This window comes from Anopheles funestus, chromosome 3RL (genome assembly GCF_943734845.2).
Source record: "Anopheles funestus chromosome 3RL, idAnoFuneDA-416_04, whole genome shotgun sequence".
Lineage (NCBI taxonomy): Eukaryota > Metazoa > Arthropoda > Insecta > Diptera > Culicidae > Anopheles > Anopheles funestus.
Window position 1 is genome coordinate 45,992,307 of NC_064599.1, and position 60,948 is coordinate 46,053,254.

The 60,948-nt window shown below is 39.1% G+C and overlaps 9 protein-coding genes across 17 annotated transcripts; 4 read left to right on the forward strand and 5 right to left on the reverse strand.

Moving 5' to 3' along the window:
- Positions 1-14,160: 14,160 nt before the first annotated feature.
- On the reverse strand, positions 14,161-17,155 carry LOC125769140 (uncharacterized). The gene is made up of 4 exons (XM_049437654.1): positions 16,541-17,155; positions 15,539-16,466; positions 15,029-15,479; positions 14,161-14,959 (listed from the first exon to the last, which is right to left on the reverse strand). Exons 1-4 carry the CDS (start codon positions 16,980-16,982, stop codon positions 14,414-14,416), a joined length of 2,367 nt encoding a protein of 788 aa, XP_049293611.1. The 5' UTR covers positions 16,983-17,155; the 3' UTR covers positions 14,161-14,413.
- Positions 17,156-19,055: 1,900 nt separating this feature from the next.
- LOC125769150 (DNA/RNA-binding protein KIN17) lies at positions 19,056-20,442 on the reverse strand. Its single transcript, XM_049437678.1, has one exon. It carries the CDS (start codon positions 20,326-20,328, stop codon positions 19,156-19,158), a length of 1,173 nt encoding a protein of 390 aa, XP_049293635.1. The 5' UTR covers positions 20,329-20,442; the 3' UTR covers positions 19,056-19,155.
- A 244-nt stretch (positions 20,443-20,686) lies between these two features.
- LOC125769139 (insulin-degrading enzyme) lies at positions 20,687-25,194 on the forward strand. The gene is made up of 8 exons (XM_049437653.1): positions 20,687-20,898; positions 20,969-22,529; positions 22,610-22,960; positions 23,026-23,257; positions 23,331-23,537; positions 23,678-23,967; positions 24,039-24,248; positions 24,329-25,194. Exons 1-8 carry the CDS (start codon positions 20,810-20,812, stop codon positions 24,584-24,586), a joined length of 3,198 nt encoding a protein of 1,065 aa, XP_049293610.1. The 5' UTR covers positions 20,687-20,809; the 3' UTR covers positions 24,587-25,194.
- Positions 25,195-25,202: 8 nt separating this feature from the next.
- On the reverse strand, positions 25,203-27,328 carry LOC125769149 (uncharacterized). Its single transcript, XM_049437677.1, has 5 exons — positions 26,616-27,328; positions 26,411-26,539; positions 25,860-26,346; positions 25,434-25,797; positions 25,203-25,376 (listed from the first exon to the last, which is right to left on the reverse strand). The coding sequence occupies exons 1-5, from the start codon at positions 26,725-26,727 to the stop codon at positions 25,239-25,241; spliced, it is 1,230 nt and encodes a 409-aa protein (XP_049293634.1). The 5' UTR covers positions 26,728-27,328; the 3' UTR covers positions 25,203-25,238.
- Positions 27,329-32,666: 5,338 nt separating this feature from the next.
- LOC125769145 (uncharacterized) lies at positions 32,667-37,922 on the forward strand. Its single transcript, XM_049437668.1, has 6 exons — positions 32,667-33,287; positions 35,579-36,133; positions 36,209-36,660; positions 36,730-36,885; positions 36,972-37,275; positions 37,353-37,922. Exons 1-6 carry the CDS (start codon positions 33,170-33,172, stop codon positions 37,517-37,519), a joined length of 1,752 nt encoding a protein of 583 aa, XP_049293625.1. The 5' UTR covers positions 32,667-33,169; the 3' UTR covers positions 37,520-37,922.
- A 666-nt stretch (positions 37,923-38,588) lies between these two features.
- Positions 38,589-40,157, forward strand: LOC125769148 (uncharacterized). Of its 2 annotated transcripts, XM_049437676.1 has the most exons (3): positions 38,589-38,759; positions 38,834-38,942; positions 39,036-40,157. In XM_049437676.1, exons 1-3 carry the CDS (start codon positions 38,643-38,645, stop codon positions 40,085-40,087), a joined length of 1,278 nt encoding a protein of 425 aa, XP_049293633.1. In that variant the 5' UTR covers positions 38,589-38,642; the 3' UTR covers positions 40,088-40,157. The 2 variants fall into 2 exon arrangements, with proteins under 2 accessions (XP_049293633.1, XP_049293632.1); XM_049437675.1 differs by having other exon boundaries at positions 38,834-40,157.
- An 86-nt stretch (positions 40,158-40,243) lies between these two features.
- On the reverse strand, positions 40,244-42,120 carry LOC125769153 (superoxide dismutase [Cu-Zn]). 2 transcript variants are annotated; one of them, XM_049437682.1, is made up of 2 exons: positions 41,915-42,120; positions 40,244-40,748 (listed from the first exon to the last, which is right to left on the reverse strand). In XM_049437682.1, exons 1-2 carry the CDS (start codon positions 41,978-41,980, stop codon positions 40,320-40,322), a joined length of 495 nt encoding a protein of 164 aa, XP_049293639.1. In that variant the 5' UTR covers positions 41,981-42,120; the 3' UTR covers positions 40,244-40,319. The 2 variants fall into 2 exon arrangements, with proteins under 2 accessions (XP_049293639.1, XP_049293640.1); XM_049437683.1 differs by lacking the exon at positions 40,244-40,748 and adding an exon at positions 40,853-41,467 and having other exon boundaries at positions 41,915-42,105.
- A 573-nt stretch (positions 42,121-42,693) lies between these two features.
- On the reverse strand, positions 42,694-47,522 carry LOC125769144 (moesin/ezrin/radixin homolog 2). 3 transcript variants are annotated; one of them, XM_049437667.1, is made up of 7 exons: positions 46,915-47,522; positions 46,499-46,837; positions 46,209-46,436; positions 45,677-46,126; positions 45,131-45,570; positions 44,928-45,058; positions 42,694-42,992 (listed from the first exon to the last, which is right to left on the reverse strand). In XM_049437667.1, exons 1-7 carry the CDS (start codon positions 47,002-47,004, stop codon positions 42,973-42,975), a joined length of 1,698 nt encoding a protein of 565 aa, XP_049293624.1. In that variant the 5' UTR covers positions 47,005-47,522; the 3' UTR covers positions 42,694-42,972. The 3 variants fall into 3 exon arrangements, with proteins under 3 accessions (XP_049293624.1, XP_049293622.1, XP_049293623.1); XM_049437665.1 differs by having other exon boundaries at positions 44,852-45,058; XM_049437666.1 differs by lacking the exon at positions 42,694-42,992 and having other exon boundaries at positions 44,848-45,058.
- A 341-nt stretch (positions 47,523-47,863) lies between these two features.
- LOC125769136 (OTU domain-containing protein 7B-like) lies at positions 47,864-60,588 on the forward strand. Of its 5 annotated transcripts, XM_049437627.1 has the most exons (6): positions 47,864-48,175; positions 48,286-48,607; positions 53,593-54,296; positions 54,715-55,260; positions 55,636-55,825; positions 55,900-60,588. In XM_049437627.1, exons 3-6 carry the CDS (start codon positions 54,170-54,172, stop codon positions 58,535-58,537), a joined length of 3,501 nt encoding a protein of 1,166 aa, XP_049293584.1. In that variant the 5' UTR covers positions 47,864-48,175; positions 48,286-48,607; positions 53,593-54,169; the 3' UTR covers positions 58,538-60,588. The 5 variants fall into 5 exon arrangements, with proteins under 5 accessions (XP_049293584.1, XP_049293582.1, XP_049293585.1 ...); XM_049437625.1 differs by lacking the exon at positions 48,286-48,607; XM_049437628.1 differs by lacking the exons at positions 48,286-48,607; positions 53,593-54,296.
- The last annotated feature ends 360 nt before the right edge of the window (positions 60,589-60,948 follow it).

Consider the following 60,948-nt stretch of genomic DNA (forward strand, 5'->3'; position numbering starts at 1 on the left):
AAGAAAGAATTCTTTGAAAAAAAAGCAATACTTTTACAACAAGCAACAAAAGTTCGCAACGAAATACAAAATGCCGGCCATCATTCGAAGTGAACAAATGATGGAACACCCTCTTTTTGCAATATGCTCGCATGTCAGGCATGCTGGTGACATTCGCGCATTGAATCGGAAAAAAATTGTATTATTTTCTGCTGTGGTACTTCACATAGAGCAAACCACGAATCGGCATGCATGAAATACTATACTATCTGCTTCACTCACTCGGCCACCATCGGCATCAACAAGCGGCTTCAGCTCTTCTCAAACGTTACATGCGACGTTCGGTTTACCCATTCCCGCACTGTCAAGTGTCACATTCCTATATTCTTGCTACCAAGTTTGCCATCCAAGTCGTAACATATAAAAGGAGTCGCACCGAAAACTGCGCAAATACACCATGCCAAAGGAATGGGCGCTATGCGTTCCACCGTCGCACTATACACACACACAAAACAGATAGGACCAAAAAAAAACCTCGAAAAAGCTCAACAAAACCATAACCGGCTCACACATAAAGTTTTGCTCTCCCACAATCGTCTCCTGATTGTGAAGCCATGTATCCTGTGAACCATGTGCGATACACCGTTCTTGCTTACTCTCTGTGTCAACTCCTTGAGGAACTTGCTATTTTTTCCTCTTCACCTCACCATTTCACCGCTATGTCGCAGCACTCTTTTATTTCTTTCTCCTTTATCTCTGGCCTCCTCTCTATGCCACAGGACACAGTGGCAGTCGCTTTCCCGGCAGCAACTGTCCGTGAGTCGCGATCCATTTTACTTACACATGCACGATTTCAGGAAAAACGTACGTGCCACGGAGCGGCAACTCTCTGCCATACCCACGTGGAGAACGGTACATAAAACCGATCCCACCCACCAATGCTCTGTGTGATATTTCACCCCAAAACGCTCACACCGTGCCACACACCACATCCTTTTTATCGTTTTGCTGCCACCCCATCTAGGTGCCATCGTCATCCAATCGTCAAAGCCGAAGGGTTTGGCCCTCACATTCGTCAGTATCACAATATCGGTCCTCGTCGGGGCAAAATGGCAAATGCGAAATAAAAATGTGCACAAATTTTATTTCCCTCCATTTTTCTTTTCTTTTCTTTTCTGCTGCTACTTTCCCATTTCATTACTTTCTCCGTGGGTCGTCGGGACTAGGCAGTAGGCAGTTTTGGGGAGTATTGTTCGACTTTGGTTCAACTTGCTAGAAGAATGGTATGCGGATTTCGTTCAAATCATTCTATTTTACTCGAACCCATTAACGAACAGTGCGGACTACATACACCATAACGGCAGTGTCCCCATAACGCTGTGTCCCTTCCACACGTACATGCACTGTTCGTAATTTTCCATTCCGCAATACGCGGCATAATCTTATCATCTAATACCCACGCGCACTCATTGTGTCACTGTCACTGCGGCCACGTTGCTGTTATCTATTTAGTGTTCGCGCACTAATAAACCAGAATCACTTGAAACCGTGCTCCTTGAAGCAATACAGCCGTACGAGAAACGGACGGCTGGTGTCAATAAAATGTTGTCACGTTTGCTATGCCTTACAAGTTTGCGAAATGAATCGCTACAACTAAGTGGCTTAAAATATATTTATCATAAATGGCATATTATACAAATGTGCAAAAAAAAGAAGAAAAAAAAGAAAATGAAAAACTCTATCATATAGTCATTCTTGTAAGGTTACAAATATTTCTTCTAATAGTAGCAATATTATATTATATGTTCAGGTATCGACTAATGCTTTAACATGAATCGATTCAGTTTTTTTTAATATTTTTTTTTGTCTTACCAAACAGCCTTTTAACCATCTAATTCTTAGATGTCGACCACATCACAAAAGCCGAAAATAAACAGCTCGTGTTAAGATGAAGCTCGTGCCCTTATCTATAATAAAATATCTTAAGTACACATGTAGCCGTTCTGGTGCGATGCTACCTGTTTGAAAGTCAACTTGCTCCCCTTCAAAGTAGCAACAATTTGAAACATGCAGGTCAAAGCAAGAGCATAAGAAGGAAGGAAACCTGACCAACACGGTGAAGATTCGCGCTTCACTAGCGATCATATGATATCATTCTGCATGGCACTTTTAGCTTAAAGGTTTCTTTTTTCGGGCACCTTCAGTTTTCTTCCACTGTCCCAATTCTATTAACCTCAAAATTTCGTAGGCAACGATGTGACGATGGTGATAAGACATTTTTTAATTAAAGTGCCGCTACCGGTAGCCCTAGAAATGGTGTTGCTAGTAGACCTGCTTGACTCATTTTTGTTTTTTACACTTCTTTTCCAGAGCTGGCACTCCTTTGGTTCATTCGGTTTTGTTACTTTAAACGTTAAACTTATAAGCCTAAGCATTTTAGTGAAAAGTGCAAGATTTATTTCATTCATATGTTTCATTTTCTAACCGATTGTGCTAGGGATAAGGCAAAATACAAAGAAAAAATGTCTTGTGAAAATTTTATTCACTAGAGTACTAAGAGGCAGAAAATACGGAGAAAACCTGCCATTCTTAATTAAAAAAAAACAAAATTGTCTTAAGTGATTATGTTAGCAATCTAATTGGAAATTTACAAAAATAACAGAATTTCATTTAAAAATAATGCTGTTTTTAGAAAGCAAACAACTTATAACAAATATACTGTACATTATTATACCACAATCACTTAATAATTTATACAAAAGCATTACGACACGGTCAAACAAGCCTCATACCACAAGGTAATTTACCAAGCGATTTTTTCCTAAATTAAAAAAAAACAACATTAAGGTAAGAAACAAAAGGAATCACACACAAACAGAAAACTCTCAATCAAACATCCATCACAAGAAACTACGTCCCGTTTCTACATCCAAATAGCACGCATTCATCATCACTGGAACTGGTTGCAAATCTAAGCGAAATAATAAACGATATGAAAACCAATTTCAAACACATCTGCTCACGATAGACTTCGTTTCATTTGTTTAGAACCGTCACATAATTTAACAAAACAATCGATATAACGATTAAATCGCCGTCAAATGACGGACACGATAACCTAGATACGATTCATAGATGTAGTTGTACCGGCAATGCTTTCATACTCATTATCTACGGAAACTTTATCATTTTCTAGGACGATTCCTCCACCAAGTCGATCGTCTTCACACCTAGCCCATAAAACTACACCGCTTCCTTTATGAGGAACGCTCGCACAATGCTTCGGTGTACGTATCGAGCGAAGGGTGGGAGAAATTAACATCAACGTAGAAGACACGACAACTTCCTTCCTGTCAACAGAGGCCTCATCAGCAGTTCACGTTCATCTATTGCTTGCATACCGCCTTCGCGTTTTATGCCGGCTAACCTTTATGCTTGGCAGGTGCCACTCCTTTTCTCAGCGCCTGTAGGTAGGTGGTGGTTGAAAAATTAAGCACGGCCGTGTACGAACGGACGCAGAAGCCTGTCAATCAATATTTCACAGCTCAGGAAGTATTCTTAAACATCGCTGCGTTCATCAAACTTTAGGGACTAACAACGCATTAATCGATTCAATATTTCCGCTGGCTTCACAAACAAAATCGCTGGATCGCATATACACTGTACCGGTCAGCAAAACGTGTAACTAAATTAAATGAAGACGTAACGATGATGCACCACAACAGATACCAATCATTTCCAAGTTGCTACATAATGGAACTATTTTAAAGTCTGTCTAAGACACTTCAAATAACGATTTCCTGTCATCCATCGCTTCATACCAGCGATAATAAATCCTTTTCTTTGTCACATAACGAACGCTGAATGAATCTGCTTAGTGCATTAATACAAATTGCTGATACATGACATGCAAGAGCTATACCATACTTGTGCATGATAGAATTAAAGCAACTTTATTAAACTGCATGAATAACCCAATTTTTAATACATCAAAATCACAACCCGTATCGTTGTACAGAAACGCATGCTTATCGTGTTGCCGGTGTTCAATTAAATATTTTCGCAATTTCGCAATATCGTCCACAACTAAACCGTCAACCAGATCTAACGCAATATGTTGTTTCGAGAACAGAATTTAGCAAAAATAAATCTACATTTCAACCACGCGTTTGCCTTCAACTCCAGAAACATCAAAACAAAACCGGCCATCAACCGAATAAAATTAAATCTTTGCTTGTCCCATAGCGCGGAATCGTTACTTACACCACATCAATGTATTTTTCCATCCTCAACGCCCGGCTAGGACACAGAGAAAGCGCACCAGCGAATGAATGCATGAGGGAAGCAGTAAACGGGGAACGGTTACCGAAGTGAGAGAAGTACGGAAGAAAAGTCGACGAATGGCTCAGATGACTAAAAAAGTTGAAATTGTAATATTTTATTCAACATTAAGCCACACAATTCGTAAATTCCGGAGTTTGCTTCCAGTACACGTCATGTAACTGACTGTACCAGAAGCCGAAACCGTTCAGTGTTGCGCCGCTACCATTCTGTCCCATCGATGCTGAAGGCAACGGGACCGAACCTACCAAGAATGTCAGCAATCGAATGCAAAGCAGTGTGCTGGGCGCTCGGTTGAAGTTCGAGAGTATGTACTTATATTTCTACTTTTTAATATTCTTTCGCTCTTCATTATAAATTGTCCCACAAGTCCGCGGCACGGACCGGACACCTTTCCTCCCGTTGGAGTCGTCAAAAATCCGTCGAGTGGAAAATGCCGGGCATTGCTGTAAGGGCGGAGGTCAAAACCAATGCCGCAATCACTCATCCTAGCTTCTAGCGGATGATGAAAAATAAAAGCAGAATGAAAGCACAAAAAAACACACACAAAACTAGTCGCAAGAAAAATCCGCACAAAAGTCTGCAATTGTTCCCAGCTCCATACTGCCACCTGTGTTTGCGAACCTATGATGCACCAGCAGAGCAGGTTCGAACGTTTTTGACAAAACAAAAGTCCCGACCAACTTATTTCTTCTGTCACAACCTCAAATTTGATTTCGACGGAATTCAAATTTATTCCCTCTTTGCCGAGCTTACATTATACAGAGCAGTAATAGTAGATCGAAGTTGATCGAAAATTAACGGGACTTTATTTTTTCTTCAGTATCCTCTCTTCAAAACAGAAAAAATGTTAAGTATAGAGCCTCTATTTTTCGTTCGACTATAGTTAACATTTTTGTTTTCAAACTATACTTTCATTTGGTTGTATTCAATACGGTTTAAATATTTACAATCATGTTTCAAGTAAGTGAAATGTCGTTGACTTTCTTCCTGTTTCCCTTCTGGTGGATTCTTATTTACTGGTGTATATTAAGGGATTCCATGCAATGTTTTGTTTCTACTCACCCAATTAGTAAAATTACAGTTACAGTTGGTATTACAACACTATGTGTGCGTAAAGTGCTGCATTATACTCAATTAAGTAATCTTGTCTAAGTAACTAGTGTAACTAGTAAGTAAAATTGAACAGGAATGTTCGATTGAAATATTCAGATTGCCTTCTTAATTGTTGGAATAAAGACGCATTTTTGGGAAAGGAATATTTCGGCACTTTATTATACAATGCAATTGTCACAGATAACCTTGTCTAGTAATCAGATCACTAGTAAAGCAGTCTAGTAATTTTGTTCCCAAAAAACTTTCAATTATTGCACATAGCTCAAAATTATAAAACTGAAATAAACTTTTTTATTTTAACCAGTCAATAGCATCAGTTTCTAATCATAAAAATCCTTCATCCACCGATATTTGATTTGAGTAATCATCAACGAGTAAATAAAACTACTTCATTATGGTTCATTATTTTATCGATATGAAAGATTATTTTGCTTTACGCTGAAACCGAAGCATTGAAGAAACTTTGGCCTAATTGGGAATGTGCAGACGCTTCTCATAATAAATTCCACCAGAAAAAATAACTTTAATGAACTTTTGATATTGGCTAATTGCTTAGAATTGGGAATTAAAAATAGATCCTCTAGTGGAGCATATTCAAGGTACATCTGAAGAACTTATAAACTTACTGATGTTAAGGAAAAATTTCTAAAAGAAAAAGATTTAAAAAATCTTAATGTGTCATTAAACATCATGCAGAGGTTTTAGTTTCTGATTTTCGATCACATACAGGTCACGGTTCATTTCTCTTGTCTCTTGTTGGCTTTTAACGACGTTTAAGGTCACGCCGGCCATTTCTGGCTTACTAGACTTATTTTTACCACTTATCTCGATAGTCAGTCCGCGCTAGATGGGGCGGATCGGAAAGGATTTGATATCCGATCCTGTCGTGTGGAACCGAATCCTTTTATCACATACAGTAAAACAATGGAGTGGATTAAACTCGTTATAAAATGGTTAATTGTTTCTCATTTAGTTTAAGAAAAATAATAAAAATTCCCGTGCATCAAAATATAGGACATTTCTCATACATTGTCTATTGAGCCTAGTCCTATTTGCTTAGTTTAAGTACCTCTCCATCGCTCGACGGGTTTGGTTTGACTTATCAATCGAATGTGTTCGAAAATAATATTAGGTATATCTGAAACAATCGTACACAAATTCTATTCGACCTACTTTCTTGTTTCAAACGCAGTGTTTTTTAAATCCATTTCCAATATGTTACGGCATTTAATCAGCCGCTTGTTAAGTGGAAGGGATTATTTTTGTAAAGAACGAATATAAATAAGTTCCTTGCGAGACGCACTCGGACGCGATACAATTTCTGCTTGCTACCGTTGATGTCAGTAGAACGCACGTGCACGTGCTTCCTCACTGGCCGGATGAAGGGGAAACGGTGGGTTTGAGAGATAGTGTGATCCTTTCCCATTTCATTTTCCAGGAATTCACATCCCCTTCCGTACGTCGCTGGTTGAGGATTTGAGCCCCAGCTCCCACCATTTCTGAATTGCTCCGTGACCTAGGCGATGGAGTGGTCGAGATAGCACGGGCAGCAGCGCGCCCATGGGTTGATTGGGAGCACGAACTTTGCCTTTGCAGAAATCAGTCCGATTTACCGTCCTGCTGTGCTCTGAAAAAGTCACTTTTTTAGCTTTATTAGATTTCCTGTTTCTTTCGCTATCCAACATACTTTAGCTGGTAAAATTGATAAAAAAAAACTCCTACTCCAGCTAGGGATACAAAAACGGAATAGCAGATGAATCGATTACATGCGCAAAAAAGCACTTTTTTGGACGGGAACTTACTCCATTACAAGTGGGTTCGAATCGAGTTCGATTTCGCGACTTCAAATCAGTCGATTAATTGGAAAATAATCTTTTATGCTTCCTACTGAATTCATTCATTTGCGACTGCTCACTTACACTGTACCGACTCCACAATAAGTTCATCATTAATAACCGATAATGCCTTTCCAGTTCCAGTTGGAAAGATAATATTATTATTTAGAATTACAATAGCATAGTTAGAAATGTATGTATTAAATGTTATCCGGAATTTACTAACAAATATCAATTCAAACCTATAAAAGAAAGAAAAAAGATTCTCATTATGTTATATCCTCCATGTTTAATTCGCTAGTGTAGAGAAAGGAAAATACTTGTAAAACTGTTGTACATCGAAACACACATTATTTACATAATTTAAAATTGATGAGTTCTCCATGTTGACAACATTTTAAAATTTTCCATCCATCCAGGAAGATAGCATATTGATTTTTTACATCTAGATAAATTTGCATTTCACGTCTATATGTATTAAACTGTCATGTCCAATTGATTTTCTATCAGCGCTTAAAAGGTGTTGAGCTATCTCTTCCGTCTGTGTCCCTCTTCAACCAAATACAGCGTACACCTCATTCACGATAATTCATAAAAATTGGTTGCATACATTTTATACAATTCTGGTTAAGTGTATTAAAAAGAAAGCAAGGAAAGTGAAACATAGATATTTTATATCTTGAATATCTCACTGTTTCTGTAATTTTCATTTACACTTTTCTTTTCATAATAAGGATTTCGTCTTTTGTTCCTTGTTTTCTATTTAATACATGTTCAAGAAAGATCGTTTATTGCTTGATGAAATGTGTGGAAATTAAATTATGCTTATTTTATTTTTTTCAACTACATTTGCAATATTCTTGATATATATTTTCCCAACTTTGAACTCTAATTGTATTTTTGAACATCTTGCAATATATCCTATTAAGATTAGAACACTCCTAAACTCGATCAATTGATTCGTTTCCCTGCCAAACAATTCGCTTTACAGAAACATTCATAAAATCCAAATGTCTTGGAAACAAAGCAAAAAATAGATTGCACTCAAAATCAGGCTGACACACATCCAACACACCCACGATTACGCTCCTTCGAGCGTAACTCAATAAAACAGCAGTCGCGTCCCATCACACGCCATCCAAATGTTCTCATTACGTCAAACCACGCTTTTGCGTATCTCCTCGAGCGAAATTGGACAGGGAAAGGCACCCTAGCATTTGCTAACCAAAAATTAAACGTCCATCTGTAATGTTGTACGCGAGGCAGCATTTTTGGTCCGGCTAGGATGGACCTGTTTTCCCTACTCATTCAAGATGTGCGTACAGGGAAACGATACTGAGTATTTAAGATTTTATACATCTCGAGAGAGTGGTTTTCCGCTGAGCTTCGCTCCACAATGCCACTAGCTCTACATAAACAGGACTTTTTTTTGCCTTTGTATTTCTTCCTATGTACGCGCCACAACATTTCGTCCTACACTCGCACGTAGCAGAACGATGGCCGAGGCGAGCAGTTGAAGGCACATCGTCGGTAGGTTGAAAGTATTGTTATTAAAATTGACTTTTATTTTGCCTCTTCGTCGTCGGAGATATGTCTCCGACTGTGTTTGTGCAACCCAACGCCTCAACCGTAAGATGTGTACTAAAGATCGCTCCCAATGGGAGATAGCTTATTACGAACAGCAGTGGCGTTGGTGAAATATCTAACCTAAAAAAATGCCTACATTACCACATAAAAATTGATGCCACGGATTACTGAAATCTTGTAAGTACCGAAACACTTTCTCTCGCACTGCTTTCACATTTCTTCCCAAAAAAGCCTGAACATCAAAAATCCGAATGCGGAAGGTATTTTTTTTTTGTTCGTGATATTTTTTGTTTCTTCTCTCATTTTTGCACGGTCATGACCACACAACCATCACGTCAACGATGTGCGTGATGGTAGATCATGAAAATGTAATGAATTGAGATTTTCCTATTCCAACCCCTCGGCAGCTGATGATGAGATCATTCTAATTATACAAGCATACAGCAGCACATCATCGTTGTCAGCTTTCCTGCCGTACCCTGCACCAACCTGGGCTGTTTTCTTTCGGCATTATATTTCGTCCTGCCAGAACGCAATCTCTGGACCATAATGAACATTTCCCAGCCGTGCAACCAAAAACACAAGACACACACACACACACACAAAAATAAACAACCAGTAGCATCAGGGAAATTTTCTACACCTGGTGGCCGTAGTGTATGAATCTTTAATAACACGACGCATCATCGTTTTTTAAGTGAACATTAGAGGAAGTAGTTTGACCAAGGTGTTTGGCGTATAAATGATGATAATAGTCATCATATTTAATGTATATGGGACACACCAAAAATAAATGCTGTCATTTTAGGTAACTGTTGTTGCGAAAGAATCGTTTTTTTACCTTTGCTTTTATCAGCCATTAAAAATGATGCTACACACTGGAGATAATAAATAGTTCTGCTGGTTATGGGTGTTTTTAATGACTAATGTAATAAACGATAAATCGATCGCAACAAAGCCACGCACAAGATCCGTGCATGATCTAATCTATCTGGTTGAGTTAATTACTTTCCTATCACTTGGAATTGTTTTGTTTTGCTTAAGTCGTTGAAGATTTAAATATTTTATATGATCGTAATTGTATGTCCTGTTCTCCTAGCTTTGATAGCATCGCGAGAGCAAGTTAAAAGAAGTCTATGGTGTCGTATATCCTTCCTCTGAATTGCGTATTTTGATATATCGAAAATCAAAATGTTGTGTCTTATCGTTTTTTTTACAAGAACTCTGGCATTCAGTGCATTAGTCCGATTAGATACTTTAAAGCAGCGAAAATACCGAATCCACCAGATTTTTTGTTGTTTGCTTTTAAATTGCCACAGCCACCCCCTGGTCATTCGAACTTGGGTCCAACATTTTACTACGAAGTCTCGTCCGAGCTAGGTCAAGTGAAATCGAAAGCATAATTTAATTTATTATTCAAACCCTCAAATTGAGTAAAATTTTCCACGCAACGGTCCGCAGTCGCTAGCTTTCGGTTCAAGCTGAACTTATTGCGGTGTCCGACGAACTTCTCACTTTCTTCAACACGGTGGAGGATTTCTTGTTTTTTTTTTTTGTTTCCATTTTCTTTATTTTTTGGTATCCTTCACAAAGATCCTTTTGTTAAGCGAAGGTCAGTTCTGGCAATGCGGAAAGTCCGGCAAAGCAAAGACAAAAAATTCATTCACACCATCATTTTCTTCTCCCCGCTCCATATAACCTCTTAGCAAATCGGTTTCGATTCTAAGATCGCAAAAACTGAAGTGCAAACTGCTGACGGACACCACGAACAGGAACGGAGCCTAGACGAAACAAGATGCAAAAACATTAGCTTCTGAGCATTTTACACAAACCGGTCAAGAAAACCATTACCGCGACTACCGGTTATGCTGTACAGCGAGATACTTTAATGTGCTAATTTCCATCGAACCTATTCTTGTTTGGCCATCTACCAGCCACTGGGCGACTCCATGTACGTGACGACTTGTTACTATCGGCTGCAATTAACTTGCTTGCCTTGTTTTTTTCCTTTTTTTGTCCCTCGGTTTTTGCCACTTCTTGCAGAGAGGGCTTTAATTTTTGCTCAATTTCTGGAAAGGCTGCTGGAATTGGGGGTTTGAAAAGCAAACGTTACATCTTTTTTCCTCTTTGAAATTTTTTGATTCTGCGCTAAAAATGTATGATTTTGTATGTATGTATGGTTCATGTATGTATGTATGAATGTATTTATGATTCAAAATTAATGTCCATGTCAACATTTGAATAATTTTGGTTTTTGAATGTAAATTCAATATATTTAAATTTGTTACTATGTTTTACAATAATGTCAAGTGTGCAGTATTATATTTTAAATCTTTAAATTTTAAAATCTTTAATTTATGTCGATTAATATGTAGAATTTAGTAGGTTAACATTTAAAATAAAAATAAAGCTTGGCACGTTATAGCACACACATCATGTATCCACATTACATTTACAGACCCAGCCTAAGTTTATTGCTAAAGCCCTAGAGCAGGGATGAGCAATCTTTTAGAGCTTCGGTCCACAATCAAAATCAAAAACTGGTTGGCGGGCCACATTGCAGGATGCATTGATATAATAATGAATGTAGTAAAACTGCTTATATCCGGACTTTTTCGGACTAGACTCTTTGCTATATTTTTGAAAAGTGAATTAGGATTAAAAATCTTTTCTTTTTTTTAATTTAATAACATAATTATATTTCATATAACATTTGCTATTGGCTTGTAACTTTGAAGCTAGATTCGCGGGCCGCATAAAACCACTTCGAGGGTCGCATGCGGCCCGCGGGCCCCAGGTTGCTCATGCCTGCTCTATAGGAAAACAATTTAATTTAATGCAGTCAGGAGCTATAATAAACGGTCTTTTTGCGGAATTTTTAAACACTTCACTTTTTGAATAGCTTGATGTCCATTTGAAAGCATACTCATTTCGGAATAAGTAAAACAAAATATTTAGAAATACACAAAAACTGGTATTTTCTTCGGAGCGCGGGTTTTGCGGTACCCACAGCCTGTCGTCAAAAAACATTGGAAACAAAATTTTAAAATATTTTCAAAGAAGATACATAAATCTAGTAGTTTTCTTAGCGGATTTTGAAATTTTAATTTTTTTGGAGAAATTGTTGATTTTTCTAGTTCAAAAGGCGATTTATGGCCTTCTTTAACACACAAAACGGAGAGACAAAAAAGATTAAATCTGATAACAAGTACTAGTGAACTGGGTGAATGATATCTGGTAAAAATTCAAATTAATCAGTTCACAGATCACTTGGGAAATTATGGGTTTCGATATGCAAAACCGGTTTGAACTTAGAAAATTATATTCGTTGTTACATGGGGTTGTATATACTATTTAGGCGTTGGTTATTTGTTGGTATATTAATCGAATGTTTTTACCAAATGTTCTTAAAACCTTGAGTTTCAAGAACACGCAGTCAAGAAATGCAAAAGCTTCATAAATTAATAAATTTATACAACCACTCAGTCCAGGTACAGTGTCCGGTGTGTTGGCCATTTAAACACACAGCTTAAAAATTAAAATAAAAACAAACGATGCGACGCTTTAGCAGAAGCCGCTAACGAAGATGATGACTTACCTGCAGACATGCAAAAACGGGGGGTGGTATTTCATATTGTGCTTTAGCTGCGACAATACAAAAACCGACCGAGTAGACAAAGACAGACACCATCAAGAAAATTCGCTCTCTTCCTTCCATATTGCTTCCAATGCTCGTACGTAATTTAATGCGGTACGACAGGAATTCAGACGTCAAGAAAAGAATACCCGTTCCATCAACAATCGGGTCCAGCATAATGTTGAGACTGACGATCATCGTGATGGACGGATAGATGCGGACCAAATTGACGCTCTCCCAAACGCATCAGACGGAAAACAACCAACCGGCAAACACAAGAGAACGAAAGTATCTAGCAGGATATAAAGGAGCAAAAAATTTGCACTTTCAAGCTAAAACTAAAATGGAGCAGGGGATTCCATGGAGCCGGGATTATACGCGAATGTGTATTTGTGCACGCTCAAGAGTTTCATCCTTTTCCCGGCGCGATGTTCATCACTTTCCACAAGCAGATATATGTATGAGTGTGTGTGTGTGTGCTTGCGAGAATGCAAGTATCCAGCAAAGTACGTAAAACCAAAAAAGCCAACCAAATCTACCAACATGAACATTGAATTGGTCGATGGGCAGAAGTAGTAAGAAAATAAGTTGTTTTGCACGTCAACCCAAAGACGTAGGATCTCATCAACGCTGGCAGTATACACTCACGAGACACTTTCTCTATCCGCACTGCACTCCCTCGCAAGGGATTTGAGATAATCATAATGAGGATTCATAATAACGAGCATGAACCGTGATGATGACGGCCCGCTGCACTGGAAGGAACAATGAACCAACAGCATCAGCAACTTGGTTCGTTATTTAAGCGCATAGACAGGTAAAGAGAAATAGAGTGAGTGAGTGGCGAAATGAAGAGCTAATCATTTGCCTGTTTCGAACTCTCCATCGGATGGTACCGGACGATATCGAAAAGAATAAACCTTATACCAACTGAAAAAAACTATATTTTACATCATTCAAATCATTGCAACGAATACTTGTCAATCAAACTTGACGCATAAATTATCTGCAAAGTTGACCAAAAACTGGGTGCACTTTATAAGTGCAGAAATAAACGCATTAAACTTATCTTTCTAAACACCATTTTAAATCTATTGTTGAACTTTAAATTATGTTTAAATTGCTGATTTATTAACCAGTCTAAATTGACCTATCGCTAAGTAACCATTCAGATCGGTATCATAACTAAAGGTCAGAACTATTTTGTTCAGCAGTAACAAAGGATTGTTTAGCCCAATGGAAAGAAAAAGATAAATAATCAATTCTATCGATCTTTTTTTTACACATTTTTCGTCATGTTGCAGCTCTTTAAAGAAATAATGAAAAAATCCGAAATCATAATAAACCTAATGGCTAATAAACAAATAAATTCATCAAATGGAATTAGATTGTATGTAGATACGACCTGACCTTACTGATCTGGATAAATTCTGAATAATTTTCCAACGCAACTAAAATAGACACCCTATGAAACAACTAACTGCGAAGGAATTGCGATGGACCTAACTAACATGTAAAATGTACATACAAAGCAGTTGCGCATCACTGTTTGACCAGCCACTGGTATTAAGTTGTAACATTTTACTTATTTTCATATCTAGTTGGATTTTATTACATCGTATTTGTAAAAAAAAAATGCCAACCGGTGGATTCAGCCACATCCTGTTCTGCAGCATCACAGCCATAAATGTGAAATGTTTTCCTTTATTCTAAATATTCCACATATTCCAAATATGTCTTCTGCGTGTGATGTCAACAAATTTGCTCTTTGTTTATCATTTTTAAAATACATGAAAATGATTGAGCACTAATTGAATCAGTTAAACAAAACATTTAAAATATGTTTTACCGTGATAGTCTTCTGCGTTAATACTCTTCTTCGTTACCTTACAGCATCCTAAGCATTTATTACATCATGTTATGGTAACCAATCAGTGTCGTAGCTTAGTTCTCCATTTTCTGATTTTTGAGCAGATTTCAAGCTTTCCCCATCTTCACTATCTTTAACATCGATTACCTCCACTTCGCACGTACTTCCAGCAGTGTTAAGATGATTCTTTTCTAATTTGGTGTGCAGCGATAAGGAACGAGTTTTTAAGCTGGAGGACGCTTCATTTGGCATAATTCCGTCAACTCCTTTGACAGGTGTGATGAAGCTAGTTATGGATAGCTGCAAAGCTTTCCTTTGCGGACGAATTTCTCCTTGATACCACGAGACAGGCACTATTGGTGTACGATTTTGATTGGAATTTCCATATGGCACTGTGCTAATCACTTCACGCGGTCTTATAAATTGAACGAAGCGTTTCAACTCATCGAAACTCGAGTGTTCCGAATATTCTATTCCCACGATGTTGATCCGTCCTCGGTACTGTGGCTTGCTGTTTTTCTCCCAACCACTAGGCCGTATTGCAATGACACTTTCGTACCGGTCGGGAAACTGATTCATGTACTCGTTCAATTCCTGTACGAAGAATTTAAAGCAACAAAAGCTGTAAAAAAGCCCTTACTAACATCAGATCATCATACTTACATCGTACGACAGTTTGTTCATAGCTAGTACGTGTATATTTGCTTCGAGTGGATCGGCCACAAGCCGTGACAGATGTTGCGGGTCTGCTATCGCTTTCAGCGCTTTCCATCGGTTTGGTTCCGTCCATACTTTCATTCCAGTGGTCGTAGCTAACTCGAGCCAAACTTTCTCCTTTCCTATCAGATAGCTTCCACAAACGATAAGCACCTTTACACCGATGTGTTTCTTCAGGAATGCAGATACCGCTTCTCGGGCATCCGCCACGCTTTCCCATTGTGACTTGAAGGCGTACTTCGACGAAAGGTACGTTGTGTCGAGGTAAATGGAATCGATCGAAAAATTCCAGAATTCAGGATATTCTTCCATCTCGGGAGATGCACGGAAATCCCCGGTATGTAGTATATTGCTCCCATTTGGCAAGCGAAACAAAAACATTATACCGCCAGGGCAGCTAAAGAAAGTAGAAATATATTAATAGATCGGTATTGCCGATCATATCCGTTTACTCACTGATTAGCATCCAGTGCTATTATTTCGATATCATCAATGACGATACTCTGATGGAGGTCGATCACCTGGTAAAATTCTTCACTCACATTAATAAAAGTCTTCACAAGCCTAGCCGTTATGGAAGACATTATAAGAGGCTTCGAGAACGTTTTCTTAAGTCCAATATAATGATCCGCATGAAAATGCGTTAGAAAGTAGTGCGTTACACCCTCAATATCACCGTAACGGAACGCATCGACTGCAAAATTGGTCCCAGCTATGATTTTGTACGATGGACAAATGATCTTTTTGCCACTTTTGCTCCGGCCACTCTTCACCTCTTTGCTACGAGATACTTTTGATGCGGGTGTTGCTTTGTTGCTTGGTGTTTGGAAAATGCCGCTCACCCGCGGAAGGGTTGTAACAGCTTTGTTCTGCATTATGGGTGGGTCAGTCTTATGCAGAGTGGGATCCAAACACTTTTCATTGTTGTTGTTCACTGCTGGTGTCTCAATCGGAAACGTTACACGTTCCATATTCCAGTCTTCACGTACAGGATCGTAACATGCACTTTGCACTCGTTCGATACGTTCCATAATTTGGGATGTGGTCATATCTGAAGTCGTTTCCGGTATAGTAAAAGGCGAAGCATGTTGCGAAAAGCTCAACCGCTCAGTACTTTCATCTACTGTTACGCTTAGCATTTTACCCACGTCCAAATCACCGGTAATGATCGCCGGCATTACAGACTCTTTCAACACACGGCAGTATCCGATGCGTTCCGGATCTTCCTCTTTGTTGAAAAAGTTTGTTATTCGTTTTTGCGATTCATCGAAGTACTTCTTGGTTAGCATTTTAATGTTGGTGCTCGGACAAATCTTACGCCGCACTTTGCCGATTTCCTTGCTCGATGCGCTTTGTGGTGGATTCTTTTTTACAGATGATTTAGCTGAAAACAAAACGTTATCAAATACATTAATTGATAAAGCAATGAAAATTACTACACACTAAACGGTACCATACCAATTTTGCTGCGTTTGCTACCAGTTGTGCAGTTCGCCGACGTTGCAGAACTACTGCTTGCATGTTTTGTTGGAGTAAAGTACTCACGAATCGACTTCTTCGACGGAGTTTCGTCGTTATTTTCATCGTCACTGAGTATAATGATAGTTTCTGGCGAACACATATCTTTCCTTACAGTTATTCGGCAGCTTCTAGCAGTATTCTCTGTTTCAGTTGGCTCGGAATTCAAACCACTTGTTTGTTGGTCGGTGACCGACGATACTTGCTGTTTGGTAACAGATATATCCGGGATGTCGATACATTTCGACGGCGTTTCACTCGCTGACGATACATTTGGCACATTTTGTGAACAGTCTTGTTTCGTTTTCCCTCTCTTGCGAGTTAATGATAGGGACAATCGATTAGAACTTCGTAAAGTTCTTCTCGGTGGTGAAGTTGCCATGACTAACAATTTGTGTATGCATTCAACCGTGATTGTTTTAGAGTTTTACACCAACTGACGTTTATTTTGGCGCTGCAAAAATTAGTTGACATTTCAGGGGTGTCCAAATATAAACTGTTTTGTTGATAGTCCACCAAATACAGTCTTTTTCCGAATTACGTTTTATGTTGCATTCCGGGAATTCCGCGTACCTTGAACTATCGTGTAAATCGAATATCGTTCAACACGTCGTTTATACTTACGCATTCAAAACTAACAATTTATATTATGCAATTTAGACAACATTTTACCTCAACTAATATTTACAGTGAACCCAAAAAGTATTCGTCTACCTTAATGTTTGACACAAAAAGGCGAATTGTGGACGTTATAGGCATGGGACATTAAAATGATCGATAGGGTTTGATAGCAGGTCAAACAATTAGTACCTTTTTCACAAAATGTGGCCATAAAATATTAAAATAATAATAATAATAGAACCAAAACTAAGAATTTCATTTGTTACATGCACAAAAAGTATTCGTCTACTTGGGTTTTGACGCATTGTTTATTTGAGCAGGAGGCAAATTAGTACTTGGTTGGGTTTCCTTTTGATTTAATAACTGCATAGAGCCTTCGTGGCATCGATTTGACTAGGTTTTCTGTTACGGAAGATGGAATTTTATCCCATTCTTCTTTCAATGCTATTTTCAGGTCTTCTTTGTTACTAATTTGCCGTTTTCTGATCGCATCGTCCAGTACCTTCCATAGATGTTCAATGGGATTCATATCAGGACTCTGGGGGGGTGTTTTAAGTTGCTTGGGAGTATTATAAAGCAACCATAGCTTTGTATTTTCTGCCGTGTGTTTCGGATCATTGTCTTGTTGAAAGACGTAGGAATTTTGTAATCCAAATTTCTCGGCACTTGATCCCAAGTTTTCCTTTAAAATTTGAATGTACATTCTGTGATCCATTTTGCCTTCAATGAAATGCAATTTCCCCACTCCTTTTGCGTTCATACATCCCCACACCATGACAGAACCACCACCGTGTTTCACTGTTGGTATCAGATTATTTGGATTCATTTCTGTATTCTTTTTTCGCCATACCATACGCCGACCATCTGATCCAAAAATATTAAATTTACTTTCGTCTGAAAATATGACGTCATTCCAGAAGTCCTCCTTCTTATTTCGATACTCTTTGGCAAATTCTAAACGTTTTTGGCGATTGATTTTATTCACCCAAAACTTCTTTCTAGCAACTCGTCCATTGTAACCATACTTTTTACAAGTATTGCGAATCGTACTGGGACATACCGTTGTTCCTCTTTGTTCCAACTCACTAGCGAGCACAGGTGCACAAGTTTTAGGGTTTTTCTTAATTTGTCGTAACACAAATCGTTCATCTTGTTCGGTTAAAGATCGTGGACGCCCGCTTCGGTGTTGGTTTTCCACTGATTTTGTTATTCCAAATCGATCAATTATAGACTGTATGGTGGAACGCGGTTTACCTACAAGTCTTGCAATCTCGTAAGATGATTTGCACTGGTTATGGAGGCGTATGATAAGACTTCTCTCAGCACAACTAGTTTCTTTGCTTTTACGACCCATGGCGACTTCCTTCTTGCTCTGGATGCAATTAAAACTCTAATAAAACGAGAAGATTTGTCATTTGTCCCATAGCAACGGAAAACCATCAAAGTATACCCCAAAAGGAACGGCGTGTTGCCACTTAGTTACTCCAAAACCCAAGTAGACGAATACTTTTTGTGCATGTAACAAATGAAATTCTTAGTTTTGGTTCTATTATTATTATTATTTTAATATTTTATGGCCACATTTTGTGAAAAAGGTACTAATTGTTTGACCTGCTATCAAACCCTATCGATCATTTTAATGTCCCATGCCTATAACGTCCACAATTCGCCTTTTTGTGTCAAACATTCAGGTAGACGAATACTTTTTGGGTTCACTGTATACTAATTAAATATAACGTATTTCTCGAGCAATAGTTACTTTTGCTTACCCATATTTTGTTGTATTTTACGATTAATGCCGTTATTTCTCATAGACGATCAATTCCTAAAGCGATTCTCAGATTTCTTACACATTTTATTATTTTCTTTACTCGCGAAAAGAGTATATGTTTAAATAAAACTGATAGTACACGTCTATTCGGTCACCCTGTTTTTCAAACGAATAACTTACTTATATCTTCATAAGCAACGTTGCTTACTAACCGTCCTTTCAACAGTCCTGAGGCTATTTCGATTGTTACGCTGTATCGCTCTGTGTTGATGGCTTTCAGCACGGCTGTACAACCACGATAGCCTCCATTTAAAACTAAAATTTGTTTCCCAACAGCAGGTATAACGGTCTGCAAATGGGCTTGATCTATCTTCAATTTTTCACCCGTCTCTAGCAGTTTAATTTTTGCACGATATTTTTCAAACACCTCAACTACAACACCTTTCTCCTTGTAGTATTTCTCTCCCAAGGAACGGGTTATCAGTTTTACTACGATTCCCTCAGCCAGCCAATAGTCCTTACGGTTGTTCTTCTCTTTTTTCTGCTCCTCCTCTTTGATAAGCTCATCCAGCGCGGATATTTTTTTCGTTTCTCCACTGCTAAGTGAGGCTTTTATCTTTTTCTCCTTTTTCGAATCGTCCAACAAATCGAAAGGTCGTTTAATTGCCACTGTCGGGGCAGTATGCGCCGGCAGTTTGCCCGTCAGTTTCAGATCGATTTTTATAGTTTCCTCCTCATTTTCTCGTTTAAGCTCCGAGTATCCTGAGCTACCTGGTTCTTCCTCGTTTTTTCCACGACGAACCTGTTCTTCAATGAAGTCCGCTAACCGTTCCGCATCATCTTTGTCCATTTTTTGCTTCTTCGCCATCTTTTCCTGCATAGCTAATGTCTCCGGATCCCGGTCAATATATGTGATGAACCATCCTTTATCCGTTTCATCCGCCACACAGTGACCATTCCGACCCAGATACTTTACAAAATCGGACAGCGAATGCCATTTGGTAGCGTTCATATGAAGATGGTGTCGATCTGCAATGTATTCTTGGTAAACCTTGTTGGCAGCAACACGCTTTGTTCCAAATTGTCGTCGCAATATTTGAAGGTATCCTGTTAAGAACTCGGAAGAAAATCCATCGATGAAACGACCAGCATTGTCCGCAAACAGTAAAATTTGTCGCTGATGCGATTCGCTCATGGTGTGGCACTTGAACCCGTTCTCATCGCGACACTGTTTTTCGCACATCTGACAATACCACCGAAGCTTTTGCAACCCCTTTGCCTTCATTTTATTGGCCAAATACTTTGGCGTACCAACTTCAGCTTTTCCTTTGCCCATTTTGAACAAATTTGATGCTTTTTACGCGAAAAACGTTGGAACTATCGCAGCACGAAATGGTTCTTGTGTTTTGTTTATGATTCAGTCCTGGCATACAAGAAAAGCATCTAATAAAATGACAGTGAGCAAGAAATGACATTTCCAAAGCAATCTAAACCATCGCACAGTGATTGGCCGACCTGGCTTCAATAACCAATTGTTTTTTTTTATTTATCTTCCTCTATTATATTTTTTAGTGACATGCAGTTAAATGGCTCAATTACATATTGATAATGTAAAATGGTTTTTCTACCTCTCCTAATGTATGAGTTTAACAAAAACCTTTTTTTTAAATCTGCTGTACAAATGTTATTTCGATCAGCTGTGTGACGTTCTGACACTTCTCACTGTACTGCCATCTGTACACATTTCGTTCGTTTGCCATTGTTGACAAAATAAATCTTGCACATAAATCCCGAAAAATTAGCTGAACTAAGTGTTAATGTTAACTCAGGTGGTATTACGTAGTACTTACTTTGTTCACGGATCAACTTTCCGGAATGCCAATAGGCTGTGTAGCATCCAGTTAAGGTAATCCATACTCCCACACACATATCCTATCGATTTTGTCGCCAAACGTTGTCTTTATTTTTTCTTACAGAAAATCATTGCTTTATTGTACAAATTTTACGATAAGAGCAATTCACAATAGCCGATCAGTGAACAACAGGAACGAGAAAGCTATTCTCAACATGACAACCAAACTATCGAGCAAAGCCCAATTGTCGAATTCTTCAATGTCTATTCCTCAATCTGCTGGAAATGCACCGTTTGAACGTATCGATACCATCACAAAATCGATCCAAGACAATCGTGACTACCGCGGGTTAAAACTGTCTAATGGAATGAAAGTAATCTTAATATCCGATCCTACTACGGACAGATCAGCCGCAGCTCTCTCCGTCGCGATTGGACATTTGAGCGACCCTTTGGAAATACCCGGTTTGGCGCATCTTTGCGAACATATGCTATTTCTCGGTACGGAGAAGTATCCCAAAGAAGATGAGTACACAAGCTTTTTGAAAGCGCATGGCGGTAGCTCAAATGCCGCCACTTGTTCCGACTTAACGAAGTATTATTTTGACGTGATTCCGAGCAAGTTGGAAGATGCGCTGGATCGGTTTTCACAATTCTTTATTGCTCCCCTGTTTAACGAGGAAGTAACAGAGCGTGAAATCAATGCGGTAAATTCGGAGCACGAGAAAAACCTGTCGCAAGACTTGTGGCGTATCAAGCAGGTGACCAAGTCCCTGTGCAAACCGTCACATTCGTACAGTCATTTCGGTACGGGAAATATCCAAACTCTTTCCGAAACTCCGAAACAGAACAACATTAATGTGCGCAACGAACTGATAAAGTTTTGCAATACGTGGTACTCAGCCAACATTATGAGCTTAGCTGTGTTCGGAAAAGAAAGCTTAGACGATCTGGAAACAATGGTGGTAAAAATGTTCGAACAAATTGAAAACAAGCAAGTAGTTGCCCCTACATGGCCAGATATGCCGTACGCAAACGATCAACTCAGCACAAAGACCTATATAATTCCCGTGAAAGACATCAGATCGTTGACCATATCCTTTCAGATGGAAGATCTGGAACAGTACTACAAAGCCGGTCCGGAACATTACGTGAGCCATCTGATTGGCCATGAAGGGAAAGGTAGTATTTTATCGGAGCTAAAAGCTCGTGGCTGGTGCAACAAATTAAGTAGTGGCTACTGTAGCTTGGGCAGAGGGTTCGGAACTTTTGATGTAATGGTCGACTTGACGGAAGATGGATTCAAGCACATCGATGACACGGCGAAACTCATTTTCCAGTACATCCATATGTTGCGTATGAAAAAACCTCAAAAGTGGATATTTGAAGAGTACTGCAACCTGTGTGAGATGCTGTTTCGGTTCAAGGATAAAGAATATCCTAGCTCGCTGGTAACGAAACTGGTCAGCTCGATGCATTTGTATCCCTTGGAGGATGTGTTAGTGGCGCACTTTTTAATTACCGAATGGCGTCCAGATCTTGTGGAAGACCTCATTAGTAAGCTCACCCCCGACAAAGCGCGACTCATCATTGTGGGTCAAAAATGCGAACCGTTGGCAAATGCTGAAGAACGTTGGTATGGTACAAAGTACGGTGTATATAAAATCGAACCATCGATATTGGAGGTAAGTCGTGTGATTACAATGGTAGCGATTAAGCAATTGATGGTTAACGTAAGCATTTTTTATTTTTTCTTTCTTTTCAGTATTGGTCCACACCAGATTTAAACGACAATCTAAGTTTGCCTGATCCTAATCCATTCATTCCGACTGATTTTGAATTACTGCCTATCGATAGTGAAATAGAAAACTTTCCAACAGTCATACAAGACACGCCTATCATACGGACATGGTTTAAACAAGATGTAGAGTTTCTGAAACCAAAGGCTTTGATGACTTTCGATTTCAACAGCCCGATCGTGTACTCCAACCCGTTGAACTGCAATCTAACTCGTCTATTTGTACAGCTGCTCAAGGATCAACTGAATGAATTCTTGTTCGAGGCAGACTTGGCAGGATTAGGTTTTGGGGTTAGCAACACAACTTCCGGTATTAGTGTAAGTTACAGTGTGCGATCGCCAGTATTATCAGATGTAACTTCAATTTCTATTCTGTTTTACAGCTTTCTATTGGCGGTTACAGTCACAAACAAGTTATATTACTTGAAAAGGTACTGAGTAGTATGTTCAATTTTAAAATTGACCGTCGCAGATTTGAAATACTGAAAGAACATTATGTTCGGAGCCTGAAAAACTATCAGACCGAACAACCTTATCAGCATGCCATCTACTACCTAGCATTGCTACTAACAGAACAGGCATGGACAAGACAAGAACTTTTAGATTCAACCCAGTGTACGTATAGAGTGGTCGAAGAGTGGTAAAAAAATGGTCCAACTCATTTATTCATTGTTTTTTTTTGTCACAGTACTTTCTTTAGAACGTCTGCAATTGTTCATTGAGCAGCTACTTTCGCAAATGCACGTCGAATGCTTTATTTATGGAAACGTAAATAAAGAGAAAGCATTACAATTGACACGATTGGTAGAAGATAAAATGAAGTATACCGATGCAACAGTTGTTCCACTACTGGCTAGGCAGCTTCTCCCAAAACGCGAATACAAGATCGGACAAGGTAAGAAATAATCGCATACTTGGGAAATCCTTGGACAATCGGTAGGCTTGCTCATGCTACGAACCAGTCCTAGCAGTACCATTTGGCTCTTTTAATGAATTTGCTAACAAAAAACTGAGAATGATTTCATTGCTCAACAGGTGAAAGCTTCTTATTCGAGGCAACCAACGAGTTTCATAAGAGTTCCTGCATACAGCTATATTTGCAATGCGGGCAGCAAGAGCCTCATTCGATTTTTGTCGACATTTTGTCTCAATTGTTAAGCGAAAAGTGTTACACGCAGCTGCGTACCAAGGAACAGCTTGGTTACGTTGTGTACTGCGTACCACGTAAAGCAAATGGCATTTGTGGCCTGCGAATCATAGTACAGTCTACCCGCCAACCAACCTACGTAGAGGAACGTATCGAACTTTTTCTCAACGATATGCTGGTAAGTTAGTGTATATGAAGTCAATTGTTGCAAACCAATTTGCTGATGAAACTCAACATTTTCCAATCTAGGAATATTTAGAAAATTTGTCCGACAGTGAGTTTAATCATCACAAGGAAGCACTAGTCGCACTGATTCTAGAGAAGCCGAAACGTTTGATCACACAATTCAAGATATATCTTCACGAAATATCCCTGAGGCAGTATCATTTTAATCGTGCAGAAGTGGAAGCTGAAAAGATTCGCACTGTAACGAAGCAACAAGTCATCGATTATTATAAAGTGAGAGAAAATCATTTGTGATGAATATTAATCTTCCTTTTAACTCATAATATTTTTTCCCTTTCTATGAACTATTGTAGGAACATATTTTAAACGGCGCACCGTCCAGAAGTACATTATCGATTCACGTAGTTTCCACTGCTGATGGAGATGTTACAAACGATGCTGAGGAATCACCAACTGAAGCCGAAGCCAATTCTACCCCAGTGCATGATGCAGTCAAGAAGGACTTTATAAGAGTAACAGATCTAGCCAGTTTCAAATCTTCTCGCTCACTGTATCCCTTAGCTCAACCTTACATGGAGATCATGCCAAAAGGAGGGCGATGTAAACTGTAAATAAGTTGGAAAAATAGGCCGGCCATATAGGATAGTGCGTAATGCATTACTCATCGATATGCTTGGCGATGACTATTCGGATATGGGTAATTCAACTAACTCAGCGATTATGTAATGCAGACAAATGTCAGCATAAAGAGTCGAAAGAATCCTTTCTCTTCTTCTTCTTCTTTTGTGGCAATACAACCTCTTGAAGTCGTTGGTCTCCCATTACTGGCTTTACTTGACCTTATTTACACGTAGGAGAATAGTCAGTCCTACGTAGGAGGTTTTGTCTTGATGGGATGTTAGCTATGGTCCTGTCGTGTAGATACCAACGTCACTACCATCTCTACCACCTGGCCGCCCCAAAGAATCCGTTTTCTTTTAACAAAGTGTATGTCATCGATAAAAAAAACAACAGAAGGCCAGCGACGATAGCAGATAAAATTGGCCGTTTTGCATAAAACAAAACAAAACTTTGTAGACACATTGTTTGATACAATTTGCTAATTGCTTCTGCTTATGTAACGTATTGATGGCACAAGAAAATTTTGAAAAAAAAGTGAACAGTCTACTTTCTAATATATTACACTGGTGTTGTTACTTTAATAAACAAATTAATATTTAATCATTGTTGATGCAATATATTTGACTAGCAATGAAAGTTATTTTACAGGAAAATGATAACTTTAATTAGCAGCTTATCGTCCTTAAGATAAGGTTCTGCCGTCAATGCTGATAGTGGTGCCTCAAATTTAGCGTTAGTGTTGGTAAGATCTGTGGAGATTAAATCACTAAAAGGTTTGTCCTAAAAACGAAAACAAAGGGTTATTTGAGGTTACAAATAAGTCGGTTTGGTACTTACTTGGTTGAGGATCATAATCTTATGACGGAAGAATGTTTTCGTTTCCACTTGTCCGTAATGGGCTCCAGAAGCTAGAATAACGTTCGGCGTCTTCCTTAGTGCATCATCGGAAGCTAACAGCTGCTCTAGTTGCACGTACACCACTTCGCCATTCGATGTCATCGTTGTTTTAGCGTGTAGTCGCAGATTTAATCCGGAAATCACAAACACCGCACTGGAGAATGTAGCTCCAGTAGCGTTAGAGCTGGCACGAACCCGCTTCATAAAGTTTTCAATTTTCCAAAAGTATTTAAATACTTTTGCATCGCCCGAAGATATGACGGTGTTGTTAAAGCGGTACACTTCGTAGTCTCGCAGTCCTCCACTGTTAAAATGTGCTATTTCTCTAAATCTTTCAAACATGCATTTAACAGTTGAAACACTTACGTGAGGAACTTGGTCTCGGTAGGTTTGTCGATGGGTTTAAAGTCGATGGGTGAGGAAACTGAAGATGATTTTTTATCATCGAGCGATATGCGTGACGCCGTAGAGGTGTAGTTTAATCCGTGCATTGATTTAACCAGCTCACTATTTCCTTTCTTAGAGACACTTCCAGGTACATTGTCTTCATAATTGTCGTCATAATTATCATCGGGAAAGATAACCTGCGCGGAGGGTGTCGTTGTTGATGATGCAGATAATAAGTCATTCTTGTTTTTGGCAATTTGTGATCCTTCTGCCCTTTCTGCGGTGGACTGTGGTAATGCTGTGTTCGACGATGTGTTCGATGTTGTAGTGGTTCTTTTTATTGATTTGTAAACAGATGGACGTAACGGAGGAGGAGTAAAGTAAGGATCCCTTATCATTTTCCGCAGGTTGTACATCTCTTCAAGCATTTTCAACTCCAAGGTTCGAAAAGCGTCCAACATTTCATCTACAAATATGAACTTAGGTGTTGATTAATAACCTGGGCTAAATTTACCATATCGCGTTCGTACCTGTGCCACATACACCTACGAGAGTTTTGCTAATGGAAGCTTGAGCACTAGCTTCGATATCACCAGAAGTGATCGTACATTGCGCAGTTTGTGTTTCGTAAGGTGAATCTGGCGTTTCTGGGCTTGTCTCTACAAAGTGTACATGATAATCAATAAACCCAACCATTATGTGTGGTAGTTGTTGCAAAATTGGACACATTCTTACTTTCTTCCGTCGCAGCTGATGCGAGCTGTGCGATTATTAGTAGGTATGCCAAACACAACATGCTAATCGTTCCAATCACTTGCTTGCTGCGCAGGTGTATTAACACGTGCATTCTGACGGAATGGTTCCTTTCTTTAAACACTATTTTCCAGTTTTGTCTACCTATTTTTGATTTGTTTATATTTTAAAGACACTCACAATAACTGTTTAATACAACACTGCCCTATGGTTACGCTTACAACAGTTAAGTTGAAAGAGCAACCGTGTTCTGTACAGCTCACTACAGGGACCCTCCTTGTGGATTTAATTACGTGGGGATTTTGAGCAGAGTGCTATTTTTAATCAGATGGAAGAGAGAGAAAATATACAACAACAACAACAACAAAACAAACACACTGTATGGCGCCCGTTTCACGACAGCTGTACAGGGAATTTCCGTAAAACGTGGTCACCTTTAAGCGACGCATCAGGACTGAAATAAATGGCTACTTGAAACCAGAAATCGCAAAACCCCTACCCTACTCAAGGCAATTAACACATACACTCGCACAAACCCACACACAACATACTTCTACATACGTTCCAATGCTCAATTAAATTCTTAAGTGAATATGCGAAAATGTTTGAAAGAACTTCGCACGTTGCGAAGCGTAACGATGCGACCGGAAGCATGGAAGGTTGTTCGCAAAATATGGCCGAATATAAACAACCAAAAAAGAAAGCTGTTCTTTTTCGTGTTTCAATGTTCTCATAAAAGAAAACGGTCAAATGACTACCGGAACTATCGATCGTTGATGTGATCGGAGCAAATAATTGCTGTTTGAATTAGTGCCACTAACAGCGACCAAACAAAACCGGATTGTTCATACATATTTTTTGTGAGAAAGTTGTATAACACATTACGCTATATCGTATGTCCATCCTTCTAATATTTTACACTTCAAAAGACGAATTCTAGGTCGTGCAGTTGAGTATTTTTTATTGATCAAAGAAACTGAAAAAACACGTATTTTTGCGTGTTATGATCATTGTATAATATTGCGCCAGTATTATTCTGGAGGAAAACGAAAACACCGCATCAACCATTCTTTTTTGATTTTGGTATTTAAGCACTTGAAACATCATGATCTTCCTCAGTTGACAGAAGAATTAACAAATTATGGAAACTTATACATATGCTAATGAACTCCTCTGAAACATTACATCCGTATACAAAAAATTAATGACACTAAAATTATTCTTATTGTTCAACGTAATGGGCTGCAATTCCTTTTGAATTAATTATTTATTAAACATTTTGTGGTTCAAACTTTCAGTACTACAATTGAAAACCTCGCTGACTTTTAAAAATAACTTTCATTCTTATTGCGATCTGCATTATTGAAGTATTAATCCAATAGCAAATTAACTTCAAAGGTGCTGTAATACACAAATATCTATTAAATAGTCGGATCAGTTTCCTAATGACAAAATTTCTAAAGAATACAATTTACCTTCATTTCATTGCCATTTCAGTTTTTGGAACCTTCTGAAGCACAATAAATGTACAATCGTAATAAGTAATTATGATACAGTTAGTTCAGTTCCTGGGTGTTGGGTGGTAGTTTACCCTTCGTAAGCACTGCCCTGATTTGTGGTGGTCTGCTCTTTCCGCAAGTATGTGGTTAATTCGTACCTGTGCCGGTTAATAATTCCATTTACTAGAGGCGTTCCATTCGCTGGTTTTATTTCCTCGACGCATAAGTCAGATGGCAAACTTAGCAAACAGGTACGGTTTGGTCCAGCCGATTCCTAGCATTGACGTCCGGCAAGTGTGGCGCAATACGGGCGTAATCGTGTGGGTGGTTTTAACGCATAGAAATTAATTTAAATTCGGAAGCGTTACGGTAGCCAAATTCGAATGGATTACCATTTCACCTTGCACTACAGCGCATCAATAGATTCACTTCCCTTTTCCTGTGTCACATACTCAAATGTCGGCACAAAAGCTTTATTTGCTAAGTTCGAAAAAGTTTACTAAAATTCACACTTAGCTCCAAGCCTCTATAAATAAACGAAAAAAAAACCTGTCACACTCGACGCAGAAGCGCTTTATAACGAAAATATCATTGAAATAACTTATGTTTGATCTTAATTGTACGAGACCATTTGGCAGGTGCCTAATATATCGTTCATGAGAGCAACGTAAAAAGCTTTCATCAACCCGCATGAATGGTATTTTCCGTAACCTAAATATTTGATTGATCAGGGAGCGTCGTCCCGCGCGCTCTCCTGCCGGGTAATAGGAGCAGTATACTTTCGCACAATAGAGGACGCATAAAAGCATTGCCGCTGAACACATACGAATTGCTCAACTCGTATCGATGGATAGATTAGAGGAAGGGATACGTACTGGACGACGGCACTTGCAACAAGTAATAGGACATTGAAAAAAAAGGAGGCAAAAAAGTCAAGCACATTACGCTCGTTTTGCTATGATGCAATTATTTGTTACGTTATATGTATGGCTGATTGCACGATGACGCATAATCTGTCGTTAACCGCAGTGGTTTTCTCCATTAGTGTGAATCGTACACATCCTCAAACGATTTTCATGGTTTGCTTTTATGAAAAAAGCAATTATAATAAATATTAAATATTGTTTTTGGGTAGCTAATAATTATTACATATCGAAACTGTATCACAATAAATGGGTATATTATAATGCATTACATGATAGAAAACAGTTTTAGTTTCAAATATACTTAATATATAAAAGATTTGTAACTTCGCTACAGTTGACGATGACACTACTCTTCATAAATCAATAACCTTTATCAGTCTCCGACTTAATACTATTTTACTCATTATAATACAATTAGCCCGGCGCAAGGGGCCGAGTATTCATCCCAAACCGGGCTTGTTGTTAAGATGTACCTAATTGGTGATGCTATTTGACCGGTTATGTTACTACATATATAAAACGAACTACAATTCAAATGTTCAACATTCATTCATTCATTCTTATTTTTTAACATGTGTAAACAGAAAACTGTCTCACCAAACAATAATTAAGCAGTTCGTTGTAAATCAACTGCTTCCTGATAGCTGTTTGCTAGCGGATGTAAACTATACCTGAGAAATATCATTCATGCTGTTGATCGTAGTTCAAAGCACTGGTGCATTCCACTGAATCCGGTTTAAGCGCTCCGACGAGCCGCAGCATGCATATGATATACACAGACGATCGCATATCGTATAAGCGTAAAAGCTTTACTTTCTCCAAAGCAATATATTTTTTTGGTTTGAAAAAAAAAACGAACAACAACGTCAATTGGCACAGCGCATCTAGTCGCTTACTAAGATTTAAAGAAGTATGAATCGAATTATGAATTTGCTTAATCGTGGGCGATTAACCCGTAAAAGTATTCGAATTTTTTTGTGTGGAAATAATTGTATTAATATTAATTATAAAATTATCGGCTTTCGGGCCAGGTACAAAACAGTAGATTTCTTAAATGGCCATTATGTGGAATACATTAACGGTGCCGTTGCTAGTGTTTAAGTGATTTCCCAATTGTTGTTGTCATTGACATTTATCGTTCTGACTTTATTTCTGAGGGCCAAAGCAACCGGTTACTGGCCACTTGAATTTTGTTTATTTTTGATGGAGGCGTTGTACGTTAATGTTGGGGATGGGTTTTTAACGAGTCTAGTAACTATTTTGATGTATACAAATACAAATGATGTAGAAAAACTCGTTCTCACAACCTTTAACAAGCGGAAAGTGTGATAAGACTTATAGGACAATAACCGGCTAAATAGTATGCTTGAAAACTTCCACCATACCGTGAATAGGTCAATGCTACTTTCTCATCCGTTTGTGCTAATTAGGAAGCTAGAGCTAGAGGTGCTTTTGGCAACAGAACTAAAGATTCTTCAGCTAAGCCTTAGCATATAAAAAAAAAACAAACGAAAGCTTTCGATTATTTTTCCTGCAGAAAGAAAATATAAACATTACCATAAACATGCCAAGAGAGGACTGATGTACGAAAGCAAAAATTTCTACTCACAAAATTAGGCCACACATAAACCGGTATCTCAACCGAAATCAATCCATCATGCCGCTAGGGACGCAGCTGGTGCATCACGTACTGTTCACTACAAGTTATTAAACATGTTGCTCATTGATTCGGCACAACATCGCATCACCAAGGGCGGCTTTCCGGCCTAGCGTAATAATGGTCCTATCTATTTATTATGAAATCTCTCCATATGTGCCATATGCTGATGAGCGGTCTTATTCAGTAGTTGCCCAGCGTAAATCTTCGCTAAAGAGCCTCTCATCGCCATCCAATCATTCGCCCGTTTGCATAATCGAGGTCAGCTGTGGCCATGTTCAGTTGCTCATTAGTGCAATTGTCTTACGTTTGGCAATGCTTCACATTTCATGAATATCGATTACCATACATAAAACTCACACTATCTTTATCTAATGCTTGGTCTGGAACAACAATAAAAATATCTAAACCACATGAACCATCCGTACGGCTCTGCGTTATATATTTGCATGCGAATGATACACATACATAGCTGCAGTAACAATAAAAATAACTGTCAATGTTTTGTGATAATTTTGGATTAATCTTTTCTGTTTTTTTTTTTCATTTACAGGTTTTGTGCGGGTCAGTCGAACCTTTGCCCACGATGTTCCGTTGTTTGATATTCCGGCCCCAAGATGGTTCGCTGGCCTCGCGATTGCCGCATCAATGAGCGTCAAAGTAGCTCAAGATCGCACCAAAACTTGATAAACGGTTGAAATTGGAAGCTCTTGATACGCAAATTACGAAGAGTGGGAATCGGTTTGATGATCGAGAAGCAATATACCTACAATGACCGACCACACACTGCAAGCGTACTATCACCTTTGTATATACATGTGTATTTTTTTTCTTCTTTTTCCGAACGATCTTTTTTTTTGTTATCTTGCCTGTTGTGAAGCAGACTGAAAGCTTACACGATCATGCTGTTCGTAAAAAAATAAACCCTACCCGCGTGGCGGCGAACTGCACAACCACCGTTCTGCTGACCACGCTTGCGTGTACCATGAGCAACATGTCTTCCTTTTCCTCCTTTCCACGAGCTTTCGCGGATTTGCGCTCCGCCAAGTTGCAGCAGCAAACGACACACAGCACTACCAACATGCGATGCATTTCTATTGCTCCGGCATTCATTGTTTACCTGCACTACTAACACTAACACACTACTCTACCACATCGCACGGCCGTTAACATTGCTTTCATCACCGAAGCGAGAAAAGCACGGAATTTAAGCTGGCTACAGTAAAGCACACAAAAAGGCGTACAGCAACAACGGCAGCAGTAAATACATTCGATTTTTTTGTGATTGTACGTTGCAGCAAAATACTGTTTATTACATGCACAACTATTGTACAGTTTAATAAAGTTCTCAAAAAAATGCTTTAATTGGAAGAAGCTTTTTTGTAGCAATTCCCTTTGTTTTCATTATGTGCATTAAATCATTCCTCAAGTTTTACCATCCCCGGTTTGCGTGAGTAAATAAACATTTCAATCGAATTCAAATGAGAAAAAAAAGCCAATGTTTACATCGTAAGTATTAAGGGGAAATTAAAATCACCCTGTAGCGCTAACTTTGGACAGCTCTGTGCATTTCGCAGACCTCCCCAATTCATGGGCGATCGGCGAGCATCAGCTGTTGCGGTGAGCCGCGAGCAGAAATTTCGTACGCAGGTCTGTTTAGTGTATAGTGTGGCTTTCGATCTGTTCGGTTCGGTTGTGCCTCTGCCCGGCAATCCGCTGATGGGCCGTGATTGTCTTCAGTGGCTGCAGATTCGCAACAACACTGGCGTGTAGTCTGTTGCGCTACTTTATTCCGCATAGGCATTATGGTGTCTGCCCAACTGAACCCGAATATATCCGCTCCAGAATAGGTACCGCACACTATTCCGTCTCGTTTTGCCGGTAAACGGTTTCGCCGCTTTCCAAAGAGTAGAAGAGTGGCCTTCTATGGGGCGATTTTTTACCGATGTGCGCTAGTTTTATCGGAAAATAAAAAAACGGGATTTTGAGTTAACAACGGTACATCACAGTTCAATTCACAACAGTTCACTGCACCATATTTCGAAGATAACGTCCATACCCGTTGCATCCCGGTGCAGTGAGTTAAGCTATTCACATGTAATTGCGTGCGTGTTTGTGTGTATGTGTATATCCCTGTGCGTGTGTGTGTGTGTACAGTAATGCTGTAATTGTGGTAATGATCTTTGGCATTTAAATCACAGTCAGAAGTTCCCAGTTCCCAGTCATGTGTACGATCGAAAGATTTCAACGCGTGTGAAAACTGTTTCAACTACTTTTCCCTCACGCGAGTGCGTTGTGCGTGCAGGAGCGCCCAAGAGCCACCGGTCAAAGTGTCGTGCTGATTGTGTTTCGCGAAAAAGCGACAACTTCCGTCTACCCTTATGCTTAAGCTATCGGGCAATTCCGCATCCGATCGCCGTACGGTGTTGAGCAGCGGGTTTCACCAGCGGGAACATGAACTTTGTGAAACCGTACAAAAGTATCTGCTTTATCTTTTTGGGATTACTATCAACACTAAAATGTCAGTCATTAGAAAGCGAAGACTTGCATCACCTGTCGGATCGTGAAAAAGGTAGGTTGCAGTGGGATAGGACGTTAAACTTGCGCGTTTTAATGGCTCGTTCGTCTATTTAAGCAAGAGGTGTTCCGAACTTTTAAGTCCTTTCACTCATTTGCTCTAAAACGCTTGCAGCAAGCTTCTTGTCTCCGTCGCCTTTCTCGCACATGGCTTGGCCCTGTTGGGCCCTAACACCGTGTGTTGTGCATTCGATTGCATGTCTAGGAATTCATCGATTTAGTCCACTGCTAGCCATCCATCCAGTGGTCGAAACCGTTTCCTTCCTTCTTTCTCCAGCCTTGCGATGAACTTGACTTTGGCTTGGCGTTGTGAAGCATTGCTTGCTGCCAATTCACAAACCCGTTCGTGGTTCGGGCTGCAGAAATAAGTGAAAGTTTTGAGAAACGCGACGTTCACTCATGGATCATGCGACCGACCCGACGGACAGACATTTCGCCTTTTGGGTGTCACGTATGGCAAAAAGAGAGTAATGCTACACAAAAACGGTTACCCTGAATCAAACCATTGTAAGAATTGGTGAAACAGATTGTTTTAAACAATGCTTTTCGGGGGTGCTTTGTTTATCGCTTTCTTTCTACATAAATGTAGAGATATTCAGATCTTCAAATGACACTTTTTTTAAAGATACTTTCCTAACAATTGCATATATTGAACAGCAAGACAAAGGGTTTATCTAGACCAGAGGTCGGCCGATTTGAGTCGGCCAGCAAAAAACCCTGTTTTCACATGGTTCAAGATTGGTTTCAAGTATTTCGCCCGCAGTTCCAGGTTCCAAATTCTGCCGACCCATGATCTAGACCATCTTATGATATAATACATAAGATGTCTCCACACTTTGCAATTATTTCTACACACTTATTTGCCTTTAGAACATATACAATAGCGATCTATTAACAAAACAAGTTGTTGCAAACTCAAGTATTCATACAACAGTTTAGATAGATTCTAAGGGCCAATTGTTACCGGTATTGATCTCTCAAATTAGTCATGAATCCACAGCTCAACACCACGCCCGGTGTGGGTTTAATCCCTTGGTGGGATTCAAATCATTTCTAAACAGCTTCAATGTTCGATCTAAACATCCCTAAACAGCTCCAATATTGACAATAGCTGTATAGAGCTAATGAAGCAGTAAAAGAAGACAAATAAATGTGTGTTTTCATTAATTCATGTCTTTCCTGATAGCTCAACACATTGGCAATTTTTATTATTTCACCAATAATTATTCCCAACGAAAACCAGGGACCATTCAATATTGGATTTGTATTTGGGTGTTTTAATCTTCAAATAATACTGATATTGTGTGCCAGCTCTTACAAAATACCGCCTTTTTAGAAAATACAATTCTTATGAACCAACTTATGAAAGTGGTCGACAAAGGTTACAACAATGCACGAAAATATACAAGAGGAATAGATGATAACGCGGATGAAAATGTATCTGCAATTTGTTGTGACTAAACTAAAAGCGAAACTAAACCGCTAAAGGTGGTTTCAAAGTAAGGCTTTCCAGTATCCGATACACCGAAGATTGTGGAGCAAAATTTATTTAGATTTGGACTCCAGCAGCAATGGCTGATACTCGGGGATGGTGATACAAATTAGTATATCGAACTAGTAGACGTAACTAACAGGTCGTTGAGCGAAGAATTAGAAGAAAGCTTGTATCAGTCAATATATTCGAAACTTTTAGTGGATTGATTTAATTGCATTGTTAATTACTCAAAGCTGCAGGATGTAGAAAAATATGCTAAACATTTAAATCAATATGTACACAGGTACTCTCCCTGGAATGTAGTGAACGCTTCCACATGCAAAGTGCTGCAAATTTATAGTTCAAACGCGTTTTTTTAAGTAACTTTTTGCAATTTGATGATCAGAATGTCTCGAAAATAAGTGGTCGGTTGACGTATCATTTTATTGTAATATTTTTAACACAGCTTATTAGTATTTCTCGAAAGCTGTAATGTACATGAAGTACTTTTATATTTAAAAATACGAATGATTACCTTTCTTTGGAACTTCTCAATGTATATCTCGCTTTACAATCCAAAGAGAAATATTTTCAAAGTTTTGAAATATATAAAGAGCTTTTTCGTAGAGAACGGCGGCTACTAAAAGTGGTTGATAAGGATAAACTTTTCTTAAACTTCTTTTATATAACACATCTAAATTGTAGTGTTTTGCGTATATTTTACTTAAAATATATTTACCCACAATTAAATTACAATTACATCACAAAATTTCATTTCATGTCTTTCGTACATTTTACTTCTGTCTTTGCAGTGGAAGCACTAGTAAAACAATGGGCACCGTTAGTATGGTTGGCACCGAACGAAAAGTACATGCCCGGAGATGTGTCAAAATTTCTCGAGCATGTACACGCAGAAGAAGCGAAAGTAGTTACCGTTTATCCGGGCAGCGAAATTACGGAGCTCGATGATCTCAAACATTACGACGATGGGATGACCAACGAACTGTCATACTACGATCCGGTTGATCAGCGGCAAGGCCGTTTTCGCAACAAACGAAACTTTAAGGATCCATCCGTATCGTTGGACTTGCTTTTCAATTTCCCAATTGGGAATGAGTCGAAAAATTGGTACCTAGTGACGAACAACGACATTGACGAGCTGGTCACTCATAAGGATTCCTTCCTACATGGACAGAATCCGCTACAAGAAAATGTGCCAATCTACGCGGTGATCAGCATGTGCAAACATTCGCTATCCGAAATCCCTTCACACAAGCCGGATTCTAGTTTACCATTTACACAGCCAGCAACGACGACCGTCTATCCTGCGACCCATCTGCTTCACAACAAAAACAATCAAGAAAACGGTATGGCAAAAGCGATTCCTTTGTAAATGGTTAATTTTTACGTTTTTAACTTGTTTTTTTTTTATACTATTTTAGAAGTGGCATACACAGCAAAAGATCGAACACAGTACAAGCGAAATCCGTATGCTCCAACGCCGAAAAACATTTTTGAGCTGCAGCCAAACCTGCGCCAAACGATGAATAAGGTGGAAAAAAGTATTCGCTTGATTCGGAGAAAACGGGATATCGTGGAGTCAACTACACTCCTTGGCAAAACGTCCGATAGTACAGATAAACCACCAAACCAAGATGCTGACGACATCACTGTTGGAAGGCAGGTTATTATCGATTCCGACGACGGAAACGGTAAGCACAATTTCAACTCAAACACGGACGATTCCGTGGAAAGTATACCGAGAAGCGAGGAAAATGAGGAATGGGAAACAATCACCGAACGGAGGCATGACACTGAACGATATCACGCGGAGCTGTCCCATGATTATCCACACTTTCACGTTACATATTGGATGTTCTATCCCTACAGTCAGGTAAGGACAACAGTCCCTCGATGTTGGTTGAATGCAATGAAGTAGGAGTGCGTGATCATCTTTTCGCAGGGTAAAATAATGTGCACGATCGATTTGGGCCCGTTCGGTCCATGGCCGATACCCTTAATCTTTGGCATGTGTCTGGGTACGAAGAAAGAGTTTGGCAGCCATGTCGGCGATTGGGAGCACATGAGCCTTTATTTTCGTGGAAGAAAGGAACCAGATGTAAGTTAATTGGATTTTATGTTGCGTTTTTTTGCACGTTACAGTGCGTTCTAATACCTAGCTAATATTATGATCACTCGTTGCAGGAAATGTACGTTTCAGCGCATGATGCAGGAGCGTTCTATTCCTATGAAAGGCTAACTGGAACGTTCGAATACCACAGTCAAGAAACGAGAAAAGGAATCCTGCAACAGCCAACCTTTCCCAAGACGGTCGTTACGTCCAGCAACCATCCTGTGCTCTTTGCAGCAGAAGGTTCCCATGGTTTGTGGACAGCGCCGGGCAAACACAAGTTTGTTCGCGTTCCGCGTCTCTACGACATTAATGGATTCGGTTTGCCATGGTCAACGTGGAGAAACGTTCAAGTCATCTACGAGAATGGCGTCCAAGGTAGAACGACACACGGATGGGAGAAATAGTGAATCCCGTCATCATACTCACACTTTTTGATTTCGACACAATTGCAGGGCGCAGTGCACAACTACAACCGAAATGGATGAAATTTAATGGAAGATGGGGTAATCCGAAGACGAAATGCCATCCACTGAAACGGATCGGTTTGCACATATGCGAACTAACCGATGGTCCCACGGGAATCCCCCGCAAAAAACATCACTTCAAATGCAAAGCATGACATCTGACGTCCCTACAGAAACATAACATTATTGATAATATCGGAAGGAGGAGGAAATGATCCATTGATAGCATACCAGTTCCTGGGAGTTTGTTGCAACCTATCCCACCCTTCTTGCTGTAGGATGCGAGAAGTTCTCGTAGAATAACTATTTATTTTCCCCTTATTTATTGTGGCTTGTAGCTGGCATCTGTTTATGTTATTTTTTTTTCGTTTTTAAAACTTGTTTTCGTTTTCCCTCACATTTCTTAATGATGTAATGATTAGCTGATAATCACAACTATCACACAGCTTAACCACGATTGTCCCGTACGCGATTCAATGCATTTTGCGCCCTGTTGTACATAATAAGTTGTTTCATTGGTATGTTATCATTTATGTGCTGCTCATGAATGTAAATAAATTTTTAAAATATGATCAATCGTGTAAATATCGTCACCGATCAGTCCGAAGCATGTGGGAAATGTTTGTTTGAAGTGCATTGGTTTTTGCAACGTTTAGAGCTGATCAACAGAGTGTTCAATGTGGTTTGTTATGGTTGATATAGTTGGATATAATTTAAATCACACTTACCTAATTACTGCCATTTCGAACCAAATTCATCGAACCCGTAAAGCTGATTTAAGTGAAGCCTACCTACCGTTCTAGTTGGTTAAAATCAATTTTCGTACTGCGGTATACCGTAAGCTTTCTACAAGCATTTGAACGGTGCCGAACCGAACATTGCACAATGCAAGAAAGTTTTGTTGATTGCTTTCGGTTTCAAGCAAGCTGTCAGACAAGATTCATAAAATATAGCCCTTTACTCACCTTGATTATGGTGCAGGGATGTCCAACTTCAGCTGCATTTTCCAAACAACCATTCATACAATACATACAAATACATAATAATAATACAATAATACAAATACATGCAAATACATTTTTTGAATGCTTCAAATGCATATGCCCCGAGTTTCATAAGTATTAAAACTATTCATTTTCGATTTAAGCATTTCGCATTGATTGTCTTTGGTGATGTCCTCTACCCCAATCAATTGAAAACACTGCAATGACACAAACCCCACACCAAAAACAAAACAAACTAACCAAAACGGCGTCGAGCCAAATATCTACTCCAAACATGACTGGAAATACAGGCAATCCAGTTGAGTTGTTGTTCCAGCAAATTCACAAAGGACAACACTGCACGAACAAACTATCTGTCCGTAAGATATACATCGACGAAGATCCAGCGAAGGTACGCAAACTTTGATCACCGGTTTCTATGGGATTTCAGCCCGCTAACACCCCTTTCTTTCTCTACCATTGTAGGAACAGTTAGTACCATGTCCTCGCTGTTCTGATCGTAATCAACAAAACATGATGCGGTACCTGTTCGTCAACTTAAGTGAAGCAATATACAAATGTGAAGCGTATGATTGTATGTATCCCTTCCGGAATTTTAAGTTTAAAAACTTTGAAGAAAGCACCGTATACCGATATGAACTGCAATCACAGCATGGTTTCGATTCAGATTACGTTGACAACTTGCCGACCAGTAGCAATAGTTTCGAAAACACGATCGAGCACATCGGTTCGGTAGATTTCAACATGGATTTCCTATCTGGCGAAGGTGTAAGCGAGTTTAAGCAGCCACCAGCATCAAAAGAATCCCTTTCGCGAGCAGTACATTGCAGTAATCCTTCAACAAACTTCGATACTGGATTTATTGATGAAATCCTGGAAGATTTATTTCCTTCCTCTTCGAATCCGATGTCCGACGTGAAGCAGGAACAGGAAACTAAGTGTGATTCCGTCAAAACAAACACCACAGATCACGTATATTCAACGTACAGTCCCGTTGCACCATGTAACGTTGGCCGTAAGCTGGAAAAATGTCTCAAAGTGTTTGAGAAGCCGAACAAAGTTAACGAAGATGATGTTTTCAAAAAACCAAAAGCACCAGAAAACGTTAACCTTGTCGTTGAGAATATCACGCCTACAAAACTAAGGATAAAGAGAACTGCACAAGCGAAAAGTAAAGCACACAGCAAGGAAGGCAGCAGGCACAAGCACCGAACAGCAAATCCATTTCCATTGGATATTGGTTCAAACGGTACGCTGCAATTGAAGCAAGCAAGAGCGTTGGTCAAAAATAAGAAATTAAAACCACTAGACTTGGTATGTAAACTTAATACAATGACGCAACAAATAACTAAAGATAGTGCGCCAGTATTGTGTCAGCCAATTGGGCGGAAAAGTCCTAGTTCTGCCAAAGTGCAAAAGATGCTTAATTTTATACAACGCAGTATGAAAACGAGCGATGGAACAGAAAATCGCCCGGCTAAGACTGTGCCGGAAGCTGAGGGGGACGTTAATAGTAAAAATAGCCAAAACGTGATAAAATCACACCCTCCAATATCTTTTTCTGTGCCTGTAAGTGCAGATACCTTCGAAACCGGCCTCTGTTCAGCAAAACTATCAGACGAAGCGAATACATCAATTACCATTGAAAAATATTCCTCGGAAATGCCAACAAGTTCTGCTTCTGCGGGAATGGAAATGTTGTTTCAGTTTATGGAATAGTCACATTTGTAAAATGTTTAAGTATGCCAATAAATTAGTTACAGGAAGTGTTCGATAGACGATTGTAAAATATGTTACGGTCCAGGCTTGCATTGTGTGAAATCGTTCAAAATGGCATATTTGAAGCAACGAACGAACTATCGGAGTATATTTAAAAAAAAAATCTATGTTTTGATACGCTGCCAATACATTTAAAACGATAAGTTCAAGGATTACCCTTCGATATTCGCTACTATTCATCTGTGGTCAGATGCAATCGTTCGGCAAAGTATTCTTCCCGTGCGACACCGATAATAGCGCACGCAATACAGTTACCAGAGTTTCCCGTCGTTTTGCTGTAATCGTGTTTTCCACGGCCTAAATCATCTTCAAACTCTGATATGGAAAGGGTCCTGCCGATGATGCTTCGGTCACCGACCAGCGTTATCTTTTTGTCCGCAATCTGTATCTTAGCCAGACCGGTGCCGTACGCTACGATGTTACCAAGATCACCGGCATGGCAATTTTTGTCCTCCGGGTCACCATGATCGTTTCCGTCCGGGTTGTAGTGTGGTCCAGTGGAGAGACATCCGCGTGAAAAGTCGCCAAACTCGTGAATGTGCAATCCATGCTTCCCTGGTCGTAAACCTTCTATTGCGCCAGTGATAGCCACGGACGTTCCCTGAAAGAACGGGTGAGGGGGGGGTAGGAACCGTTAACCTCTCGAGAAGCAACATTTCATGTACACAAATCGGACACGGAGTTTAGTAACACAAACAGCATAAGTATTGGAATTTTTCATACATTTATTGACAGTGATGTACCTGTGTAGACCTTTTCCCCATGTAATGGAATTAACAATAGTTTTACATCAACTTTCCACACAGATGGCTCATACATACATGTATGTTGGTTCTTCATTATACAAGAAAGTATGTCGTCTTGTCTGTTTCCTCTGTCCCTTCCAACTGTGCGGAACTTGTCGATTGAATGATAGAGCATGGCTTAAATTTTGCACAATCCAATTACACCACAGGCCAGACGAGCACCGGCATTGCCGGTGGATTTGCTCAACTCATGTCCTCCCAGGCCAAGATCGTCCGGATCAGCATGAACAACCAGCGAACGGCCCACCACGTTCATTGGTCCGCTCAGGGCAATCTGGCTCACGGTCAAGTCTACCTTTGCTTCACCGGTACCGTCCGCAACAATGTTTCCCATGTCACCAGCATGGCGCTCTTCAGCGGTCGGTGCTCCGTGTGTTTTGCCGTGCGGATTGAAGTGCGCGCCCGTAGACATGCAACCGTTAGTGTTGTCGCCGAATTCATGAATGTGGAATCCATGATCGCCAGGCTTCAGACCAGTAACCGAGCCGGTCACTTTGACCGGATCCGATTCCACCTGCATTAATGGGATGAATCAAATTAATGTGATTAAATGAATGGAGTCCCTACGGCATACAGTTTGGCAACACCCGATAAGATGCTATTGTTCGTATCATTCTTATTGTTATGCTAACGAACATGAACGTAATGGCGTCTTGAATAATCAGTGATAAAAAAATGCAATCCGTCATGACAAAGCGCTTTTTTTTCTTTTTTCGTGAGAAGGTAAGAAAACTAAAAACAACGTACGATTCGCCGGTGAAGATATTTCTTCCGCATGCATTTGTTAAGTTTCACAGTTTCCCAAAGTACCAAACCTACATTGTGCGCGTAAAACGAGATTACATAAAATTTGCTACTGATTTCCGGGAGTGATCGGTGCGCGGCAAATATGGCTTGGAAAGCTAGCACAATCTATCCGCGACACCGCGAAATGCTCTGCTCTAACGATAATGGTACTTACGCTCTGTTCGAAGAAAATCGTTCCCTTCACATCTCCGTTAAGAACGCACACGGCTTTCAGCGGCATTTTGCGATTATGGCAGTATTTGATCGATCACAAATTTTAGCATGCACGAAATCAGGAGCAAACGCACAACGCAAGAAGTGCACGCAAACACACGATTCGACAAAATGTGGCTGTATATGGCAACTGTCAGCGTACGCGCACATATTATGACCAAAAAATACTCCCTTAGTTTACAGTGCTTTACAAGCAGTGCAACAAATCTCGCACGTGCTTCCTGATTTTTGCAAACCTAAATCCTACTTTTGCCGTTATTGGATGAAACGCATTACGACGTTTGTTTTCTTCAATCGCTATAAATCCCGTTTGCTAGGGCGCACATTTTGTCTTTCGGAGTACAAATAGCGCGAAATAATTTGTAAAGCACTGTACTATGGTTGCCCAGAGTTTTGTTTTCATGTGCACGTTTCATGACCATCTTTGATTTTTAAATTATTTATCTTCTACTTAAAAATAATCAACAATTTAATATTAAAAAATAAGAGATGATAATGTTTAAACTTTCTATTACCTTTTCATCATTAGCCGATACACAAAATAGTATAATTTCGGATAGGTAACACAAGATATGGTTCCAGTGCTAGATATTATTTGAACCATCATCATTTTGTATGTAAAGTTGCAACATTAACGATTAAGATCTGCATGTTGTTCACCTTTTCGCTATTCCATATTTCGTATTATGGTTTTCGAAGAGTGTAAAGAAAACAGGGATCTCTACTAATCATAGAATTCGATTTTATTGTCAACGATTAAACATGGCTTCGTATGTTTCAGTAAAGTAATTTCATTCTTCAAAACTGTTGGAGGCAACTGGCAGTCTGTCGATGTATTTCGTCATAAGACAATGATGTTTCATTTGCACGTTTCTAAGGGTTTGTTTCTTTTTCGCATCAATTTGATATGTTTGATATTTTTACAAGGCACCTTACAATAGTTGTCATTCCTGAGATGTGGCGGTGGTTGCGAGATTGTAATACCCGCGATGGATTATACTATCGATTCTTCCGGCTCCCTGTAATTCACAGAATGGTGCATCAGAGTTTAATTACAATTTCACTATTTCATTCTGTTCAGTCTTATATCGAACCCTGTTACCATTATGCAGATCTAATAACACATGGACAATTGCAACGCAACATATAACGAAAAGTGCCCTTATAAGTATATGTCTGAAATTCCATAATTAATTGACGGAAAAAGGATAACACAGTATACCGATTATGGTTCGTTGTCATGATTTAACATTTTATACTGTATATCCGAATGATCATTTAAATAGGAACATTTCACACTTGAATATGTAATGTTTCCACCAAACTTTGTTTCAAGGGACCGTAATTAGGAGCAAAATCATACTCGTTTATTGATGACATGAAATGGTGTACGCGAACGTGCTGTATTAATCGTAATAATGTAATCAAATAATCCAGACAAACCAAATCCAAACCCCAAACCCATACGTGTCCAACACTACGGTAAACATGTAAACCAAATACAACATAATCGCCATTGAACATAAAACAAACGCTCACAAAACCCCCACAAATAACACCAACCAATGATTAACAAATGAAAGGAAATATGTGGTATGTGGGTAAAAAATGAAAAGTAAAATACGAATGTGAACCGATAAACTTTATTATACACGCTACACAACGCTTGATAAAGGAAGCAAATGACAATGTTGCTACTGCTAGATGTTGGCATATGAATATATAAAATATTAAACAAAATCTATTATGATAAACTATTCATAGTGATGGATTCTGAAATCTGATATAAATTATAATACACACCATTCAGATATTATGTTTAACAAATCATTATTTTATCAACTATATACTGCATTTTTTCACTGTAACGTAAGTTTGAAATACTATGTAAATGAAATTTCGAAGTATTGAGTACGCGCAGTATTGTATAGATAAACACAGTAAAGAACAAATTATACTAAGTCGTTGGTTTTTAGATAACCAGTAACTAAAATTTTGCATTTACGTGTTACAACTCCAAACTGAAATCTAAACTAAATAATTTGTTGTGTCTTCACTCACACTTCCATCAAAGCTTCTTTCGAATTCAGCTGTTCAAAACAAACAGCAAATTTCCAAATCAACGAAGAACAACGCGTGTTCATTTGATCAATATCAATGAACAGTTTCCATCTTATTTCGATCATTTCAAGCTAGAGCAAAAATAATTTAAATATTAAATCCTATTAACCTAAAGTAGTATTACTCAGATCAGATTTTTCTTGAAATCGAATAGAAATCCAAAGATTTCGAAACCTACGCAAATGCCTCCTACTAGGCTTAACGACCTCTAAGGTCACGCCGGCCATTTCTGGCTTACTAAACATGTTTTACCACACAGTCCGATAGTCAGCCATTGCTGAGGGGACACGGTACGGATGGGATTTGATACCCGATCCTGTCGTGTGGAACAGGCGCCGTTTATCACATACACCACCGAACCGTCCCCCGTTAATACGCAAATGCATATTAACGAATAAATAGACTTTAAATGACTGCATTTTTTTAATATGTCCTTATTGCGATGTAACTCTAATTTGTATTGAAATAGGTCAAGTTCATGTTATAGGCACATAATACGCAGTTCAGTATTCCAAAATATGAATACGTTTAACTGTTTGTTCCACGCGGAACGATAGCATTATTATTCGCATAAATATAGCATCAAGCATTTCGGATCGCCAGGAATTTACTGTATGTTCTTAAACAGCATGAAAGGAAAGAAGCAATGAAGTGGATAATTTGTTCAAAAAACGAAATGTCAAATTTTAAACAAGCGTACGCAACCAAATCAAAACTAGACAACACAAGTGTAGTACAAATATTAAACACAACTTACAGTTCTTCAAAAAATGCTACTCGTGCTTTTGTTGAACCGGACTTAACCTTTTTCAGGGTGGAATATTTTGTCTCACCTAGCCGCAACTGCTCGGCATTGATATCATCCAGTGGACATTGATTCTCACCAATTTTTAGTTGTTCTATTTCGGAACGCAGTTCCTTCAGCTGGTTCTGTACCTGTTTCGATTTGGCCAAGTATTCAACCCTACGATCAGAATGCAAAATTAGCCATTAATGTTAAACAACACTCATCCCGTATATCCCGGTCAGCTCTTACCGTTCTTTTTCGATTTCTAACGAAAGTTGTTCCATGTCACCATCAGCCAAGAGATCATAAGAATGCATTTCATGCATAGGAGATTCCGGGGATGAAGAAGGAGTTATGAGTATCGATTCGGTGGATGTTCGGCTCAGAAAGTTTAACAACTTTTCCTTTGCTTCCTTCTCTGCCACCCGTGCGTGTATAAGCTCATTTTTGAGCTTATCGGCCTCTAGTGCTCTCTTGCGAGATTCCTCCATCATACGAGCAGTGAGCAATTCCGCCTCTTGTGTCTTTCGTTCCAGGTACATCTTTTCCTCTTCCGTTTTGCGTGCCGTCATACGCATACGATTGATTTCCTGTTCTACCTCCTGTGCCTTGTGCGACAGTAACATTGCCTCCTCTTCGGCAAGCCGATTTTTTTCCGCCAACAATTCCGCTGCTTCTTCACTTCGATGCTTCGATGTTTTGGAGGGAATGGAAAAGATGAAAGAATATGAGGAAACATTGCGCATTCGTTGAAATGCGTGAGGGTAATGTTTGAACAATTTGACAAATACATACCAATGCCTCATTGGCCGCCCGCATTTCCTCCTGCAGCTGCATTAGTCTCTGTTCCATTGCAGCCTTTTCTCGCTCCGCCGCCTCACGCAGTTGCTTTTCGCGTGTTAGCTTATTCCGCTCGACTTGCCGCCGTTGCTTTTCCTCCTTTGCTTGGGCTTTCATTTGTTGAATTTCCATCGTGTCGGGCTTACGGCGTTTCATATAAAGATCATGGTTTCCCACGCACAGATCCAGTATCAGTTTGTTGATACGAAGTTTTTGCGAGTAGAATATCACAGGTTTGGGATTTTTGCTGTCGTTCGTTTTGACCACAAACTTTCGATCGTCGAAACTGATGTGTAAAATCTCATTCCATTGGAAGGTCGTCACTGGTAGGAGCTTGTTTTCCTTGTTGTATATGTTCAATCCTAACGCCGTCACACCTAGCCAAACTTCTGTGTTTTTCTTATTCTGTAAACCAAATAAAAAGAAAACAGCCAAAATGCATCTGATAATGGTTGATTTACGCAACACACTGTTAAACATTCCCTACCGTAATAGGAAAATAGTTTACACCAAACATATCAAGATCCTGAGCTATTTTAAGATATTCCATTTCTGCCTCGTCCCTGGACATGCCTCGATGATCTGCGTACCAAGTTTTGATGCGTTCTTCCCACATCTGAGGCGTCATTTGGTACTGATCAATCACACGCTGCGGTAGCAGATTTTCGCTGATCAGCATTCCCGGTTTGCACACGGCTTCGTCATAATCGCCGTACTGGAAAGATAGTATGACGCTTCAATCAATGTCTACCGAACAAGGTGCATCATCGAACTTACCTTAGCCTGCACGGCGTATGAAGCAAGCAATACGGATGCTTCTGGAGGGCAGTACACGTCCATCGACAGAATGGCTTGTTTAATTTGCAGGAAAAACAAATGCTGCGTCACTTCCTGCACCAGTTCTTCGGCCACGTTTTCAGGAAAAAACTTAGCCAAGAATATAAACATACAGCTTCCGTTTGTCATGTGTACGCTCTGATCCTGTACTTTTTTATCCATCTTCAGCCACGACAGATTCCCTTTGGAATCTTCGAACTGTAATCCAAAGTACCATGTTTCACGCAGACCGATAGTTCGGCATATCAGTTCGAACAAGTATCTACCTGTTGCTCGATGCTGCCAAAAACAAAACAAAAAATTACACATACATTAGATACCATTCTCGGTGTCTGGCTTTTGGTAACAGAGCTTACCTCAAGGTGAAATTCGAGTTCCGAATCAAAGGTGCATACTTTCACTGGAAACTGTTTGTTCGTTTTCTTACGTCGAAACGGAACCATCATATCGTACCAGTGGCCAGAACTAGTTCGGTGGGTTGAGCTTACTTCCGATTCCAATCGGAAACGCCCCGTCGTGCGTCGTTCAATTATAGAACTGGAGTTGGGAACGGGACAAGAAACAACACCCTTGGCAATGGTACGATCGGGCACGAAACAGAATTTCGATGATCCAATCGTATTGTTTCCGCAAGATTCCTACAGCGTTACAGTGTTTTTAGAAGCAAATTGCTATCAGCAATTAATTGCAACATTCGATAACTTGGCTGATGGTTTCTTTCTATGGCGATGTTCGTAATCTCTTATGCACGGATTATATCACTTTGTTCACGTTATAGTGCACTACATTGATACGCACCGATGAAAATAGTTATTCGAAGATGGACCAGAGTTCTATCTAGCCCCGTTTTATGACCGTTTTTAGTTGTAATTGCTAGAAAAGCAAGCTGGAAGCTGCGTAACAAACAGAGGAACCAAGCGACAACAGTGGGGAAAAAAAGTAAATCGATCATTTTCTGTTTTGACAGTACCGTTTCGCCGTGGGCTTTTCGCTTTCATGGGATTCTCGCCAAACAACTGAATCCCGCTTGAGCTCTGCGTGTGTTTATGACCCCAGGTTGAGATAAACATGGGCTTGCAGTTGATGGTTTTCTTAAGCTCCTTGTACACGGTTGAGGATATTTGTAATACCAGTAATCAATCCTTTTACCAACTTCTATTCTACTCTTCTAGCCATGAAAATGATGAACATTGAATTATTTAATATCAAAAAGAGTAATTGAGTATGGTGGAGTGTGTCATTCAGCATTATTCTGCTGTTTTTCAATACCGCTAATGCTGCCGTTAACATGGGGCTTCACTCTTGTTGCTCGATTTCATGGCCATCTGATTCACATCTCTTGCAGGCAAGAAAAAAAACGCACACAAAGTTTTCCTGCGGAATGTGTAGTGCGATTCCAAATTAAGCAGTTTTGTAATCGTCCATAGTATTTCGTTGTTCGGTTAAATAAGATAGCCTGCTGCTGCCTAGTGTGTTGCTGTTGACCAAATATTTGTGTGTTAATAATACCAAGTGAACAGTAAAGAGCAGCTCTATTTTATTTACGTTGTGTACAAATGATGTATCGGTTCTGAAACAAGTGTAAAATCGGAGTAGTGTTCATAAATATATCCCAAGGTAAACGGAATTCCTCGTCTAAAGGCAAACAAAACGCGTAATATGTGCGAGATGATTCATGATTTCCGATAATATAACAACACCCTAGATTTATTTACACATTAAATAAGGTCGAACCTTTAGCGAATAAGTTTCTGTGTAAAACGGAGCGGAAGTGATATCGGAAATAGATAATGTGTGCATGCCTGTTCATAGCAGAGGAGTGTGCATTTGAAGCAAAATGAATGATGGCATGGCAAATTTCTAAAAGGGGAAACAACGCGTAATGTAACGTAATGTGCCGATTCTTCCCGTCCTTGAAGTCGTCGAGCGCGAGAAGTGGCGTTTGACGAAAATTAAAAACGATAGCGCACTTGTTCCAAACAACAACAATATAGAAATGCTGCAGCACCCAGTAGGCTGGTGAATGAATAGTGTTATTTGCTAATGAAAGTAAGTTTGGTGGGATTTTGTGTATTGTTCTGTAATATTTCTACGTACCTACGTGAAAAAACTTTTGTCCAAATTAGTAGCATCTTTTTCGCGTTTACACCAATACAGTGTACGACCATTCGTTTACCTTGAACTTTGCGAGTTGAACGCAGGTGATGGATTTTATTGCGGCTGGAAGCTCTATTCCATTTGCCTCAAAACGATTGTTGAATCGGTGTTACATGTTGCATTGTGCGGGATACGTAAGACATTGTTTTCGTCTGCCAATTTCGTGTGCCAATAGAACGTCGTGTGTTATGCGTCGACAAAAACAGGAACTATTTCGTAAACAATAAACTGTTGCTGTTACGATCCAGTAACAACAGTTTAACAGCTTTGAAGGTAAAACAGTTGACGACACAACATGTTGTGGGTTCGAATCTAGTCTGAAGACCTCCAGCAACCATAGATTATCCGGATACAGTTCTGGTACTAAACATGAGTTTAGTAAGCCCATATAAGGAATGCATGAAATTGCACCAAGCTGCACATGACATTTGTTTGATCCGTCTCAACCAGAGGTCGGCAATAGACATATACTGCAGAACACTGTTGAATACGAAGGCCAGACATCCCCAGTTTTTCATAGTAACCTCTACATAGTCCTCTTTACCGTGAATTACGTACGATGAGTCTAACAAGTGTTTATCTATCCGCGTATTTGAAGCAGATAGCAAAAATATATACCCATCACTTCTACTTGGCGCAATGAACTACTAGTTTCATACTTGGCCATAATTGGATTACTAGACTTAATTTTACCACACGTAGCCGAATAATCAGTCATAGTTACTGGGGAACGCTTAGGATGAGAAACTGGTACCGGTCCTGTCGTGTGAAAGATTGACGTTGCTACTAGCAATAGCACTGGGTAGCCTGTGAATTAATTAAATACGGTTGCATTTGTATTGCTATCTTTAAGGTCGGAGTTATGCGTGATTCACCATGGCCTGGTAAGGCAAAAAAATAGTCTACGATGAGAATCATATGACCGCATGTTCGATGCAAAAAACCTTACGAGGTGTTGCATGATCTGCGACCAGGCCGCGTTTTATCATTCAATCAGCAATAGATAGCTTCTTTGTTAACAAATCAATGCAAATCAAACAACAAATTAGTCATTCTCGGTCATTAACAGTTTATTATAGGAGAAATCAAGACAAATCAAAAATCGGTACACCTTTGTTGGCTAGAGAACTAGAGAGAGAAAAGGAATACAGCGGTATTTCACAAAACAATTTGAAATATCTACAAAAAGTAGAATTATAACGAGCAAGCCAGAGGGATTAAATTTTGAATAAGTGAAACCAAATGCAAAAAGTGTATACATTTTGTAGCCGATATCAACATGTGAAGGACACACATTTTAGTCTGAAGGCTTCATACCATGGATAGTATTTTCTTTTTTCTTGGCTTAACAACCTGTAAGGTTATGCCGGCCATTTCTGGCTTACTAAACTTATTTTTATCACTTAGCCGGATAGCCAGTCCTTGTTACGGGGAGACGATCTGGATTTGATACCCGTTCCTGCCAAGTGGAACAGGCACTGGTTATCACATACACCAAACTAAACTAAAACTCTAAAGCAAATTATTATAAATTAATATACCAATTTGTTGAAAAAAAATCATTAATTGCATTTAATTTAATGATTTGTTTTTTTTTTCGAAAAATATACCCTACATATACAATGATCAGCTCAGAATTTAGAGAAAAAAAAATTCAACATGATCATTCGAAAAAAAAAAAACAGAACTGAACAAAAGTTTTCAATTTTTTCAATTGCTCAATATAATATTAGTTCATGTTTAAAAGATTTATAATGAAAGTTTTTTCTTCAGCAAATTTGAATGCAGTTCCCAGTGTGTCAAACTTCAGTAATGGCAAATATGGGTGGTATCGTGAATAAACCGAAGCATTCAATGTAATTTAAATTGTTATCAATATTTTGATTTTTTCTTCTTTTAAATTGACTATGAATAACAGATAAAAACCCCTCTTAGACTTTGGCGACCGCTCATTTAATCAGTTTTATGTTCAGTACTCAAAATTGCAGGTGCATGAACGTGTTTTATTTTAGGCTTATCAATTGCGCCTTGTCCTTTTGTTAGTAGATTACAAAATATTTATTTGATATATATGCTTGATTTTGTTAAAAGTTGATGAGGAAATCAAAAAACTTCACGCCCCATTCAAAGAAAATATTAACCAAATAAAAAAAATCACTGAAAATGGAATGCTAACGCGTAATCCCTAAGCCTGAAAACAGTTTCAAGATGTGCGATCTCTAGCGGTTCAAGCGTATACCGCTAGAGTTCAACCCACACAGCTATGATAGATTTTATTGAATTATTGTCAATACTTTTGTCGGAAACCAAACGATTTACCATCCTCACGTTTTTGAGTTGTTAAACGGATTGTTGTTTATTGATTCCTAGGACAGCTTTAAAATGCCGTTTTTTTGAATTTTAATCATCAATAGCTTAAAATTTCGTACACGTCGGACAGTTAAAAATGGTCTCAAAATAGGACAGCCACTAAGCAAAAATCTTAAATTTCATTCCATTTTAACTCATGGATTAAATGGGAAATTTGAGAACTCTTTGGTAATATTTAATAAAATATCGAAGAAGCGATTTATTTGTGTTTAGCGAAAAGGAAAAAAGCTGTAATCATGTGAGCATTTTTACCTGAGATATTTTTGTTAAAATAGTACTTGAAATGAAACTAAATCCCAATCGGTCTAATAGTAGCATCAGTAATGCACGACTCATCATTAAGCTCGAAATGGGATATTAAAGCCTGGCTGGATCGTGTCACCCATGATTAATCAGATATGAGGGATTTAAGTCACAGATAGCCAGATATTGGGTAAAGTTGACCAAGACCGAGAAACGTATGTAGAACCAAATAAGAAGAAGTAGTGAAATTATTTGAAAATTTATACTGTGTTTTAGGCATTCCTTGAGTGCTGAATTGATTTTTGCAATGTGGTTAACCACATTAAATATTTGATAAACGTGGCGAAGGATCAAATTGTCTCTAAAGTTCCTCATGGAATGAGGTAGATCGAATAAATTGAATAATATAAATTATGGGCCAATATGAGTTTGAGTGAATAATTTGGAACAAAATATTAGGTATCTGGAAGGTCATTCAAAAGTAATGAGCAGCTTATTATATCGCAGGGAAAATACTTACGTTCTCATTGGTGGAATGAAAGCGACGCCGGTATTCCACACTACAGAACAGGTACGAAATCTCATTCGCCCCAATTTGCCCATACCAAGTATATTGCCTTTCCAGCTTCCTGGTAAATGAAGAGAACTCTTGCGAGGTTGTACTGCCTGCTGTACTGTAAATAAGAAGGAAAATGTTACAGTCGTCAATACTAAGTAGTTGTAACGGGGTCATGTTTGAACAATTATATTAGATATTAGATGTTAGAATGAAATTGAGATATACTATTTATTCCAAAGTTTTACTTTTTGGGCTTATCTACTGCAGATAACTGAATTAGAAAATATCAATAAAGTTTGTATATGGTTTAAAGCACTACTCTGAATATATCCAAATGATGAATTTGAAAATTAACAGACCGTCAGTGTAATCCCATTCATCACTAACTTTTGGTTGAGGTTCGACAATATAGTTTCTAATGATGATGATGAATGATCATTTAATATTTGTGCTAATCACCCACACCCAACAATAACCACAAATACCATTATTGTTTTAAGCCTGCTCCAAGATGCTTCATAGCTGAAGAAACTACAACTATGCCTTACTGTGGAATCGATGGAATGAAAATATGTGTATTCATACTTATAATAATTGGAAATCGTTATATGCAACTTTAGTTTTTTGGGGCATCCCGATCTTGTATGTGATGTGATGTGTGTAATGGTGTCAGCACCACACGACAGGACCGGCTTTCAAATCCCATCCGGACCGTCCCCTTGGAGTAAGGACCGGTTACGAGGTAGAAATAAGTCTAGTAAGCCAGAAATGGCCGGCATGCCCGTATAGGTCGTAAAGCCAAGAAGAACTTTAGTGTAATAATTACACATATGAAGATTATCCTGTACGGTGTGTCCGCTAAGTACAGGAAGCGTTTTCTAGTTGCCTATTCTATTCGCCAAATTAGGCGTTGTGACGATATCTTGTTTCCTAAACCAGACTATCCATTTCGGGTAATCCAGCATAATAAATACTATTTAAAAAAACGCTAAAATAACTAAAGGCAATATCACCGGAGACATAAAACAAGTATAGATGTACCGCCGGGATACACCATTATTGCGGACCGTGGAAATCCACAGTGATACGCCTATCTCGAATTTGCGCGTATTTCGAATGCGCGTGCAACTTAGTTTATACTTGAAAGCCATAAAGCTAACTTCCTTGCTTGCTCGTAATTTGTTCAGTATTTCATGCATATTTTTGAAGTGGAAAATGTATTAAAAATTACTTTAAAATATTTTAATTTGTGTTATATATTTAAATCTGCGAGTTCGTGCATCTCGTGAAGTTACTACCTAGTATGGGATGAGATTGTACTGTTACAAACTTCCAGAGCAACTTGTTAATTTCTAACGATAAGATCAATTACATTTGAATAACTTATAGCTATGTTATTTTATAATTAATCTTATGATTGTAATTTGAACAGCTATACTTAACATAATTGATAGACTCTTAGACTATGAGTATCAAATCGCAAAGCATTATTACTTACTTCTAATCACTGACTATATGGTTCAGTTTTAAAGCTTAAACCGTAAAAAACTCAATTATTCACTCATTTGGTAGTCATCATTGTTTAGTCATGAGAAATGTTGTGACATTAACAACGTTTCTAACATTTACGTATGTTTTTCTTGTAGTGTATGAAAGTATAATTTATAAACTAATCTTCATGCTACTTTTCTCATTTCTTTTCAAGCTCCTTTCATGTGCTGACAAACATACTCACTTCACCATTTAACATCAGCTGCAGTTATTCATACACTTCCTTCATGTACTCTCAATTGAAAGCATTACTAACTTCCAGAGAACGCCTAGAGACTCTAAATAATACATCAGCTTTGATACACTTTAGATGGATTTCGTCACGTCTGAACAATGCTAAGATCTGAACATTGTGTTTATGACAAGAATTTAACCAAGATACAAACCTAAATCAGCAACCATCGTGCAAGTCAATGCTGCCTAAATGGCGATCTCTAATCTGTGGATATAAAAATAAGAATAGTAAAAGCTATTCTAGTACTACTGTAGAATCCATTAACAAGACCATTATAGAAATGATAATGCTGCTTTAAACACGAAAAACTTCCACGACAGGTGGTGTTAGATATGGTCGATGAACCATTTCGTAGAGAATAATGTAAGCTGCGTTGGAGGAGAGGATCACAATCGACTCGTCGTAAATTACAACCAGTCCTGTTGTGAACTTTATCAATCGATAACAATCCGGAGTGCAAATTATTTGCGCGAGATAAAAGCAAATAATCGGAATAATGAACATGGAGACTACTCATTTGGTCACGGAATTCATCACACATACTGGAGCTAATACGCAAGACGCTGTCAGCTGTTTGAAATCTTGGGAATGGGATTTGAAGAAAGCGCTAATCGATTACAATGGTATTTATGACCTATGCCTAAGCTATTGGTTGATATTTTTTCTCTATAGTGGTGAATTATCTTTTCATCAAAATGGTTATGTTGCAAAGTCTTGGTTTTGTTTTGTCTGGCTTTAGTTGTACAGATGTGTTTGGCAAATAGAAACTATTAATATTTAATTTCATTCTTCAAACGATTGTACATGAATTTTTGTACATAATTGTCATTATCCGTATGTATGGTAGTAGCTTGCGCTTAATCTAGCCTTTAACAAACTAACTTAACGCATTATAAAAACCAACATTTTGCAGCTTTTTGAAGCTTTTTGATGATCAGCTTGTCCAGTTGTATTACAATCCACATTTTCGTTACATGTTTCAATAGTTGTGGCGCTTAGTTTGATATTCAATTAATTTCAATTCAACGTATCATTCGATAGATACTTCAACTACGGAATATTTCAACAACAAGAAAAATGAAAATGAAGATCTAATGAAAGCACACTCATCTACATCCACATCAACGCCACATTTGTACGGATCTGCGTCCACTTCTTCAATGCTACCGTCAGCAACAACGAGATCGATGCTATCATCGGGTACATTTAGCAAAAATCAACGCCAGCAACAACCACTACATATGCAACATATTCATGATTCACAATATCCATACGTAACTAACGGAAGTGTGATCGGAAGCAAAAACGGGACATTTTGTGAAAGCAACAGATTTAGCAATAGCAGCAGCAATAACAGTACCACCGTGCAAATGCAATCTCTGTCTGGCGTGAAATCACACCGTAATCCACAGTATAACCATTTTAACAATTCCGGGTCTTCGTCCACCGGGATGTCAATGGTGGGGAATGTGAATCCTGAGAGCTGCAGCAGCAACAGTGGAATGAACTACAACTCCGTTTTACAAACACCGATTGTACATCTGAAGCCAATGCTCAAGAAAGCCGATTCGATTGACATTTTTGATAGTATGTTTCACGATTTTTTAAAAAAATAATTTCGCCATTCTCTCAGTTCCTGTCGTATGCTACTTTTGTGTTTTACTTATCGAATAACTTAAATCCACTTTCTTCACGGTGTCACTTGTAGGCTATGTTTGTAAAATTCAATGTACATGTTATATTATAAACATAATGCAAGATGAATGTTTAATTGTTCTTGTGCAAGTTTACGACCAAAAAACTAGGTTTGTCGCATTGATGAATTGATTAATTCATGGTAGAAGCTGTTCGTACGCTCTGATTATGCTTATGTTTTGTATGTTTGCTAAACTAAATGGAAGGAAAACATAAGCGTTAACTAACGTTTCTGTTTCCTGTATCTTTATTTTTCATATTTAAAAGGCAAAAAATTGGAACGGGGAATTTCACGTGCTACCGAAAATGTGACATTGGTTTCGCGCGCCAGACAAGAGTTTGAGATGGATTTTCACGCACACATTCATGAGCAGAATGATAAAAATTTGAACTTCATCGATACGCCGGACTATACGTTTACCCTGCCCGATCTTACTAAATATACGGACGATTTTCGGTAAGAGAGAAAACATAATTACATTGGTGTCTAAGAATAAAATTTGTAACCTTTATATGGTTTATTTATTTTAGCAAATTTCTCGAAAAAGATCTTATAGAGAATTCTACCCTCAACTCGCTGGAAACTACAAACCGGCTGAACTGGTGGTATGAATCAGGAGCATGTCGTAAACTGTGGCCATTAGCAACTACAGGTGATGGAAACTGCCTGCTACACGCTGCCTCGCTGGCTATGTGGGGCTTTCACGATCGTCGTTTGACATTGCGTCGTACGCTGCATGACATTTTATCGAAGGAAGAATTTCGCGAAGCACTTTATCGGCGGTGGCGATTCCAGCAAACGCGTGTCAATAAGCAAGCTGGATTCGTGTTTTGTGAAAGCGAATGGGCTAAAGAATGGGAGGAAATTGTGGCAATTGCTTCCCCAGAACCTAGGCGCAATTCCAAGAGTACCGGCCCTTCCAGGCGCCGATCACTATTGATCGAAAAAAACTTTGATGCTCTTACAGGTGGGACAAGTTCTACTTTAACCAGCGATCGAGAAGACGAAAATGCCACATACGAAAGCTTGGAAGAGATTCATGTACTAGCGCTAGCGCATATACTTCGACGCACGATCATAGTGGTTTCCGATGTGTTTCTTAGAGACATTAACGGGGAGGCATTTTCACCCATACCATTTGGGGGCGTTTATTTGCCGTTCGAAGTACCATCGAACGAATGCCACCGGGCACCGTTGTTGCTCGCGTACGATATGGCACACTTTTCGGCGTTGGTAGCTATGGAAGCGAGTAACGACAGTCCACCAGCGTTAATACCATTAGTGGATGAAACGAATCAATTACTTCCGATTCAATTTTGTATTGATCCTGGGAAGGATTTCAATTGGCGCGAATACGACGGAAGCGATGGGAATTGGATTCTTACCGATCGTGAACATATAGCGTTGTTGAAAGAATATCTGGACATAGTTCATGCTACCGGTATTGAAAGTCCGGACGATGAAATCTACTACGACGATTACTCCGACGATGAGTATGAAAAAAAAATTGCGGAAGGAGAAATAGTGTTTACATCCGATGAGAATTACAATCATAATGTTGGTACGGCGACAGTTAGCGCAACTGCATCCTCGACGGCGACATCAATTAGTGGAGGAGCAATAGCATCCATGACGGCTTCCAACCAATCTTTACCTGCTAGTGGCAGTGGGAAAGATGCCGGAGGGAAAAGTAAAGCTGCAAAACAACTCCAAAGTGTTGCAAAGCAATTTGGCAGCATTGGTAAATCAATGAGCCGCAAGCTTCGTAAAAACATTGGTTCGATTACACGAATCGGTAGTAAGAATAGCCACAGCGGTAGTAACGCGGGAGGAACCAATGGCAAAAAGTCTCATTTTAATGATAAAAGTAATTATCGTAGCGAGTACCCACGGTTTCGAATTTTGTGTGCACAGCTAAAATCTCGCCGCCACGAGTATCAGGAGGAGATGATAAGAAACTACCTTGAGTGCGCTCAAGAACGTTACCTTGAGGCGGAGAAGATGCGTGATCGAAAGGAAATCGAACGTCTTACGAAATACGTTGCAGAGGTAGGACAGGTTCATCGTGACCATGAGCTTGAATACGGTGGTGATGGGCGTGTTATCGAACTGTCCGAAATTGATGGAGGTGGACCGGTTAACTGTATTAATGCCGGGTGTTTGAACTATGGTACCGCGGCGACCAGTTATATGTGCCTAGAATGCTATGAAATGCAATGCAAAAGAGAATCGTCTAATCCGTCTAAATGTAACATCGATTCGACGGATTACACACTTCGCTACGGGACGGGTAAGTCCAAATTTTACGCTGAAGCTGACATGGATGCGCACGATAGAATACAAAAATTACCTTCTGCAAGGCGTTTGAATGATCTCGATCAAACGCTCTATTTGTCACGCTCTACCTTTTACAATGATACGAAACCGAACGAGATCCACTTACCAACAGCCTCTGCTTACAAGCAAGGTGCTTTGGAACAGTCATCCATTGCGGTTGGCCTGGTCAGACAAAATTCGCAGCCGCAACAACTTCAGCATCACCACCATCATCACCACCAACAACAACAGCAACAACAACATCCTCAGTCCCATTATCATAGGGGGGAAGAAGCGAACAAACCGTTACACCAGCAACAGCAGGCAGCTACTGGTACGTGTATGGAATATTCTCTCAGTGCTAAACCACCAACCGGCCCATCTTCATCCGGTTCAACGACTTCCAGCTCTAGTGGCATTGTTGCATCCGTATATTCACCGGGAAGTAGTGGACACAGCGGTAGTCACAATTCGAACATACCTTATACACGTGCCGGAGCGTTGTGTGTGGTAAATCTTCCTCCAGTATCTAGCAGCGCTGATTCTACTGGCACAGGAGTTGTTGGTCAGTTTGCGAGCTCTCACAATGGAATAGCAGGAACGGCACATGGTTCATCAACAGGAAGTAACGAAGCCATGCGATCCTTGCATCCATTTTCGTCATCGTCGTCTTCTTCCTCTATTGGTGTTGGGGTTGGTGTAGGTAATGGAGGACTTCAATCATCACAACCAATCGTAAACAGTAGTCATTACGGCAAAAATCAACTATGCCGCACAGAAGGGTGCAAATTCTACGGAAGTATCAACACTAACTTTTACTGCTCCAAGTGTTGTCAGGAGTACAATATTTAAAGCTTCCATTTAATTTCACCATTTCCAACAGTCTCCGGAAAACACGGCAATACCACCATCCCAACATTTGGGGTTGCATAGCAATCGGTTTGTGAGGGGCGAACAAAAATACTCAATTCTTTGTTGCTATGAGTTTTAGAGTGTGACTCTCACTTATTCACCAGAAATAGTGCTGGATGTTGAGATCAAACAGTTGTTTACAGCAAAATAGAATACATAAATAAAAACCAAAAGAAAAACACAAAAGAAATACGAAGGATACAGGAACACAAAGATTATATTGGCTGTTGATGTAGCTTAGCGTAGTAGCGAAGTCAGTAAAATTGTGATATAATATAGGTCATATCCAAACTGATCATCCGTTTTTGCGAATATTGGTATATTGATGTACATGTTTGACACATACCTACGTTCAGGATATCGGATTCAAAATTTACATAGTGCTCTAGCTTCTTCCGCTTCGGGGAAATACACTTGCTTATAGTAATGCTGCGACCATGTGTGGAATGTTTGTATAGAAATGGAAAGGAAACGTGTTGGCAAGATAAGATCAAGTTGAAACTCAAATTATTGCCCCCAGCAATTTTATCATTTTTTTTTAAACCACATTTGCAACCAAGGTACCGCCTTCGATCAATCCTGCTGATTGCGTATGAATTGTGTAAGAAGACGTGTGTTTTCGTGTGTTAGGTCACAGTTAAGATTATGTTGTGCATCATATTTCGACACTACCAATCCAATAGTGCACTATTTGTACGATAGTGTGTTTAATTTATTCTTAAACTGTGTTTCACTGCTCTTTGCTAGATTTGTTATTTGTTATAAGATTTGAAATTCGTTTTATGTTATTCAATCACAGAAAAAAGGCTTTGCTGTGCACGCGAACAGGTGTTAGAATTAATCAAAAAACCATCAAGTTTATCTTCGAATTGTTTTTGCATGTGTAATTGTGTGTAATTTCAACTAGTGAAGCATTATAGACCTTCGATTCGATTTTGTCTTGTACAGATATGATACGTTTTGTGTCACGATACGATTGTGTGGGTTTGCGCTGCGTTTATATTACTGCACCTACGTTAAAAGGTATTGAAATTCGCAGAAGGAAGGACACTAATAACTATCGCTGGCGGCACACTGGATTATTTTCTTTACAGCATACATATTTTGTCTTCGCGACGCGATCAATGTTATCTAGAAATAATCATAAGGTTTCAAAACTATACAGCGAATTGTTGCTACGTTTGATTTTAATCTACTTAAATGCGTTTTTTTGTCTCGTAGAAAGCGTTTTGAAACAGTTAATAGCAACAAATAGCGTTTGTATAACAGCCCCAGAGGTACTAGGAGTGTACGTTAGTACCAAAAAACCTTCCAAAGTTTCAGAACATACTAGGGTCGGTAAAGTTTTATTTTCAAAAGTGAAATCAACATGAGAAACAATTGCAATCTACAAAAGAGCAATTGATATGAGCGTTAGTAGAACTAATATTATAAATGTTTTGTTTTATTTAATATTTAACAATGTGAAATAATTCATGATCAACTGCGTTTTGCCACTTCTTCATTTCTCTTGTATCGACTCATCAGCATCAATTGACTAACCGTCTGTGTAGATTTTAAGTTTTAGATGCTCCAATGCAAAATGAGTTATGAAAAGCAGCGCAAACAGGTGTGAAGCTCCAAAACAGAATACTGATCCAGTGACATCCGCAAGTAGGTAGCCATACAAGAGAGTAATAAATTATACACGAAGGAACAGATCAGAAGGCTCGATATATTTATTCTATACATTACGCATTACCAATGAAAAAGGATCACTAGCGATCCATGATGGACGGTAGGCAGAGTCAACCAAAATGAGAAACCCGGAAAACCTGGCGCATGCGCCTACAATATTTATCTTTTATGCATAACCAAAGTTTGTGAATGATTTAAAGAGCAAATTGTTCTTGTGAAAAACTATAAAACTGAGCGGGAGCGTACGTGCGGTGTAAAAGGACTCGGTGCGGTGTAAAAGGAAAAGAAATAAACTGTTGATGATGAGAGCATTAGTTGACGATGTGCACTAGTTAAGTAGGTAGCATCCGAAACTTCGCCATTGAACGGCATGAGCATTGTTCGTTGTATTTGCTGATTTGGTGCTTCGTTTCTGTTTTTGCTTTTTAAAAGACGGCAGTTTCAGATCTTCTGATATCCGTTTGCTTCCAATTCGGACACATCTTGTCAATATGAATAAGGCCTATTGTTCGGTCTATAATCATTAGTAATTTTAACTAATTATAACTAACCATTATGGTCAATTCTGCGTAGGGTGGCACGGTCCAGATGGGAGTTTATACACGATTACGTCGTGTAGAGACGACGTACGCGTGAGTCGACGTTCGTTGTCCTATATGTACGTATGACGATAA

Coding starts and splice junctions, on each gene's coding strand:
- LOC125769153 (XM_049437682.1), bottom strand. CDS start 41,980: ATGCCGCTGAAAGCCGTGTGCGTTCTTAACGGAGATGTGAAGGGAACG. Junction 40,749..41,914: donor CGATTTTCTTCGAACAGAGC/GTAAGTACCATT, acceptor CCGTTCTTTCAG/GGAACGTCCGTGGCTATCAC.
- LOC125769150 (XM_049437678.1), bottom strand. CDS start 20,328: ATGGGCAAAGGAAAAGCTGAAGTTGGTACGCCAAAGTATTTGGCCAAT.
- LOC125769136 (XM_049437627.1), top strand. CDS start 54,170: ATGAACATGGAGACTACTCATTTGGTCACGGAATTCATCACACATACT. Junction 54,297..54,714: donor AGCGCTAATCGATTACAATG/GTATTTATGACC, acceptor ATCATTCGATAG/ATACTTCAACTACGGAATAT. Junction 55,826..55,899: donor AAATATACGGACGATTTTCG/GTAAGAGAGAAA, acceptor TATTTATTTTAG/CAAATTTCTCGAAAAAGATC.
- LOC125769139 (XM_049437653.1), top strand. CDS start 20,810: ATGTTAACTCAGGTGGTATTACGTAGTACTTACTTTGTTCACGGATCA. Junction 22,530..22,609: donor TCGAACCATCGATATTGGAG/GTAAGTCGTGTG, acceptor CTTTCTTTTCAG/TATTGGTCCACACCAGATTT. Junction 23,538..23,677: donor CGAATACAAGATCGGACAAG/GTAAGAAATAAT, acceptor ATTGCTCAACAG/GTGAAAGCTTCTTATTCGAG.
- LOC125769144 (XM_049437665.1), bottom strand. CDS start 47,004: ATGATGGTTCCGTTTCGACGTAAGAAAACGAACAAACAGTTTCCAGTG. Junction 46,437..46,498: donor CATACGCCGTGCAGGCTAAG/GTAAGTTCGATG, acceptor CTATCTTTCCAG/TACGGCGATTATGACGAAGC. Junction 45,571..45,676: donor GGGCGGCCAATGAGGCATTG/GTATGTATTTGT, acceptor AAAACATCGAAG/CATCGAAGTGAAGAAGCAGC.
- LOC125769149 (XM_049437677.1), bottom strand. CDS start 26,727: ATGCACGTGTTAATACACCTGCGCAGCAAGCAAGTGATTGGAACGATT. Junction 26,540..26,615: donor ATCAGCTGCGACGGAAGAAA/GTAAGAATGTGT, acceptor TACACTTTGTAG/AGACAAGCCCAGAAACGCCA. Junction 25,798..25,859: donor ACCGAGACCAAGTTCCTCAC/GTAAGTGTTTCA, acceptor ACATTTTAACAG/TGGAGGACTGCGAGACTACG.
- LOC125769140 (XM_049437654.1), bottom strand. CDS start 16,982: ATGGCAACTTCACCACCGAGAAGAACTTTACGAAGTTCTAATCGATTG. Junction 16,467..16,540: donor TAGCAAACGCAGCAAAATTG/GTATGGTACCGT, acceptor TTTTGTTTTCAG/CTAAATCATCTGTAAAAAAG. Junction 14,960..15,028: donor TGAACAAACTGTCGTACGAT/GTAAGTATGATG, acceptor TTCTTCGTACAG/GAATTGAACGAGTACATGAA.
- LOC125769145 (XM_049437668.1), top strand. CDS start 33,170: ATGAACTTTGTGAAACCGTACAAAAGTATCTGCTTTATCTTTTTGGGA. Junction 36,134..36,208: donor CAAAAACAATCAAGAAAACG/GTATGGCAAAAG, acceptor ATACTATTTTAG/AAGTGGCATACACAGCAAAA. Junction 36,886..36,971: donor GTGGAAGAAAGGAACCAGAT/GTAAGTTAATTG, acceptor CACTCGTTGCAG/GAAATGTACGTTTCAGCGCA.
- LOC125769148 (XM_049437675.1), top strand. CDS start 38,643: ATGACTGGAAATACAGGCAATCCAGTTGAGTTGTTGTTCCAGCAAATT. Junction 38,760..38,833: donor TCGACGAAGATCCAGCGAAG/GTACGCAAACTT, acceptor CTACCATTGTAG/GAACAGTTAGTACCATGTCC.